This window comes from Tachysurus fulvidraco, chromosome 19, assembly GCF_022655615.1.
Source record: "Tachysurus fulvidraco isolate hzauxx_2018 chromosome 19, HZAU_PFXX_2.0, whole genome shotgun sequence".
NCBI lineage: Eukaryota > Metazoa > Chordata > Actinopteri > Siluriformes > Bagridae > Tachysurus > Tachysurus fulvidraco.
Window position 1 is genome coordinate 12,651,575 of NC_062536.1, and position 72,089 is coordinate 12,723,663.

At 38.9% G+C, this 72,089-nt stretch overlaps 3 protein-coding genes and 1 long non-coding RNA gene across 5 annotated transcripts; 1 reads left to right on the top strand and 3 right to left on the bottom strand.

Moving 5' to 3' along the window:
- Positions 1-815: 815 nt before the first annotated feature.
- dyrk2 (dual-specificity tyrosine-(Y)-phosphorylation regulated kinase 2) lies at positions 816-11,076 on the bottom strand. Its single transcript, XM_027151575.2, has 3 exons — positions 10,609-11,076; positions 9,846-9,949; positions 816-5,514 (listed from the first exon to the last, which is right to left on the bottom strand). The coding sequence occupies exons 1-3, from the start codon at positions 10,646-10,648 to the stop codon at positions 3,922-3,924; spliced, it is 1,737 nt and encodes a 578-aa protein (XP_027007376.1). The 5' UTR covers positions 10,649-11,076; the 3' UTR covers positions 816-3,921.
- An 18,165-nt stretch (positions 11,077-29,241) lies between these two features.
- Positions 29,242-36,542, bottom strand: si:dkey-39a18.1 (uncharacterized protein LOC557637 homolog). 2 transcript variants are annotated; one of them, XM_027151200.2, is made up of 6 exons: positions 35,392-36,542; positions 34,868-34,933; positions 34,584-34,710; positions 33,024-33,220; positions 32,831-32,935; positions 29,242-31,984 (listed from the first exon to the last, which is right to left on the bottom strand). In XM_027151200.2, exons 2-6 carry the CDS (start codon positions 34,912-34,914, stop codon positions 31,357-31,359), a joined length of 1,104 nt encoding a protein of 367 aa, XP_027007001.1. In that variant the 5' UTR covers positions 34,915-34,933; positions 35,392-36,542; the 3' UTR covers positions 29,242-31,356. The 2 variants fall into 2 exon arrangements, with proteins under 2 accessions (XP_027007001.1, XP_047659729.1); XM_047803773.1 differs by having other exon boundaries at positions 34,868-36,542.
- Positions 36,543-37,932: 1,390 nt separating this feature from the next.
- cand1 (cullin-associated and neddylation-dissociated 1) lies at positions 37,933-56,307 on the bottom strand. Its single transcript, XM_027151393.2, has 15 exons — positions 56,004-56,307; positions 50,260-50,403; positions 49,202-49,356; positions 48,996-49,119; positions 47,020-47,276; positions 45,509-45,614; positions 44,068-44,213; positions 43,157-43,449; positions 42,884-43,025; positions 40,693-42,186; positions 40,300-40,395; positions 40,028-40,197; positions 39,772-39,936; positions 39,181-39,288; positions 37,933-39,087 (listed from the first exon to the last, which is right to left on the bottom strand). Exons 1-15 carry the CDS (start codon positions 56,069-56,071, stop codon positions 38,863-38,865), a joined length of 3,693 nt encoding a protein of 1,230 aa, XP_027007194.2. The 5' UTR covers positions 56,072-56,307; the 3' UTR covers positions 37,933-38,862.
- Positions 56,308-56,397: 90 nt separating this feature from the next.
- On the top strand, positions 56,398-59,961 carry LOC113645670. Its single transcript, XR_007138564.1, has 2 exons — positions 56,398-56,970; positions 57,828-59,961. It is a non-coding gene; the product is annotated as an uncharacterized LOC113645670 (long non-coding RNA).
- The last annotated feature ends 12,128 nt before the right edge of the window (positions 59,962-72,089 follow it).

Below are 72,089 nucleotides of genomic sequence, written 5' to 3' on the forward strand. Positions count from 1 at the left end.
ACATAATGAATACCATTGTTAGCAAACAGAATTTAGAACAACCTTGTTTTGTGTAACACAAATTAAACTAAAGTTTGAGGGAAATACATGAGTTCATTATACATATGCTACTGAATGTTACTGAATGAACTCTTATTATTATTCACTATCCAGTTAGAAAGAAAACTAGTCAATGAAAATACACAGTCTGAAATATATTAACATGTATAAACTATAAACATTTGATTGATGGTGAACCTATAAACACTGAATATTTCATCGGAGTAGACTGGATTCTGTTTTTAGTCATGTACTTCAGGGAGAAATGCTTCACTAGATTTGTTTTGATTATGCTCATTGCTCTGGAGCAATGTTTGTTTCTTATAAGCTATAAAATAATCACGGTCCATGTTTAAGTAGCACTTGTACTGTACAGTAAATATAATTAGGTTTGTTAAAGTTCTTTAATTTAAAGTATCAGTCCCTCAGTAGCTACTACCTTAAAGCTGGTGCTTTTATATCCTGGTCTTCGCACAAACAGAAAAAAATGTTAGCAAATTAGTAATTATTCAGAGTTTAGAACAGTAGTTGTAGTGTCCAAAGTTCCTCTGGTTTCTTATCCAACCAAACACTGACAACCTTCTGAGCAAGCTTTATGGCTGCTGACATTGTGGGAACCTCCCTTTCCCAATCTGTTTTTTTACAAAAACATACTTGTGCTATAAGATAATTTTTTGATATTCGTTCTGTCAGCCAGAACGGTCTTTACATTTAAACCCCTTTTTATCTGTTCAAGACAAACAGTTCGCATGAAGTAACTTTGACAAAATGAACAATTTTTGTAAAGATCAACATTAAAACTTTTATTATTAATTATTTCTGGCCACAACAATAAAATTTAACGAATGATCACTAGAAAAAAAAATGACTTTCATTAGCTGTACAATACATACAGTATCATAAAACTGGCCGCCAAGATTAAAATCCACTACATGGCTCGATGTAGTGTTATCAGCAGCATTTGACAAAAAAAAAAAGGGAAAACATTTTACATATGTACACATTCACGTTGAATTCTTAGTAAAGTTCATATATGTACAGTACGCTTCTATGGTTAGATACAAATGAATGTCATCTTTGTTCCTTATTTAAAGATTCATTTAAAAAAAGAACTGACCAGAGTTGACAGTGGATATATAGAGAGATAGATTTGAGTTCCTGGGATAACATTTTGCTAGAAAGCAGTAAAAAGGTACAACCTTTCAAAAGATAACACTCAGCCGTTTGCTTCGATCTGCCCCAATCACACAACTGTTGTATTGCAGTCAGGGTTGAATATTGACTTTTTTGTGGCAGTGATATTCACCACATTCAAGACAAATCCAACAGTGTATTGTTAATGACGTTTAGAGGCATAGTGCATCGCTCAAACATTTCACAAGCATCCATTTTTTACCTCTCTTGGAGATAAGCATTTAATAGAGATATCGCCCTCGACGAGCAAAATTAGCCTCTTCTTTCTCAGTTTAAAATAAAAAATCTGAGAAACTCTGGCTTTTTTTTCCCTCCTAGCCACAAACATAGAAAGGAATGCACTTTGGTATATACCAAATGCCCTGGGCTAATAAATTACAAGAATATTACAAGAACAGTCTGAGGTAAGTAAGATGTGTCATTTCTAGAGTAATACAATGAAGCAAATGTAACCCCTTGAGTTTGTTAAGACAAGATGGATGCTGTAGAAAAGACCCATTTTGCACTAAACGTAATAGGTATAGGTTTGAGTTGGTGAGATCTCCCTGTTGGCAATGGGTCTCTGAGTTCTTAACTCGAATTGTGTGTCCAAACTGCATATAAAACATTTCATTTATGCAGCCGCTTTCTATCTGGAACCCACTGAAGGGTTGCAGGAGGATCTTTGGGCAATGCTCAGACGAGGCAAGGTGATCACCGTTATAAAGAGGATCTTTGTAATTGCCTACGCGTCGGTGAACCTAACAACAAATGAATGGGTTGGGTGTGTCACTGTTGGACACAAGTGAATGGCATTGATAATCAAAGGCACATTGTATTAAACCTAAGGGCACAATTATTCCCCACCACTGTTAATCCACAAAACTGCAAAAAAAATAAACCCAAGTAAAGTACAACGTGAACTGCCTGCTGATGTCGGCAGATTATTGTGCATTCGCGAATGTACTGTAGGCATCCAGAGGGGGACTGGGCAGTGTGTGTGCAGAAGACTGTGTACCATGCCAACCAGTAGCAGGGGCATTAAAACCCACATAAATGCCACAGCTTTGCTTTGCCACTTAGCAGCCCTTGGTCCAACCCCTTTTTCTCCCCACCACTACATTCGCATCCGGGAAAGAGTGTTTTGTTTCCAGACAGAGTCCTTGTGCATTACATTGTAATTCACTCCACTGATATTGAGCCAAAAAAAAAAAAAAACACACATTCTGCCCACTGTTTCTTTTTTTTTATATTAGCTCTTTTTAAGAAATAATAAAAATCAACCAATATTAAGAAATAAATAAATTAAAATTTTACAAAGCTTTCAGACCCTTGTCAGATATTTTTCCTACATCAAAAATGCTACAAAAATGGCCAGTTTGTGAAATAGTTTTCCACTAAAAACGTATTTTTCTGTGTTTGAGTAATGACATGCAATTTCATTTTAAAAAGGGAACAAGCTTTTAAGAGTTTAAGCTCTGGCCACATACTAGCGAGTCCATGCTAAAAACTAAATAAAGAAAATGCGATATGAATTTGGGACGGTGATCTCTGATTACAAACAACAGCCGGGGTTTTGTGATGAGCCTCTCAGTTAAAGTGCCCCTCTCTGCCATAGTCTTTCAATGATAGCGTTAATACTGGCTCAGTTTCAAGTAGTCCTGTCGATAAATAATTAGCTCAATCCTTTTCAAATCACTGCGAAAACTACAGTCCTTAGAAGGGAGAATCAGCTGCTAAAAAAAGCCTCCTAGTCCTATTTATTAATTAGGATTAGTTTCTAAACACTATTTTGTTCCATGAGCATAGGTTTTAAATAATTGAAAAAAAACCTTTTATATAAAAAAGGTAAAAGCACCAAAGTTTTTCAGCTAGACAGTACAGCATTTTGTTCCCAGCAGTTCTTGCAGAGAATAGCTTATAGTTAAATACACGAGCCTGTCGAAGTACTGCTGAGAACAGATTCTACTCAGTCAAAGAAAAAAATGGATTTGAACTTGCCAGAAGTTTATTTATAAAGTTACACTACCCTGCACTCTCTCTTTTCCTTGAGTCAATTTTATAAGGAATGTCAAGAGATTATAGGCACATACCAAGTCTGTCATGTAAACATAGTTTTTCTCCCTTCTACCTCGAAGCAGTCTAAAACATTCGTTTTGCTTTCACTGAGTTCTTCGAACATTTTCTGTATCTCCTCTTACCTTCTTGTTCACAATTTCTGTCATGCATATCGAGAGCCTTACACGACCAATGCAGATAGCTATTTAGAAATGCGAGTAAAATTCTCCTTCATCAGCATGGTGTTGTTCGAACCGATTATAGAGGTAGCGAGCTAAACACTAGCAAGTACACACAATTAAAAGCTCTATTAACTTCATTGCCTTTACTTTTAAGCTACAAGATAGAAGTGAAGAAAGTGATTAGGACTTCGTTAGTATTAGGCCAAATTGCATGAATGGTTTCTGTAGCGTTCCACACAGTCCTGAAATAAAAACTTAAAAGCACTGTTCCCTCTTTCTTGGCCATTTTAGTATTTCTAAAAAAAAGTGTTTTGAACAAAACAAAAAAGGTGCTACAACGCTGTAAATAACTGATGAATTAAAGACTCCTATATTCCTAAAACCTTTCACACTTGTGGATGCTCACCTGTCCACATAAATATCAACATTTTATCGAAACAAAACAAAGAACCAAACAAAAATGTTATATTCAGCTAACTAATTTTGGCAACACTGTCCTCTGCTGTATATTCCCATTGGCATCAGTCATTTGTGCCAAGTTAGTCCTTAGTTTTGAGGCTGAACTTGATGTGGGAGGTAATTTGGAGATAGAGGTTATAGCACCTGTGCCCTCAGTGATTCTCTTAACGGTAGTTTTCTCCCCAGTGGGAGGTTTTGGCAAGCGTCTTCTCAGCCACGGGTGGCGCAAGGCCTGACTTGGAGTCATGCGCAAAGCTGGGTCCCACTCCAGACACTGCTTGAGGAAGTCCAAAAAGAGGGGGTCATCGCAGCCCTTAAGCGCCGTTACCCAATCCTTGCTTCCTGGTGGACCTCGAAGCTTGCCCCTACGTGACCGTCCACCATTTAGTGCTACCGTGCCATCAGGTAAGGTAGTGACTGTGCAGTAACGAGGATATCCCTTTGAGCTGACAAAATTTTTGGCTCTCTTAGATGAATCCAAAAGCTTCTGGGAGGGCATGCCCAGTAGCTCTATGACACAAGCTAGTTGGTCCCCTTCATCTTCCCCAGGCAAGAGAGGGTACCCTGTTAGTAATTCCGCTAAAATACAACCCAGGCTCCACATGTCAATTGGCATCCCATAGCGAGAGCCCAGAATGACCTCTGGTGCCCTGTAAAAGCGTGACTGGATGTAAGTATAGACCCGCTGGTGTTCAAAGCAGCTGGATCCGAAGTCGATCACTTTTATCCCGCTGCGTCCCTGCTGCTTCAAGAGGATGTTCTCGGGTTTGAGATCACAATGAATGATCCTGTTTTTGTGCAAGAAGTCCAGACACTGCAAGATCGAGTGCGCAAACTTGCGCACCAGTGGCAAGCTGAAGCCCTGAAACTTGTTTTTCTTTATGAGCTCGTATAGGTTCATGCTAAGTAACTCGAACGTCATGCAGATGTGGTTGCGGAATGTGAAGTGTTCCAGCATGTGGATGACATTCATGGTACAGTCTTTGTCCTGCTTGCGCAAGTGTTCAAGGATCCGAATCTCCTCGGCTGCTTGTCGGTGAAACCGCTTCTCGTTGCGCACCATTTTTAAGGCCACATTCTGGTGGGCCTTGTGATCATAGGCCTTCACTACTTGTCCAAAACTGCCTTTACCAATGACCTTTAAAACCTCATACCGGTAGGCTATATGGTCATGGGGTACATGGATGTAAGAGCTCTGATCATCATCGTAGCCACCATTATTTGAGCCCCCAACCACACCTGGCCGTTTCTTAGCATTTGGTCCAACAAAGTATATTTCAGGGTAGTTCAAAATCTCTTGGTGTTCAAATGTTGTCAGTTTGGACAGGTAATGTTTCATGGCCTGCTCTGGAGAAAGAGGGACTACCTTGGGCTTGCTTTCAGTGGATTTGGTGGAGGCAGAACTGCCCTCCCTACACTGGCTGCTTTCTTGTTGCCTCTCCGGCACGGGCAAACCTGTTCGGCCTACTGGCGTCAATCCATTTGGCTGTGTAGTCAACACTGTCCGTTTATTGCTGTTTTCCTCAAACAGCTGCTGAACATGGATCTGCTGGTGGTTTCCGACATGCAGATGGTCATTCATCATGTTCTTATTGCCTCCAACCTAGCAAAAGAACAAAGATAATCTGCTATTAGAGACCTACTGGAAAATGTTAAGGTCAAAGGTCAGCACTATTCTTTCTGTTGAAATTCATGATAATTCATATCAGGTCACCAGTAGCTACTAAGCAATATTAAAGATAATGTTTTTTTTTGTCAAAAGTTGTTTTTTGTTGAAGATCTTTTCTGATCTCTGACATTTAAAGCTTGCAAAAATTTGTGCCCAACTCAGCAGGAAAAGGTCTTTTAAGTAATACCTCATGACACAGAACTAGTTACCACTGCACTTTTTTCTTTCTCGAGCATAGTGTAAAGCTGGGAACAATGTAACTAGTTTCAGAATACAAAATGGGCATGCTAAGAATGCATGTGCAAACACACACATACACACACACACACACACACACACACACACTCACTCACTCACACACTCACTCACACACACTCACTCACACACTCACACACAGAGTAAATCCTTCTTGTCTATTTTTAGCAAGAACAAAGGTGGCTGATTCGAACACTATAAATACTCACGTGGCCAGAGAAGAAAAAACTTAAAGTAATAAAATGCACCAATGCATACCAGGTGTTTGTAAACAGACAAGCGCTGCATTTGATCAGCTGTCTTATATTATTACATATTATATTACATTATTACTTTCCAGGGTTTGTCCAACATTTTAGATCTTCAGACGTGATCGAAAGCTCGACTTTGTTTACCAAAAACATCAGGCATGCATTTCCTGCTTTACTGATGTTGACAGGAAAACAGACATGCATTTCCTTGTTTCCTGAAAGATTCTTGTGATTGTCTCTGACTTGTTTTGCCATGACATCCTGTTGCAGTAGACAGATTGGCTCTGTATACATCATCTATTCAGACAGCTTACAGTTTTCTCTTTCACCTAAAGATGTGTGTTTTCCAGATGAATTGTGTACTGTTGTATCCAAGAGGTTAGTGTCAGCTGCCTTAAATCGAATCAACTGGTCGAACCAGTCTTTGTCTTAGAGTTTGATCTCCGAAGATGAACATTCTCTAAGTCGTAAACAGAAATGAAACTAAATGCATGACTGATGTTTCAGTAACAATTATTTTAACACTCCTCTTGTGTTCACAGGATCCTTAAAATGTGCTCTTTCTGTTTTATATATTAGTTTGCATATATACGCATTACTTTGGCTCAAGATTAAAGTGCTAGTATTGTTTATGTTCATCTTCAGAGATTCAGAAACTCTAAGGCGTAAACAGAAATGAAAAGGAATGCATGGCTAAAACCAGTAATGAATTTCTCAATAGTTAATCAGTATCTATTCTCTAGATGGAAATACCTGATATTTCAAGAACCATAACTAATAATGAAAAGTTTACCATTAAAAACAAGAGCCCTGGTGTCAAACCCCCCCCCCCCCCCAAAAAAAATTAGAGGACCATGATAACTGTGATGTGACACATCATGTAGTCCACAGCTCATGGAAGCTACAGGTCTAATGTCAAGAGGAAGACATGTATAGGACACACAACTGACAGCTGCATAGGACACACAACTGGAGCAGAACAAAAGACATGGCATGTAGAGCATAACAATTATTTTAACACTCCTCTAACCAGCTTGTGTCCTCTCTAGAGAATAGAGTAAAATTAAACTAGCTAGAATCCTTGATAAAAAAAGAAAAGAAATGAAATGTATAAAAAAGGCAAAATAATTAATAAATAATTCACATGTAATAAACTCTATAATTTGCATAAATGTCCAGGTAAATCCACATCCATAATGACATCCATAAGCGTTCATATAGTTTACATATCAAACACAGGATCCTTAAAATGTGCTCCTTCTGTTTTATATATTAGATTGCATATATATATATATATATATATATATATATATATATATATATATATATATATATATATATATATATATAATTTTAGCTCAAGATCAAAGTGCTAGTATTTTTAATACAAGTTCAATCTTTAAAAGATGCACCAGAGGTCAGTTAATTAAGCTATTTGAGCTTCCACGCTATTTAATTTTCTTGCATTAGAGCTGCTAAATACAGATCGCTTAATACGTTAAGTTTGTTAAGTGGCATTCATGCAAATCCAATACTCTGGTTCACTCAGTGCAGAGTAAAAATACAACTGACACAGGACAGAATGCTCTTCGCAAAAGAGACGAGGCGGACTAGAATTTCATTCAAGGATTTCAAAAACGTAGGCTTCAGAGATTACTGTTGTTTTGTGTGAGCTAACAGACCAGTAGGTCTAAACTGCTGTTGGAGCCTGAAATGGTTCAGGCTGATGAGCTGGTTTTCACTCCCCATCCCCCCTCCGTAGTGTAGTTCTACAGCTCAGCACACAATATGTTAAGCCATGCCTAATTGTGTTCATTGCCTACATTTCCAATGACAGAAAACAAGGCCTTCAGTTCACAAGGCCAACAGTTGACATCTGTATTATCATGCTAGTTTACACTAAAAGCCTTTCTGTTCTTTACAGTCAGATATACAGACAAGATTTTGGATCTTAATCAACACTGAAGATCGTGAATGAAGGGCATTTACTGTTAGGGCCAGACAGGAACTTTTCAAGCAAAACCTGTTCATAACTGATCTAAGTGACACATATTCAATGACATTTTTCTGGCAAGCCAAACATTTTTATTTAATATGGCTCTACAAGTGCCTAATAATATACTATACAACGATACATTCTTTTTAACATATAAGACTACAAAATTTTACATTCATACAACAAAATTATACTACTAATATTTTACATTAATACAACATTAATAGGGGAATGATCTTTTTAGAAATGGTACATTCTATTGTAGTGGGGGTCAAAAAGTAAGTATCTTGTCATTCTGACAATACAGGTTGTAGTGATTACTATTAATAATAAATATATCTAGAATATATAGCTTTTAAGATCAACCCTGATATTACATTTTCTCATTTTTTAATAAGCTAAACTAGTCAGATGTAAAAAATCCCATGTCACAAGTTTACCCCACCCCTTTAACTCTGTTGCATATTGAGCCAGTCCTACGGAGAATAACGTGTTTCGCTACACACACAAAAAAAAAATGGGAGGGGATACTGCATTGAACATGTAAACAGAAAACGGGTCTGTTTTTAACTAACAAAGAGAACTGTTTATTTAAATTGGTGCAAGGACCAACAACCAACAAAAGGATTTTGTTTTGAGATACGTTAGACAGCGAGTTTAAATTCCCTGCACACGTCAATGTTTTGAGTAAACAACTGCTTTTATGTATCAATAGGTTGGCAAATAGCATGCGGTAGTGTGGTGGTTATGATGAAACCCTGTGTGTGTGTGTGTGTGTGTGTGTGTGTGTGTGTGTGTGTGTGTGTGTGTGTGTGTGTGTGTGTGTGTGTGTGTGTGGTGTGTGTTTGTGTGAACTGTGTGTGTGTATGTGTGTGTATAGTGTGTGTGTAGTGTGTGTAGTAATGTATGTACAGTGTATCAGTACCATGTGTAGTGTGTGTATGTGTGTACTGTATTATGTGTGTTTGTGTGTGTAGTATGTGTTTGTGGGTGTGTGTGTGTGTGTGTGTGTGTGTAGTAATGTATGTACAGTGTATCAGTACCATGTGTGTGTGTAGTAATGTGTGTACAGTGTACCAGTACCGTGTGTGTGTGTGTGTGTGTGTGTGTGTGTGTGTGTGTGTGTGTGTGTGAAGTGTATCAGTACCGTGTGTGTGTGTGTACAGTGTATCAGTACCGTGTGTGTGTGTGTGTGTGTGTACAGTGTACAGTGTATAAGTACCGTGTGTGTGTACAGTGTATCAGTACCGTGTGTGTGTATGTGTGTGTGTTTGTGTGTGTGTGTAGTGTGTGTGTTTGTGTGTGTGTGTAGTAATGTATGTACAGTGTATCAGTACCGTGTGTATGTGTGTGTGTGTAGAGTGTGTGTAGTAATATGTGTACAGTGTGTGTGTGTGTGTGTGTGTGTGTGTGTGTACTGTGTATCAGTACCGTATGTTTGTGTACAGAGTATCAGTACTGTGTGTGTGTGTGTGTGTGTGTGTGTGTGTACAGTGTATCAGTACCGTGTGTGTGCTTGTGTGTGTGTGTACAGTGTACAGTGTATCAGTACCGTGTGTATGTGCGTGTGTGTATGTGTGTCTGTACAGTGTATCAGTACCGTGTGTGTGTACAGTGTACAGTGTATAAGTACCGTGTATGTGTGCGCGTGTGTGTGTATGTGTGTACAGTGTATCAGTACCGTGTGTGCGTGTGTGTGTGTACAGTGTACAGTGTATCAGTACTGTGTGTGTGTGTGTGTACAGTATATAGTGTATCAGTACCGTGAGCGAGTTGCCGTTCCTGAGAGGCGGCAGTGTGACTGGTGATGGCGGCTCGCTCCCTGCTCCAGACCGGACAGCCCCTGTGCACAGCTCACCCCCTTTACCTGTGAGACACCACACACTTTTCTTAATAAGCTGCAAATCCAACCTCACGTGTCTCAGACTACACGCAGGAATGAAAGCTCTGCATATACATATAAATGTAGAGAAGCCCCATGATCCTACAGCACTAACCCCAATGTATACATGAGCTGGGATAAATAAATAAATAAATAAATAAATAAATAAATAAATAAATAAATAAATAAAGCGTATGGACGTGGTGTGAAAATGGGGTGGTAGAACACGCATCTGCATACACAAATCCTTACATGTCGAAACAAAGCTGATAACAAGAGACATTTTCGGTCAAAACGTTAAAACGTTTCATTTACAAAAGAAAACCAGGCTTCAGAGATTCTCAGATTAAACACTTTATATATATATATATATATATATATATATATATATATATATATATATATATATATATATATATATAAAGAAATACAGTGAGAATCATGAGAACACGGCTAGAGCTACAAGCTACTTTGTAGCCCATCGGTTATCTATAAGAAAAGCGAAAATGCCTGGTTTTGATTTTAAAAGATGGGATAAAAAGCCTTTTCTACACACAGAAAGAATTACAGGTCTAAAAGATCGGCTTTTGAGCGCACGGACACGTCTGTAAAGAACGGCTGAGGATCAGTTTTAGGCTTCTTACCAGTCGGGTAGACGGCAGCACAGGGTTTCTTGGTTAACATGGCCGCTGGAGAGTCACACACACTCTCACACACACGCACACACACGCACACAGAGAGAGCGAGAGGAAAAAAACACCCTACTCCCGAAACTGCCCTCCTCCCCCTGCGCGATCAGCACCGACTCCAATCAGCTACATCCACACGTGCGAGTCCACATTAGCGCCGCTCACACCAGCTACAGCCGCCACCCTGCGCGCAGCCCCACCGCTACCACCAGCGCTTAGAAACCACCTTCATTGTGACACAACAATCAATCACACCGATACGACTGAACACGCGCTCAACGCCATCCTGTTCCGGCGCTAACATGGTAATGTGCGCCTTCTCTGGCGCTCTGTGAGCAAACCACACACTCTGTGAGTCGCAATGGGTGTTGTCTGGTTTATCAAGATATCCCCGGTTGGCCTCCACCTCTCTCTCTCTCTCTCTCTCTCTCTCTCTCTCTCTCTCTCTCTCTCGATATCTCTGTGTGTTTTTGTTTGTGTTTTCCTCTCTCTCTCTCTCTCTCTCTCTCTCTCTCTCTCTCTCTCTCTCTCTCTCTCGATATCTCTGTGTGTTTTTGTATGTGTTTTCCTCTCTCTCTCTCTCTCTCTCTCTCTCTCTCTCTCTCTCTCTCTCTCTCTCTCTCTCTCTCTCTCTCTCTCTCTCCCTGGCACATACCTGACTGTCTCTGTTGAGAACTAGCCGTACCAAGCTCATTAACATAAAATGCTAAAAAAAAATCACCCTGAATGACTTGCATATCACTATTTACAATCAGTATGGTATATCTTCCGCTTGGCAAATAAGATATTTGATTTAGTTTTTGGTTGATAAACTTCTTTCTATTGCTATGTTGGTCTGTTTACACTTTGGTTTTGAACATTCCCCACAATGCCTTTTGTATGGATGCTGATACAGGTGTTTGTGGTATTATATTTATGTGGTATATTTATTATGTGGTATTTATATTCCTCATATGAGGTAATTCACATGTTTTACATTTGTAATTTCAATATATGGCGTGAACGGGGAAAGGACACTTCTATATTTATCTTTCATTATCAACAAGCTAGCCAACTAACTATCATGAGCGATGCATATATTGCCCTCATCAAACTGCAAACTGTATAATCAATGTTTATATTTAAGCAGGGCTATAGATAGGGACAGAGATATAAAAGACAAAAAAGACATTTGTTTTAAAGGCCCTTACAGTATGCATTTCATGCTTTTCTAGTTTATTATCTAGATTATCTAGTTTATTATAGAAAAAATCCATTGTCAAGTGTAATTTGGATGCATGTCTGCCAGATGAAACACTGATACAGGTAAACACATTATATGCATTAAAACAAAGACGCTGAGGAAGAGGACAACAAATAGGATTCTCTCTCACATTATCGTATTATGATTGCATTTGGAACATACATTAAGCAGAGTAAAACATCAGCTCATCGATCAACAACAGGCCTTACCCCTTGTATAATATGTTTTTAGGTGTTATAGTTCCAGCACTCTAAAGTGGTTTTAATAGAAATCTTTCTGAAAGAGAAATCCTTTATTGTTGTATTAATCAACCTATTTAGTGTTGCAGAAATTATAACCTTACATATCTATAGCCTTTATAAACTTTATTACTAGGAGTTCATGCAGGTTTGCATGCACTGTTGTTCAAAGTCATAATCATTGTCCACTAGAGGGTAGGGTAAACAGGTCGTGCCCCCTGAATATCAGGATTGTTCATGAGGGGGATAGACAGCACAGTACTGACATGTGGTCTTACACATGAAACCTGGCACGTATGCATTCAACTGGCTGCAACTGTTCATGGTGCCACGGAATTTGTCTGTATGCACAGATGGTCTAGTGTTGATATAATAATAATAATAATAATAATAATAATAATAATAATAATAATAATAATAATAATAATAATATCCTCAACCTTTACTAGGCTTAATATATATATACTGCATATTCATGCTGAAGATACAGGGAAACAGGGAAGTTCTATTAAACATTAAAAAATATAATGATTTCATATTATTTAGCTAGATTACTTATACATATTATTTAGCGAGCTTAATTACAAGGAATTTGTAATAATTGCACAAACAGCATTAATACAGAATGCTAGAGGTTTAGTAATCATCCAGATAGTACTGTACTTCACACAATGACACAAAGGTGTTGATCATCTCATGATTAATTGGTCTCCTGTGCATTGTACTAAGAAGTTAACGTAAAAAGAAATATCAAAGACTAAAGAAATAAAGAGATTATGATAATAAACTGATTACTATATAATAGAGCCTATGTAATGAAACATTCCAGCAATCAGTGCACCAAGAGCTGTACTTATCAGTAATGAATAGAAATGAAAACATATACACAAAATTACTGAATACTGAGTGACAACATTTTTGTTTGAATATGAGTTGTCAAGTATGTGGTGTAACATAGACCAAAAATAGCATACAGCACATGGGCTCACTGATTGCACATCACTGATTAGATTGCCAAATTGTAGGCAGTGTTTTAGATATTATTCAACTAATATCCATGTAGGTTAGAGGCAATGGTCAGAATTACTGCAAAAACAAAATCAATTCAATCAGTAACATGAAATATGCATTTATTGATAACGTGAATATTAATCAGAAATGAAAGCAGTGGTGTGAATGCTCATATGTTCATGTGTTTTACCAGCTTTAAAAGTAAGGAATTATACACAATGGGGGAGAAATACAGAAAAAGCTTGGGATGATCCTGAGCAACCTCAAGAAGTGTCAGAAGTGCTGTCCTGTCAGAAGTGCTGGCATTGGAGACTCCTTCCATAAATGTTAAATAAACACACCGCTACAGAATCTCACCATATCAGTGTTTTTTTTTTTCTCAATAGTGGTATATTTTTAACATTTTTAACAATGCTAAGTTATTGGAAAGATTCCATCAATCCATTCCTGTGACTCGTTTTACAGCTAGCACTATATTCAAAGCTGGTGTTGAGGAAAATAAATCAGCACATTCCTGACAAATCTGTTTGGAGTATGCAGCATGACTGTGGTATAAAATGTATAGTAAGGTGTAAGTCGCCATCCTGACATCATTAAGCAGTCCACTGCACAGACTTTATCTTTCAGTCCCAACTGCTACTAGGTAAATATGTACACTTCAGGGTAAATGTTATTGCAGGCAGTATGACAACGTTATTATCATGTACAGCCTCTCCTTCCTCGTAGTGCCACGTGTCAGGTCACGTTCACTGTGAAGCGAGTGGTACTGGGAACACTCAGCAGGCACTATGTGAAGAATTATGCTACTGAGAGTGGTGCTGAGTTATTTGGACCAACACACTGAATGGGTTGATCACAAGTTTCTGCCACCTTCGCATCACTGTCTTGATAATCAGCTGTCAGTACGGGTTGATAAACACCCATTCACTAAAGTACAGTATTCTGAAACTCACACGTCCAATAATAGTAAATGGATCCACATTCATAACTTTATAGATGCACAGTGGTATTTGTAAGATCAGCTGTGTATTAATAATATTAACATCATTAAGATCACAGTAGAATTATCACCAGACTTCATCTTTACTCAAAGCATTGCAAAGAAACCTCCATTTTGCTGTTTGTCTCCTCTGCGTTGCCGCTCTCTGAGGGAACATCTGATCTTCAGGGGATGAGTCAGCGGTGTTTGTCTGAGAAGCTCCAAACACAGGCTGTGTTGTTTTTGCATTGCTTTATGCTGACATTTCCGCTCAGCATCGTTCTCACAAGGGTTAATAAGATGGCTTGGGCCTTGCAGACATATGGTCACTTGGGTCTCTTTCAGTCCGCTCGATTAGGAGACATGAGGCACAGCTCAGTTTTGAATGTTTCATCATAAATTCTTGGAGACATAGCAGAATAGTGAGGACATAAGCTTAAAGGATGTGGCTGTTGATCTATATTTAGCTAGAGTGATTTCTGAGGTGTTGGAGCTTCCAGACATCGGAACAGAAGTTAAAACACCATGGTTCCAGCCTGAACAGCGTTGAACCAGCATCTCACTCTGCATAGCAACATGTGCTGGAGGGCTTTTAGGGAAATGTAGCAAAGAGTGAAGATTTTCTCAAAGAACAGATAATCTCTCCATCCATTTTGGGGCTTACAGTATGTCAAGGATATCTTATATCATGATTTATTTTTAAAAAGAGTCTGTGTATATTATTGGTTGCTGTGCTGTCTTGCTTTACACGTTGTTTAGTCAACCGTGTAAGAAACAGAAACTAGTGCATTTTGTTCCTGTAAATTATTAAAATGTGTATGAAATGATTTTCCTCTCACACAAAATAGTTGTTCACTATTTTTATTTGAATCTTTAAAATAAAAATAAAGTTTTGTGTTTTAATTCTAATTACCAGTAAAGCAGTTTGTAAGCTTTATTAAAAAAGTATTTTTTTAATTAATTTATTGTTGGATGTATACCAACAGTTCCATCCCTGAAAGCCAGACTGAATTCTAACACACACACACACACACACACACACACACACACACCCCCCCCCCCCGATTAATTAGAGATTAAGTAACTTTACCTGCACATTATTTGGCACTACAATAATGAAGCCAAGTAACAAATTACCTCCTGATGATCCCAAACCCCAGAGACAGACTGAGGCTACACCTGAGAGATTTCACCCTTCATCCCACACACACGCAAACCTGAGAACATCTAAAGCAGCCATCACACCTTGGCAATTCTTTCACTGTGCTTAACTCAAATCTGAAAAATGACAGCCTCTTTTCTGAGTATACATGCAAGTGGTATGTACTGACAAAGGGACAACTGTATGAAGTCTTTTAGGGGTGAAGAAATAATAAATTCATTAGCATGCCGATCAGGCTACAGTGTGGTGAATAATATGATTTTGTTGTGTAGAAACTGACTATAGTGGTAGCTAAAGTAATATAATAATGTGTGTTCAACTAGTTATCTGGTGTAATAATTATCTTCCTTTGTAAGTAATGTATAAAGGAACACATCATGTTTGCACCATTCAACAAAGTCAGCCACTCACTATGTTTAACCATAAGGTGACTGCATCTTGTGCCGAAGTTTTATACAACAACCTGTAAGTTCCAGACATCTGTGTACACTAATTAAAATACCTAGACCTACCATCAGCCAGATTACACCTCAGCTAATGTGTGTACTGCAGCAGGCAGGGGATTTGGAATTCATAGCAACAATTTGAAACTACAAATCAAAATAACAAAGAGCCTCGATACATAATGTTCGTGCTAGTGATTTGTCAACCCCTGTCTCTGATTGGGTTTGTATGAAGGTCGGATATTTGACAGCAGATTTTGCTTGCTATCATGTGATAAATGATCCAGACTGTCCTTAGCCAACTGATTGATTGAAAATCAATGTATATCCAGTTGGAGAACTGTCTTTTAAATCTGCCACAGTGACCGATGAGCAAATTACTGAAATGGTAAAGGATTATGCAAGAATGATTCATGTTTATTGGAGCATGTGGATGCACTGCCTCCACATCCAGCCTGGGAAAACAGAATATATCTCATATATCTATATGCTTATACACATATACACACAGACTATGACTAAGGACAGACTAATGAATGGTACAGGAAGTGTGTATGTGTGTGGAGGCAGTGGGAGGTGGGTTTTCCTGTGCATCTTGTTTTACGTCAACTGGCCACTTTTATGGGTGCCAGGAATTTTGCTTGTAATGAATGACTTTCAAAAGCAGTAATCAAAAAGATGAAAAATATAATTGGACATTAAAAGGTATTTATATAACATTGCATGAGACATTGAATTTAAAAAAAGATCCCTCAATATAAGTTTTGATTACTTTTTAATGTGCTTTCAGATGGAAGGTTGGATGCAAATTCCCTTTGTGCTATGCAAATTACAGTCCTCTTTTTCCCAGAGTACCTTCTGCGACTGGCAGGCATATTTATGTCAGCTCTGCTGGCATTCCTTCACCCACATACTACATATTTAGCAGGGTTTATTTTTGTAGCCATCTGGTGGGAGTTTGTGGAAAAGCTTAAAAAACTCCACTGGAATCATTACCACTGACTTTTATGGAAGCAGTGATGGAGGCATGCTGGAGCAACGCTTTAATGCGTATGTGAGAATTGGTGATACACTGACTCAAAGAGCAACATCAGTTACACTTCTGAGGTGCCAGATTTGCTTAAACATGGCTGCAAGTTACATTCTGTTTTTTTTATTGATGTGGATAGTGGATTTAATCAGGAGATGTACCTACATGTTTAACCACAAACATCCCCAGTCCAAGCAATCAGGAGCCAGAGGTGCTTGGCAACTTCTCATGAAGGGAAACCCTTCTGCCCACAGCTTTAAGACTGAATACTGAGAGCTATGTAATCACTGGGAGTTCAGTGAAGACACGTGGACATACTTCTATGTCTGCTTCTGTACAGCCAATCTCTCCCTAAAATTTACTTCTCTCTAACACTAGAATTATTTCTCAGAGCTGGTGCTCTGATTACAACTGCTTTTCAAAGCACACATACAGTGTTCCATTATTTTTGCCTGATTTATTAGAAAAAGCCATTTATACACATTTAAAGCTGTTTATAGAATTTTTACAAATTCTTGACAATGCAACCAAGAAAACCACTAAAAGGGCAACGGAAGATTTTTTCTGGTTCATGCACGTAATTAACAGCCTTTCTAAAGAAGTGAGTCAAGTGGCTAGGACCAAACCCAGCCGAGGACTGTGTTACACAAATAATCTGTTGCCCAGCAACACCAAATCTCCATTATCAGCTGAGACAGATTGAGATGGAGAGTGGCTGAGCATGTATTTCAATCCAGCAGCAGCATTCGTTTACAAAGCTAAGGGAACTATTCAAATTTGTTTGGGGATATAAATGGAAGGATTTTGCAATCGTGTTTGGAAATGTAGAAAATTTATGACCTCAAACTACTAGTAGCTACAATAAATACTGTAACACTATATATCTTTGGTTGATTTGGACCTCAGTTACCCAGAGGTGCAGAGACCTTAACCAGTTAACTCCTTATCAGAATCATAGAAATTGTGTCTAAACCAATTATCTTACAATAGAAATAGAGCTTCTATTGTATTCATGAAATAGACACTAAACCCCCAGTGGGCAGAAACAGCATCAAATCTCCCGGTCACTGACCACCTGTCACTCCTTACAGCTCGCAAACCACATACTATGTGCTTGTGTGCTATTTGTGAAGCAGAGATAAGAGAACAGTGTTGATGGTCCAGCAGGTCTGTTATCGTGTACTTCCGTTACCTGTCTTCTTTCCAGCAGCAGGCAGGATGTTTGTGATAGTTATGTAGGAAATAAGTGGGCAATAATGTATAAGTGTGATATGTTATATCGTGCCCCAATACATGATATAGCCATAGTGTTTTGTTTATTCCAATGCTAACTATTTTTAATTAAGGAATGGCACATTATACTTTTTAACCACAAACATTTCTATACAAAATGTCCAGATTTTTTATTTATTAGCTCATTATGACCTCATTATTTATGGTATATTACGTACAATTTAATACAGTCAGGTTACATGTTACCGTCAAGAACATTTTTCTATAACAAGCGATTAACTTTTTGTGAATACCTTTTTCTGCATCTTTCAGTCTTCTCTTCAAGCTGCAGTTAAATATACAACAAATGCTGCCAACTAACATTATGCTAAATAAATGCTTAGGCCCAATTATGAAATGTAAAAATAGAAAGTCTTCCTATAATGTGTTGCCATAGTGTCAGTAAATATAATTAATTAATTCTTTAGTATAAAGATAAAGAGATCACCTCAGGTTAGCTCTTTAAAAATGTTGCAATAATAATAATAATAATAATAATAATAATAATAATAATAATAATAATAATAATAAAAATATATTGTTATATAGATGAATCCAGAGGCCTGTCACTGTGTTTAATGAGCGCAAAGGACACACAATGTATAAAGGTTTTATGATAAGCAGTGTTTATACTAGCCATCATAAATTCTTAGGAAAACATGTATATGCCTGTAGTTAAATTAAAGTACACAGAAAATGGCTTGCAAAGCACATTTCTTAGACTCTGGAGTAAAAAGAATGGTGTCAAGCCTACACAACTTTATTACATTAACATTACTAGGTTTGACTAACGTGGAAATGTTTCTGTTTCTCTACAGATGCACTTATGTTCTCTTTTCCACCACCAAGAACTGCATGGCAGTGGTGCAAGAAGAGAAGAGTATTTTTAGGCATAGCTGAAGAACGATCACCTTGAATCATGCAATCAGCTGGAGTTAAATAGGGGGTGTGGTGTTTCTGTTGCTCACTAAGTGTTTACATAAAGGGCAGTGTCTGTTTTAGAGGCTTATAACATTTCTACTACCCGATGATCAACTAAATTTTTTTAGGTGTTTTCAGTAATGTATAAATATATTGTACTTATATAATACTTATAATGTAATGTAAAATCTATGATTTTAAGATATATTGTGAAGACAGTTTAGTTATTGTTAGTTACTTGTTGGACGCTAGCATTGTCTAATAAGATGCGATTAATAGACTTATTGCAAAATAATTATTTTTAATTTTTTTTAAATTAATATCCATTGGTTTTGTTCTGTATTGAGCATTACATAAAATATCCTTAGATGAATATATAGTAATATAAAAATGCCAGGAGAACAGACCCAAAAATCGGCTGCAATTAAGAAGCGCTATAACCTTAAGTCCCTTACACTTGCAGTATGCCTCACCCACAGTGATGTAAAAAATAAGGGCATGGTCAAGCAGCATGTAACACTGCACCATTTAATAATTGATGAGGTTGAAAGTATGCATCTTTGGAGTGTCACCACAGCTCATCCCTGGAAAGTAATTGCCACTCTGTAATGCATATGCTTAGTGGATTACTAGCTTCAGGCTCTGTTTAACTGGTACCACTCATGAGTAAAACTCAGTTCAATTTTCATTTCATTCCACTTTTATTTGTCAACACTTTTCACAAGATATTTTAGATATCACCACAAAACAGATTTACAGAAATTCCAGAGTGGATTTAGATCCTTAACGGAAAAAGAAAAGCCAGAGGCAAAAATGGCAACAAAAAAAACTCCCTGAGAACCAATCCAATTCTGGGTTACACCAGTCCAAACCATCCAAGTTTTTCATTCACTTTGGAGCTTAAACTCAAACAGTATTAACCCACACAGCTACTCACTTTGACTCAACATATGTTAGGGACGAGTATAATTACATTGAGTCAACATGCTTTCAGCAGAATGGCCACCGTCAGCGCTTTCCGAACTGGGACATGTGATGAAACAATTCACTTACTGTCCAGTGTGAAAAAGAGTCCTAGGACAATCACTGGTCCTCAAGATTACATCAGCTGGTACAAATCTACAGCATCCAGATAGGAGTCTGTTTTAGGGTGTCCATGAGAGACCATCCACAGGAGCAGAAAATGAGTTCCAGTCAAGTGCAATGTCATTGGTTCTCTGTGTAATTTAACTTCAGTAACAAGTTTATTTGCTTCATAACTTTTAAATCTGTTTTGGGAATAAAAGCTTTTGCTAACCCTATAAAAAGATGGAAGAACATAAACAAGAATATCTGATACTACAGTTTAAAACAAGCATCTTTTGTCTTATCAAAGATGGTGTGGGGTTTGTAGATGACCGTGTACACCATTTCCCAGCTTCTAATCATTCAATGGTTTGGACCATACTCTTTATCATCATTTATTGACATTATCTACAACCAGGGTTGGTGTCTCTTGGTCAATACTTATCTCTTTTGCCAGTGGTTAAGGTGTTGGACTACTAATCAGAAGGTTGTGAGTTCAAATCCCAGGGCCCCCAATCTGACACCCCTAGTCCGCTGAAGAGAATATATATATATATATGTGTTGCCTTCTGGAAACACATACACTCTTTGCACATACACTCTTCCTCACCCTACATTTTTTTGCAAATACTGTATTAAAGCATTGCAGCAGTATGGTGGTACAGTGCATATCATTGTCCCCTCACAGTGCTGTGGTTTGATTTTGAGCTTGAGTTAATCTCTGTTTGGTGTTTTGCTAGTTCTCCTGTGTCCATGTGGAGTTCTCTGTTTTTTAAAACATAATGGCTCTACATGTAAGTGTGCATGGTGCCCAGTGATGAGCTGGTGTCCAGTACAGGATGTATGTCCGCATTACACCCAATGTTCCCAGGACAAGAATAAATATTTCATGGGCAACTGAATGTGAGACTCGTGTGTGTGTGTTTGTGTGTGTGTGTGTGTGTGTGTGTGTGTGTGTGTGTGTGTGTGTGTGTGTGTGTGTGAGTGTGTGAGTGTGTGTGTGTGTGAGAGAGAGAGAGAGAGAGAGAGAGAGAGAGAGAGAGTGACAGAGAGAGGGAGATAAATAGAGATTAGGCCTGCTTTCCGTTTTAAATGCAGTTGGTTGCAGATAATATTGGTGTCTTGTTTCTTTTAAAAAATTCATTATATTGATTTTTACAAATCAATGGTTTATTTAACAAATTATTTACTTATCTATGCATTGTATTGTCATTATTCAAGAATAGTCAACTTTTTCAATACGTCTGCCCTTGCCTCAATGCCATCTGGGCCCATCTGTGCTGCTATAGCAATGAAAATATTAAGGATGGGGTCTCAGGCTAGAGAGCCATACGTGCGTGTGTTTGTGTGTAAGGATGTATCATTCACATGGCACAGACGGAGGCAGTACACACACCACCCAAGACACAAGGCCTGAAATGTCCAGACAGACAAATTTACAGCATCATTAACCATGTCTAAACACTCAATATAGAAAGTCATAAATATGTTAATCACTGATAAGGCAGAATAACTGACATGTGGAGTTACTTCCTTCTTGTATTTTCTGATCAATGAAAGAGAAAAAAATTCTCACATGAGATTTACAGACACATGTTTTGTAGTAACTTTCAAGCTTTCAATTTTTACATTTATTACTGTATGGCACTTGGGATTGTGGCCTTTCATTTTGATTGGCAGGCTGCTTTGTCAGTCATCAAGATCAGAGGTCATAACCACAGCCCTCCAGGGGTCTCTTTTCCAGTCAGGAAAAATCAGCTGGGAAATTGTTTTCATTGCCCTTGACTGCATTCCCATCTCCAATCCCATGTCACCCTACAAATACCACACACTTCCCAGAAACATTTTCCCCAATTGCCAGTAGATGTCTATTGGAGACGGAGTATAGCACAGGTGATGCAATTTAAAAAAAAGGCCGTTTTAGCTGACGGACTATCTATCTCCCCCTGCACATCTATTAACAGACACGAAGAAATGAGCAGACCGACTTAACCTCCAGGAACAAGTCGCTTTATTTTCAGCAGTCAATATGGAGCACAGATAGGTGGGTTCTAAAGCGGTCCAGATGTCCCCTGCCCCCAACCACCTGGCCTTTTATTCTGGGTTGAGGGCTGTCTTTATGGCTGGATTAGTTTACGGCTGCAGGGACAGTCTGCATTTTGCCTGCTTTACACACACACACACACGCACACACAGTTTACAGCTATCAGTTACCAGTCATTAGTATTTCTTGTACATTTTTAAATATTTATTATAGCTTATCTTTGAATTTTGTGTTACTTTGTCCTGATTTTATTCATCAGCCTTTGTAAAGTTCACTCAGCAGTGAAGATGAACAAGCAGTGAACCTCTGCACATAAGCAAGCCAAGCATTATTTTCCTGCAAATGTTGTGTCATTGTTGATCTTCTAGGACAGACCAAATTGTGTAGTCTGAAAATTGGAAACAAAGACAAAACATTTTAGGGTAAGGTAAGATAATTATGTACGTCGTGGGATTTCTCTGTCACACTTAGTTAGCTTTGACATTTTTCACTCTTATGTTTTCCCATGGGGTCTTTTTTTTTTCAATTCCTAAAACAATTCCTTTGCTTTTAATAGTCAATCCATGTTTCATGTCCTTGTCCTGAGTCTCATACATATTAAATCGACAGACCCCTTTGAAGGTACAAGTTTTCTATGTAAATGATTAATATGTATTCCACTCCCTCTCACTTTCTTCGTTCTTTTCTTTTTTCAGCCCTTTTCTGACTTGACTAATCCCATTAGCAATGCTGCTGTATATTCCGCTTGTGGGACAGTGAAGCTGAGGCAGTGTACATGAACTGGTGAAATGTTTCATATTCACTCCAGTCTAATTTAAGTAATGGTATTATGTTAGCTACAATATATATAATTTGCAATATATGCAAAGTACCACAGTGTAAATCTGGTGTAGGGGAAAAAAAGACTGTTTCCCAGTATCATGTATCACTGAATGGTACAAAATAAACAGGTGAAATAGAAACAAGAATTTCTTGCCTGCTCATGTAAAAATATATAGGTGGGTAATGTGACTGTCACTCACTCCTGACAGACATATGCAGGTCATGGAAACTCAAACTGCAGCAGTCTGACAATTAGTATGATTTAGGTATGGAACAATGTGGTGTAACGTGACTGCATCTCATTATCGATGAACTAATAATCTTGAAATTTAAGATAACAAAATAAATGCTTTTCAAAGACAAGCTGTAGTTAAAAGCATCTTTTAAAAGTCATATTTATAAAGTAGAAATTAACTGACTTGCATGGTAGACACATATTTAAATTGGGAAGCCTGAAATAAATGGTTTAGTGAGCTCTTGCTGGCCATGGCCACAACATGCCAGTGCGGAAGTGGCATAGGGTGCAGCCAAGATCGCAGCCATTTTAAGGCCGACTCCTGGCATGTGCTGATGGGAGCAGGGCCACTGGAGCTCTCGCTGCCTTGGCAGAGGCTATTATGAAATGGACTGAATGACACAGGTTCCAAATATGGATGCTGGAGAAATGAAGTGAACCCTCTCACCCCGGTCTACTAACTAGCTTGTGTTTCACCACAGTTGAGTGGAATGAATTGTAATGTGTAAGGCTTGTAAGGCCTGTTTGCATATCAATTTATTAGTAATGGATAGCATGGATGAAAGCTGTAAATAAATTTTTTGTACACTTCAGGGGTTTCCTTGGGTTACTGTGGTGTGATGTAGGCTGACTGGTGTGGCTAAATTGTCTGTAGTATATGAACGGCTTGGTACCCCATCTAGGCTGTCCCCTGTCTTGTGCCCCGTGTCACCTGGGATAGACTCAAGGTTCCCCACAACCGCGTGTAGGATAAGTGGATGAGAAAATGAATGTGCAGTCTAGATCAATTCTAGACCTGGGTACCATTCTTAAAGACATTTCTGTGCATAATTGCCAGGGTTGTTTGCTATAAAGGAAAGAGAGAATTCACAGTGGGCCTTGTTCATTAAACTACACACTAAGTTAATCATTCCCATAAGTATTAGTACAAGAAATGTGCTATTTACAAAAATCCAGTTGGGTCAGAAAAATATTGAGCCAGAGAGACAGTACTTTTTAAATATCAAAAATTTTCAGTTTGCATAGATGGCATAAATTACGGCAGTTTTATAAGTGGATAATGTTATCAAGTCTCAATTACTTATTTATTGAATTATAAACACAAGTGTTGTTTTATATGAATTCATTAAAAAGCAATCAAAACATATTACGATTGTAAATACATTTAGACAGTTAAGAGCATAAATCTTTCCCTAAATCTTTCCATCATTCCAATTATAGGAGTAGAACTTTCACAGTTTAATTATCGCTTTGTTGCTTTCTGCATTTTTAATGAATGGGCTTGGCAATTAGATGACTGTCATTTATCAACATATGCATATCAGCATTATGACAGCTTTTGTAAATCTGGCCTGTTCTGCAAAAAAAAATACACAGAGCTTTGCAAAATAATTGATAAATAAGGTTGAGTATGTGCAGCATTTAATATTGTTTTTATAAAAAAGATGTGCTTATAGACAATAGGCAGGCAAAGGTATAAAGCACAGGGGCAGAAGATAATCTGGCTTTTAGGAGGCCATGGGGCTGCATTAGCAAAGGGCCATAGAGCCTTATTATGGCTAAGGATTACCCAAGTATAAATAGCGAATTCAGTCATGTTCTGCACAAACGTGGCTCAAATTTTAACTAGTGGTAAGCCTAAAATTTAACCAGGGTTTAATATCAAATCTCAGCATGGGGTCTGATAGAGTCAGCCTTAAAGAATCAAAAGGGCCTAGATGGAGACTGTAGATGATTAACTGATTTAATCTGATTTAAGAAATGCATACAAGGCTAGTTTCCTCTACCATCTCAATATAGGATTTTGCCTGTCGTGTAGCTGAACGATAAAGGCTGAACACTGCCAGACTCCAATACTTAAAATCACTTTGTGTAGTTAACTCACAGTATTTTATAAAAGAAGAAGACGTAACGGCTGTGCTAGTCATGCAGATATCGCTGAGGCAAAGTCCTCTACTAATAGAAGTCACCCTGACGTTATCCTCATGAATTGGACTGACACTGCGACCTGACGCAGTCATTATTGCATTGCTTAGCTTTCAGATATTCATATACACTATATAAATGTCACTAATCCCTTGAGATAACACTGGCCATATTATGTAGCATTCTTTGAACAGGTGGTAAGTCTATGCTAAGTTTGTTGTGTGTGTGTTCTTTTGGATGAAATTGAGAAGCCAATGTTTCTATACATGCAGCAGAACAACCTAGACTAATGATGAAAGCCTTGATGAAAGATTCCACACCCTCTTTCACACCAGGCATCAGCACATTATCATACAGTAGGCCTCTCAGAGGAATGGCCTTTTGAACTGTGAGTCCTGGTACTCCTGAAGCATCTCGCTGCAGTCTGTAACAGATACAATAAATAAATCAATATGTACAATTCAATAAGCTAACTCTTATAAATCTACAAATGCTGGCCACTTTATTAGGAAGATTTTAATACTTGATCGTTCATGCAGTTATCCACTCAGCCAAGGGTGCAGCTGAGCTCCCTGAAATATTTAAGTCCATTTACCAATCAATGAACTAATCAATGAACAATCCTATTAAAACCGTGTGCTTACAGCAAAAAATATAGCAGGGTTGTTGTACATTAAACATTTGAACATTGTTGAACATTGTTGAACATTTAGTTAGAATCCAGCAGAATTGGCAAGTGGCCTCTATTTTTTAAAGACCCGTCAAACCTATAATCATGTTTTGTGGTATATCAGAAAATTAATTATTATTATTATTATTATTATTATTATTATTATTATTATTATTATTATTATTTGGTATTACAACACCAGTTAGAAATGTATGTCAACATTTAAAGCTATCCACAATCTTGCACCTTCATATCTTCTTGATCTTCTTCATACTCCAAAACCAACTCGCACTCTTAGGTCTTCTTCTTGTATGTATTATTATTATTATTATTATTATTATTATTATTATTATTATTATTATTATTATTACTGATTTATTTGAAGTGCATCAAGGAATGTCCAGTCAAAGCCGGTTTTAATACACTACATTAATTAATAGCTATATAGAGCAGTGTATCCAAGGTAGAGTTCATCTGAGCAGATTAGTCGCTCTGCCCAGAGAGAACCCCTGATATGCTGAGGTGGCATTTCATTTAGGATATAGCAGCAGCCTGTGAAATCGGAAACTGTCAAAAGAGTGATTTGTCTCAGACACCACAATTAGCGTTCTTCCATGAAACATGTACAAGCAGTTTGAAAAGGACAGACGGTGCACTGGATACTTGATTAACATAAACTGTAGATTGCATGATGGGATTTTGCTGCCACCTTGTGTGAAAAGATGTACATATCTGGGTGGCTGGAAGAAGAAAAAGAAGAAGAAGAAGAAGAAGAAGAAGAAGAAGAAGAAGAAGAAGAAGAAGAAGAAGAAGAAGAAGGAGAAGGAGAAGAAGGAGAAGAAAGCAGTGTCTCCATCTAGTGTTTAAGTGGATTAAGTGCATTTTAGTTTAGTACGCTCCTAACTAAACCCTTTTCCTTGCCATGGTTGTATCTTGATTTCTCATTTTATAAATCAAAATTTTTTTGTAAAGCTGGCTTTGTGACATTGTCTATCAAATTGAATTGAATAAAAACAACTAAAGTGGCAGGTAAACTGTCATTCTATGCAAACAAAATATATAGTCTAGGACTTCTCACATGGATTGTAGGTCTAAGACTATCTGAACTGTTAGAGAAAGTGTTCAGTGTGATTCTCGTGCTACCGTTTAATCATGATCTTTGCACTGCAATGCTTTTGGGAAATACAGTCCTACTTGATTTAAGACTCCTAGGTTTCCCAGCAGGGTCTTTTTGTGAAACATATTCCAGCCTCCTGCAAGAAAACTAGGCCACATTTTAGTTTTATAATGTCACATCTCTTACAGAGTTCTGAAAACAGTATTGTTCCGGTTTCTTTGAATCTCAGTGTCTTTCGGTTAGAATAAATACACCCAAGCTGTCATATCTCTACACAGGAATGAAAGGAATGCCTGGCTATGGCAGGAGGTGCAGGGGTCGCTGGAGGCTAGGTAATGGCTCACCACATAACTGGAGCGTGAAACCAGAAGTTAGAAGCACAGCAGGGGAGCAGAAGCTTGTCCTGATTTGAGTGCTTGTTTGCTTCAGTAGTACAGTACCTGGAGGTTAAGCGTTGTATGAGAGGACCTTCTAAATCTATGGGGTATTGGTGGAAACACAAACAATGCTATAATGAAAGCAAGGCAAGGGACTAATTTCTGTCTCTGTCAAGCCAGTGTGCTTCCTCATTTTCCTTGCTTGGCTTGGCAGGCGTTCTTTATATTTCACAGTTGTGACAGGTTTGCCTCATTGTTCCAGGCTATATATCAAAAGGCAGGCTGAGAAACATGCAGTGTCAGTGTGCTTTAAGTCCCATGCCTGCCTCTGCCCTGAAACAGTGCATGAGAGCTGAGGCTTTACTTAGCATACTGAGCCCCAGGGAGATACCAGCACAGCCAGCTGGTATATTAAGTCTTTCCTCTCTTTCAAGTAAGAAATACATAAATGTAAGGCTCACTGACACACTGTCTTATTTCTTGTAAAATTTACAACAGCTATGAACCAAGAACAGCCATAAACAAAAAAACGTAGGAAGTAGAAGCTAAGGCTGATTTTGATCTAGCCCAGACTGTAGATTCGTACAGCTTATTGTTATCTGCCATGTTGGAAAAATACACACAGTGTAACACTTCTTAGATTTTGTGCGCATTGGGAATAATTTATCCAAGCCTGCTTTGCTGAAACATCACTAGCACATCATCAGTAGCGACTGAGAAGATGCATATGCAATACAATAATAAAACAGTGAAATAGCGGGTGTGATTTATGAAGAATTATGAGCTCATAAATTTGGAAGAGGATTTGAAAATTCTGTTTGCTGTTTGGCCTTGACAAAAAATGTACGTGCTACTGTACGTTTTAGCAGAAACCCAACATTTACATTTACAGCATTTGGCAGACGCCCTTATCCAGAGCGACGTACATAAGTGCTTAAATCTCTAACACTGAATACAGTGCGAGGAATGATGAGGGCTTTGAGGTAAGAGGGAGCTGGTCCATTTTTGGCTTTGTAGGCCAGCATCAGTGTTTTGAATCTGATGCGTGCAGCTACCGGAAGCCAGTGGAGGGATCGCAGCAGGGGGGTGGTATATGAGAACTTTGGCAGGTTGAAAAAAAGCCGGGCAGCTGCATTTTGGATCATTTGCAGAGGACGGATTGCGTTCATAGGTAGACCTGCCAGCAGTGCATTGCAGTAATCCAGTCTAGAAATGACAAGAGACTGAACAAGTACCTGAGCAGTCTGTGTGGACAAAAATGGCCGAATCCTTCTAATGTTGTAGAGAAGAAACCGACATGAGTGAGTCACGTTAGCAACATGAGAGGAAAAGGACATTTGATTGTCCATGGTTACCCCAAGGTTGCGAGCTGTGGCTGAAGGGGAGATCAGATCGTTGTGTAAGGATATAGCAAGATCGTGACCTGGGGATGAATCACCTGGGATGAACAGCAATTCAGTTTTGCTTATCACAATATGAATGCCATTTCCCACTATGAAGCACGATGCTGGTAGCATCATACTAAGTGTTAGCTTTGACCTCCTGAAAAAAACAAATACATTTTTCTTACCATTTCAATATTAATGGCTATTGTGTGTACAGTCATGACATATACAACACTAAAGTAATACAGTAATGGCTGTAATATTATGTGTGAGGTGGATGACTTTCTCAATCATTGATTTTTCTAAATATTTTCAGAGTAAAAACTCTAAGCAAACGGTTTATACAACTTACATGAAGGGACATATGACGTGGTTTGTTGTAAGCACAGCTTGTTTGTTTAATGTGCTTGATTTTTTAGTTGAGACGAGGCAAGGTTACACACCTGAAACACCTGACTAAAACAACAGCAATGTTATTGAGCAGCTTTGACTTGATATGAGTAAAGCTTATAATTTCTCATAACATTTGACCACCATAAACATTGTTAGATATGTTGTGTATACTAGCATGAAAGTGATTGGACAGTAAGGAAACTGTTTATAGAAATAGCTAAAATTGGTGTACGCATCTACAAACAAACAAAACATATATTTAAAAGTATATTTTTATTTACTCAATGAGCAAAACGTCTCAAAAAGAAAATATAACTGGTTAATAAAATGTGGTCATATTTTCAAGGGGTAAACTAACAAAACAACCCAACAAACCCAATTTTGTTATTATTTAGGAGATAAACTTATTGTGTAGGACTTCATGCTTTACTCACCAGAGACACAAGCAGTCATATATCTAAAACTATCAATCACTGGCATTTTAGGTTTCTCAAGATACAACCTTTTTTTATTGTTTTTTTAAAGTTCGCATTATAAAGCCAGGCTCCTTATAAAGCCTTGGTCATAAAGTAAATCTACAAGTAGTTGATGATAACAGCCATACACTTAACAGAACAGAAGGTCCAGATCGAGAACCACTCCTGGGCATAGTGTCTGACTCAGCAGTCTACATTGATTTTACTCAGAGAAAGCAGAGAAAATAATTACAGTCTTTTTAGTGACATTGATGAAAAATCTTCACTGCAATGGCTGAAAGCCTGAACGCCTTGATAGATGCATGTCATGGTATAAAATAGCTCTCCTTCCTACACATCCTGTTGAATCTTATTGACTTCCTTTAACAAGCTGCAGACTGAAAGCCTCCTACACAGATATGGCCTGTACATAAAGACCTCCTGGGGCTGAAGATTCTGAAATGATTTGACAGCTCAGAGCATCGTGAAGACCTGGAAGATCCATCAAAATAATTCCAAAACCAAATATTGGAAAAGCATCCGTCATGTATAGAATGGAATATATAGATATAGATATCCCACACTGTGAAGATCCTGAAGCAAGCTTTCTAGAAGACTATATGAAATTCTATTTGAAGTTTGCCAAAAGGAAGGAGAATCGGCATAACGTAGAAAAAATGCCGTCTGGTCTTATGGGACAAAGTTTTTGGCTTTGAAACAACATGCTACATTTGTCAGAATCCCAACATTGATCACCACAATGACACCAGCATTCCCACAGTGAAGCAGGATGGTGGTAGCATTGTGTCGAGTGTTACCCTTTATCTCTTGGCAAACTAAATATATTTTTCTATCATTTCAATATTATTGGATGTTTTATGTACATCTCATTTCCAGGTTGTAACAATACAGAATGTGAAAAATTCCAAGTATGTATGTGTGTGAAAGACACTGTAGATGTTCCCTAAACATGTTCCCTAAACATGTTCCCTATATGTTCATCTGAACATCAGCGAGCCTGTAATACAGACACGACCCCATACGTAAAGACCTCTTGGGGCTGGATTAAAAAATTAAGAAATGTGATGGCTTAAAGGTTAGAGTTCTGAGCCAGACGTTTTGTGTTCTCACATCCAATCTCTCTGCTGACTATTCAGCAGTGCTGTAATGATATTTGTTACGTCTTCACAGTTCCCAGAGGTGAATTAATTCCTGTCCTGTGTGGCTCTTTATAGCATCAGGCAAGTAGGTGGAATTTGTATGAGCAGTTTTAATGCAGCTGTGAAATCAGTCACTTAATTATGATTTATTCATTTTGCAAGATCTTCCCCTGCATAGCTAATGTAGAAAAGAGATATTGTTAAATAAACGCATGGCAAGTTATTCGCACTGTTGAGAAAGAAGACAGCATTATTTACCAGTGAATAGTGGTTCTTCTAGTGGGTATGCAAAGCAGACAGTGGGCATATGACCCAATGGCTTAATTAATTCTTTGATTAAGATTAAAGTGATGTACAGTGACTTGTATAACTATCCACCCCTTTGAACCTTTCCATATATTGGAGTGTTTCAACCTGAAATCATTGCTCCATGATTGTTATTTACCTAATCACTAACTATGTGTGGATGTCTCCTGTAGGCAGAGTCTCCGATATTTGTCGAAGCTTTTTTGATTGCAACTTCATCCTTATGATGCTGCGACTTTAGATATTTTATCTATCAAACTCTGGGACTTTCCAAAAATAAGGGTATTTTTATTTACTAAATGACAGTTGAACGCCATTGAACGATTTATGTGACATATTTAGTAGGTGACATTACGTAAGGCTTTGCTGTTCCAATACTTTTGGAGGGGGCTGCTGAGACACAAGGCAGAGAAAAGAGGTCATCATTTTCCAGTGGAAAAACATGCACTCAGGCTACATGCCTGTTTTCAGTGTTGTGCAAATGTTTAGGAGAAGGTGTAGGACGGGTCATGGTGATGCAGGGAAGTTGTCTCCCTTGTGGGTTGCAGAGCTCCACAGTGCGCTGCATCAGGGAACTGCCTAGCCCCTGAGGCACAGGCAGTAAAGCTTCTAGCTGTAAGAAGTGATGAGAGTTGACGTGTGGCAGAGCTGCACGGCAGGGCAAGGGGGAGTTAAGAAGCTGATGACAAAGGTGTTCCTTAAAGCCTGAAAATGGCTCAAGCAAACGTGGGTTGTTTGAGCAGGGGAGATAGCTTTCCTCTATAAGGCAGTGGAGAGCTCCTCGGTTCAGCACCTGTGCTCTCTTTAGCACAGGCCTCAGAGGTCTGCAAGCCTGCACATTGTGTCTGCTCTCTTTCATCAAGTCAGGAGAGATGGGGTTGATGCTTTGTACCACTGGACTCTGGAATGTGATTCGGGGACCCAGGGACACTTCGTTAGCGGAAGATAAGGGCAGGTGTTGACAGCTTGCTTTTATATTCCATGACTTTTTAGGACAGCTTTCACTGAGTGGTGCATACCGAGGATCACTGACTGGGTCAGGATGCTGAGTTGAACTTACTTCAACATTGTCTGGCCTTCAAAAGCAAGAAATAACAGAACAGAATTAAAATTTGATGTGAAGGCTGCACAAAGGAAACAATAAGCGAAAACAAATTTCACTTGGATTCAACTCTATGTCCATGTGTGTTTCTTTTGTCCATGTGACTTCTCCCTTATCCTTCTACCTTCCAGCTGGTAAGTGGATGAGCTACTCAAAAATTGTCCCTAGGATTGGAATAAACCCTGTGGACTGGTTTGTTCCTGCCTTCTGCCTAGTGTTTAGTTTTTTTGCTCTAATCCATTTTCATTAAAGAAATAAATAAATACATTTATCTCACCTTCCTAGTTTGCTTTCTCCATAAACAGTTTGTTTTAATTCATTTCCTCTCACTGCTGTAGAAGCCGACAGCTATGGAAATGTGCACCCTTCTTGCTCTCTCTCAATCTCACCCCCACCCTCTTTATCGCATGCTCTCTCTCTCATTCCTCCTTTCTCTCTCTCTCTCTCTCTCTCTCTCTCTCTCTCTCTCTCTCTTTCGCTCTCTCTCTTTCGCTCTCTCTCTCTCAGTGCTGTGACCAACCAGCCTTTAAATCATCAATAAGCAGAAAATAGCTCTGTGTGCTTCTGCTGTGCGAGATATTAGCTGTGCACTTTTAAAATTGCACTTGTGGAATTTAATTTAACTTCACAGCAAAGTGAAGTTCAGCTGAAAGCAACAGCTAAAAGCATTGAGGGTGAAACACCTGGGCATATTTCAAAGTGAAAAAGAAGAAGGAATTTTCTCTTCTTGGATAAATGAGAACATTGTAGCCTTTTAGCTAATGGTAGTCTCCAAGTTTATTGTCTTTTGTAGTGCAGCTGTCTTTAGGGGGGTTTTTACCTGCATCCGGCTCGGCATGGTGGCCTCTCCACAAGTGTGGATTTGATGGTAGGGAGAAATCCCCTGTTGCGAGTACATCCAGTGCCTTTTACCACCAGAGTACATCTGTGGAAACATTTAATGTTCTATTTTCACATCAGGTACAGTTATTTCATGGTGGACCATTTTAAGGCTTTAATCATTTGATCATTACTTGGACGTGACAAGAAGCGGAAGGCTCAAGTCAGAGACGCCTGGTTCTTTGCGGCTCGTGTGCGACCTGTTCACTTTAGTGTCGGAGGTTAACGTGCGCATCACCGTCGGAAGGCTTTTAAAACTCTGAATGTCATCATTGTCATCTTCGTCCTGATGAGCTTCATTAATGAGACAAGGCAGTCTGGCAGTTACATCCTACAAATTGTATAAACATGACACAACATTTTTACATATTAGCTTAATGTATGATTAATATACATTATTTTATATGTAGCATTTGTGTAAAACAGTGCCACTTTCTCTATCTGTAATGGTTTTGTACTCTCAATAATGATGTTGGGATTTAGATCTAAACCAGTGGGTGTAGCTTAAACCTTTTTACAGAAACAAAGTGTAAGCACTTTGTAAAAAGTTAACAGTTCCTCATCCTCAGCTACATCATTAAACTTTATAACTGCTCTCAACTCAATATGTGCACACGATTTATTTTCCATTCCCTCTTACACACTTATTTTGTTTGTAACTGTCTGCAACAAATCCTAGAAATGAACTTGCTTCTCTAGTCTAAAATATACACAAACTAGTAGCTGAATATAAACGTCCATGACATCCAGGCACTTACTAAAAATGAAAATAGAAACCTCCTGCTTGCACAAAATTTTTGTTGTTAACTGTCCCAAGGCAAAAAATCTAGTCTCAACCATAAACCTTGTGGACTTTTTTAAACAAGGTTCGGATCTGTGTTTGTATGTTTGAAGTGCATTACAATAACTGTTCATAAACAGTCATGCAGTAATGTCTGAATAAATACTTAATTATTAAATAGAAACTAATAATGTTATGGTATGTACTAATCACCAACTAATGAGTCATGTATGAATTACGACCTTCTTAAGTACATGACTGTTAATGTATTAATTAACACACCACACCAAACATGCTCTATAAGACAGAATACAAATTAAACATATATCATTTCAAATGCTTTATGTAATTATATATTTATTACATAACAACATATATACTTATTACATAACACATAACACACACACATAACACATAATTTGTATATATTTGCATACACTGTATATCTTTGGATTAAATTTATATTTTACACTGAACCTAGAAAATCACACTAATAATAAAAACCGCTAAAATATTTCATCTCAATTCGTTTTTTGCTCTGGGTGGTTTGGGCCTGAGGCTCTGCTCATTTACCCACAAGGATGAACAAACTGCACTGTACATGTTTCATTTATATTCTTTCTTGTAGGGCATGTGTGATTTAGTTTAGCTCTGTAGTATGTGTTCATTAATGCTTTAACCAACTGGTCACATAAGCTGGTCACATGAAAGACTTACATTGTAGTAAAGCTTAGCGCTTCATTAGATTGTGATTAGTACATATGCAGTCATTTAGATTATTCATGTAAATAGTTACCCACTACCTGTTTATGCCAAAAATGACATTCTATCACTTCCCTAATCATGAGCAAGTAGCCACCAAAAATGTGTCCTTGTCAACATGTGACACAGCCCAAATCATGTCAATGATTACCTTACGCTTTCTGGAAGAAATTGGTTCAGAGAAGTAAGATGGAACTGGAGAAACCTCACGGGAAGGAGACGGATTCCTCCTTCTCATCCTATGGCGGTTTATGTTATGGAAATGTAGCTCAGCAGGCCTGAAGTCAAAGCAAGAGCTATGCATTATTCCTCCTTTTTAGACTTACTGACAAAGTAGTGGTGTTCAAAACTGTGTAAAATGAAAGATATTTCAAACGACAAATTATATTTAGTACATTTTTACAGCCATGTAAAAAGTTTACTTCTGCCTCTTACCAGTTTGCGGCTTCCTCCAGGGCAGTGGGTTTATCTGTGATGCCCATTTTCTTTGCTGTACATTATCTCAAGATGGGAAACATTTTAGAAAAATCTATTATTATTTTTTTTATAATCAATAATCCTGAGCCCTTCAATCTTATAAATAATAGTTTTTAATTAAAGTTGTGGTTTTTGTTTTGCAGCGATTTCACTCTTACTCTAACTAGCATGGTTTCTAGAATTCCATTAGTAATGAGAAAGCATTAGCATATAAATTGGTGTTTTGCTGTATTAAAGCAAAGCGTGCACTAAGGGGAAAAAAATACATTTCTTTTCAGGCACGATGGTGATAATTCTTCTATTGCTGATCCAGAAGAATCCTGTGCTCAAAGATAAATTAATCAAGTGCACAATCCACCATGAAATAAACCACCATATGCCTCTGTTCTTTTCTATCCATTCATGTATTTTTTTTTCTCCCAATCTCACATCTGACTATACACGTTCCATTTAGAACAAAATAAGTGAAAAACTTTTCTTACCATTAGTGGAGACTTTCAAAGTGCCAAGAACAGCATTAAAATCCAATCGTCATTAAAGCAAATCAAAATATACCTGAACGAGTTGACTACGCTTTAGTAGGAGTCACTTTGCGGTGAAGAACAGACATTACTTTGGCTGCTCTAGCATAACAGTACAGGTTAAACCTCTGGCTTTTGATTGGCTGCTGCTTCCTAGCAAGACCCCATGCAGAGTTGATAAATTCCTTCTGCTTACAGCACAGTTTGCTGAAGGATCACTACGTCAAACACACGATCGGTGTATACGGCTCCTTCCAAAAGTATTGGAACAACCAGGCCAATGTGTTGTGTTTTTTTTTTTTTTTAAATGTCGATTCGCTATACACAAGTCATTTTGGGTTAGAGATCAGAAGAAGATATAAGAATACAAGACGACAGATCAGAAACTCAGCTTTTGTCCCCTTTTTTCAGTGAGCAAATGTAACAAAGTAAATCGAAGCAAATAAAACGTATTGTTTGTTTGAATACCCATTACTTACAACAACTGCATCAAGTTGGTGAGCTCAACAGATATTTCTCTTTTGATTGCACACAAATCATTTAAAGTATAGCAAAAACAAAACAGTCTTGTTCCAATAAATATGGAGGGACGTGTATCCTTACTCTCAGAAAGACAAGAGTATTAAACTGTAGATCTTCTTATTGGGGTGGTATTCTCAAAGGTACATCTTATAGACTTGTCGTCTACAAACAAATACTGTGTAGTTTTTAAAAAATAACTTACATACCGTATATGGACCATAATTAGACTTTAGCTTTTAAAAGGTATACTCCATGCAACTTTCTAGGTACTTTTCAAGTACCAGAAAATGTTAGTTTAAGACCATTTTCCAACATTTCATCATCTGTTAGTGTAATACGACATGATTTATCCAACTGTCACTAGTTGTATTATATGCTACTGTATCCTTCAGATGTGGATAGGAGAGACTGTTCAATGGGCTAGTGAAAGGGAAGAAGGTGCACAGACTAAACTTTTGGCTTGTTCTGGTCTCCTGCTGCATTCCCCCATGAGCTGATTCCAGCTACAGCAATCATTACCTCAGCCTTTCATTCTCACACACACACACTCACACACACACACACACTCACACACACACACACACACACACACACACACACACACACACACACACACACACACACACACACACACACACACACACACACCCTTAATGTACTCAGTTGATATTTACTTTCCTGGTAGACCTTCATTACTGAGCAACTTTCTCGACTGACGTCATACAAGGTATTTGAAATGCGGAAGTGTTCAGCAGTGAGCTTGTGCTGTGCTGGATGATTAATTCAGTTTTAAGTGGGGGCACAAAAACAGACAGTTGCAAAACAACAATCATAAAGCATTCGTCTTCCTTAACTGAAAAAAAGATCAGCATTGTAACTTGTGGTATATGAGGCATGGCATAATATAATTGATGTCTTTTTCCTTCTCCCATTAAGGTAATGTAGTGAAAAATTAAACAATGTATAGAAGAAGGAAGGGCGGCGGAGTGGATAGCACGTCTACGTCGTATCTCCAGGCCCGGAGGTTGATTCTTGACTCCACCGTGTGTGTGTGTGTGTGTATGCATGTATGCTTCATAGGTCTAAATACATGTCATATAGGCCGATTGGTATGTATAAACAGTCTGTAGTGTCAAATAGGGGGTCCATCAAGTCCCCCGGGGTTGTCTCAAGGCTCCCTCTAACAGATGAAAGTGCAAAAATAAAAAAAATCACTGTATTTTGATGGAAGACAAAAATGTGATTACAACCGCTGAATCAACAACCTTACAAAAAAATAAATAAATAAAGCCCTTCAATACCCATGATTCTATAAGCACCATGTATACATCACCACCGTAATCAATGTGTGGGCTTCATAACCAATAAGATTGTTTTCCTAATTTGCTTTACAGGCACTACATATCCTGAATATTGGCACACACAGCTGCAGTTAAATTCCTCCTCTCTGAATGCAGTTCTTAAATCCATCAAAAAAAAAGGCAGAAGCAAATATTATATGTGCCAAGAAATGCATCATGCTGCTGACAAACGATTAATTTCACACTGTCCCAAAGCTGATTTCATTTAGGTAAACACACAGCAAAGATACGATTCAATGACTTCTCTGACTTCTACAATGAGCAAAAAAAAGGCGAACAGAAAATGACTTTTAGTGACATTACGCCTTAAAGAATGTTTCTTGCTGCCAGCACATGGAGCACACAATTACTATACGTCTTAGACGGAGTGATTTATATAATTCTGGTAATCAGGGAATTAAGCCTTTCAGCACCTGTAACACTGATATATTGAGTAATTTCCTTAAAAAAAAAAAAAAACAACAAAAAAACAAATCGAGACGATATTGGGATATAAAACAACACGTAAAGCTAAAAGCAAGGTCACTGAACCAACCTGGAAAAACTGAGATGAATATCTGATCGCGTGACTGCAGTGAATGTATGCTGTAACACGACCCTGCAGATAATCACACAATACTCTCCACTAATATTTTTATTCACGTGTGTGAAACTCATGTCCATACAGAGCAGTTATTTCTCATAGCAATGTTGACTCAGACTTCACTTCTGTATGTTTCTGCCAAACAAAAAAAACAGTCAGCAAATCTTACACACACAGAGTGTATTTAGGTCACTGGATGTCTAATACATGCTGTTTACACCATGTAGATCTGCAGATGGTGGGAATGTTAAACTGATGTTTAGGGTCAGGTAAAAAGGGGTGAATAAAGCAGTATTCACTCGCCCAACAGCGTCTTCCAACCACGTCTTGGGTTCTTTAATAGAATGTATCGAACAGGTCTCTCTGGGAACCTACAACCTGTCAGCCAGCAATTTAGACAGTGAAGAGACAAAAGATGACATTCAAATTGTACAAAAACACCCATTAAAACTGGTCTGGTATGAAAAAAAAGGTAACAAACAAGAAAGATGGTCCGTAGATCAGGTGGACTGACTTAAACGCTAACGTGTACCCCTGTCAATCCGATAAGAGTCTACAGTGAAGAATGAAAAGAATATATCTCCCCATCATAATCATAAGTAAGCTCATACAGTCTGTCTCTAGAATGTCTGTCCACGTCCCTCAACTCAGCAACAACCAAATGGAGAAAAGCAAAGAATGATGAATAATTTCTCTATTTTGGGGGGGGAAGTTAAAAAAAAAAAAAAAAACATGGGACAAAAAAATTAACATGATAAGCTTAGAAGCTTAAGAAATAGAATGTCTTCCTTTTTATTTATTATGAGCTTTTTCATATTTTAAGCCATTTCATGTTTAAGCTTTTTGATTTTTTTCCCCTTCCTATAATTGTTGATTCAATGCAATGCATGGAACAATAAAAGGGTCCCCCGGGATTGTTGCAGCTTTTTGTTTGCAAACGAAGGTGGTGAGTGCGCCAGATGCGGTTTAACTGGTGTCCATGGACTCCATGTTGGCCGAAGAGGAGTCCCTCTGGATACTGTCGAAGATGGCAGCGAGCTCGGGGTTGGAGCTGATCTGTGACTGAAACTCGCTCATCAGGGGGCTTTTCTCCGCCTCGGGGATGGTAAGCAGAGCGGCCACCGCCCGCATGGCTGACCGCTTCAGCTCATCCTGCTTTTCAAACTCCTGCTTTACAGAGTTTGCCTTTACCTAAAAGAGCAAGAAAGCAGTACAGATTACTGCTACAAGCACACACTATATAATAAAGGATGGACCGCTTGTGGAAGAATCATTTTTATTAACCTTTGTAGTACATGTGGCTCTGAGAGGCTCCACCAGTCTGTCCAACCTCTGTAGCACAGCACTAGGACACAGAGTGGAGAGTCGGGCCAGCATCAGGAAGGTCAGCATCTAAATGGGGGTGGATGGGGTTGAAGTACAACATTAGGTGTAGAACACAAAGGCATCTGTATCTAAACCATGAAGTGGGTGTGACCGAAATCATGGTGTGTGAATTCTGCCTCAGCCATTTCACTCCAGATCATAACTGCTCTGTTGTAATCCCTTTCCCATTATGCTGTTTGATTCATTTAACTCGGTTTCATTACTCCAAATATAAATAAACTAGCAGCCTAATCTAAATCACCAAGCAGTAACTGATGTTCATTATGTGGCCCTTTTTTTCCCCAGCAAACTACATTTTTTTTTGGTTGCATTAAATTGCATCTGTAGACTAAATTCTCTTTATTTGTAATATGTAATACACTGCTGAGGCTTTGATATGGCTTTAGTATTCTTTCATCTTCTGTATTTGACAAATGATCTGTATGGCAAAAAGCTTTGAAGTCATAAAAGATTCATAGCTTGGGGCACTAATGAGGAATAATGCTCTACCTTGATATCATAATGGTCTTTGAGTCCATCTTCGACATGATTAAGAAACTCAAAGATGTCGAGTCTATCGAGGCAGCTGTCTAGAAGAGTGTACATGCACTCGAAAGCAGCCTTCCGGATGTCCAGCCCGTCATCCACCGTGTGCTTGAACGGACCCATTTCAACCTAACGCACACCAAGGACAAACCGGATTAGCGCTGAATGAATTAAGACAATAACAATTATAACAAATAAGAAGAAAATAAGTTACACCCACCTCTCTAATCAGCTCTTTGCGCACTTTGGTCTCGTTGTATAAGTGAGGAAGTACAGTGTCCAAGAGGTCTCGGATAAGTGAGGGCTTATTGTGGGCCGCAGAGTTGAATGTAACAAGAGCCACTCTTCGCACATTAAGGTCTGGGTCTTCCAATGTTTTTAGGAAATCACCTAAGATCATTGTTATGAAAGAGAAAAAAAATTTTTTATTTTCAATTACATTTTTAAAAAAAGGAGCAGACAATATTTGCAGTCTGAAAGCAAAGAGCTTACCTATGCAGTTTTTCAGTAGAGGATCAATTGTCTGAGGGTGGTCTGAAATTGTAAACTTTACAGCAGTAACTACTGAGCTTCTGGCATAGGATGATCCTGGGAAGAAAAAACCGAGCATCAGTAAATGGTACTGCGATGAAAGTAGATAATCAGACTAGAGTATGATTCATCTTCGTCCTCCAGCAGCCCGACCATGACAATGCTATTCAACACTAATGCATTCCACACTTTTCATACCCTCGGTCATCATAAACCTGCTCACATGATTTTCACTTTATAAAAAATGAAATCTAAGATATGGCACCAGGACCCCTTTGTGCAGTTTAACTACCTCAGCTACATTCACTGATAGAATAAAGTAAAGTAATCTCAAGTCTCACATATGATGCTTACCTGATAAGAGATAGCCCTTTAGTCTAGGCAGTAGCGTCTCAGGGTCTATAAGAGTGAGCTTGCCCAAGCATTCTGCCACCACGTTGCGGGTGCCTTCCTCTGTACACTCACAGTGCTTGAGCAACAGAGTCCACACGCTCTCCACGTATGGCTTGAGGCCACTTACAGATGCAGAGCTGATGATCTCTTTGAGCGAGTGCAGCAGCAGGTACTGACGCTTGGCTTGGCCCGAAATCTCTTGCAGCACAAAAGGCAGGTACTCAGGCAGGTTTCCCACGCTAATGCTGCCCAGTGCGTATGAGGCAGCTGACTTGACCTCTTCACTGGCAGAAGAGAAGGCCTCCAAGATCACGGTTTTGAGTTCAGGCTGGCCACTCAGGTCTACATGGTGACCCACCTCACCCAGGGAGAGCAGGGCCAGCAGGCGGATAGAGTCAGTAGAACGTGAGTTCTTGACGTCCTGGATGAACTGACCCACTACAGCTGGCCCCTCTTTAGGGCAGGCACGGGTGAGGGCCGCCACGCACTTGGCGATGGAGTAGTAGGACTGCTTGTGGGTGAGTGAGGCACTCTGTGCATACACAGGGCTGGTAAGCATGCGTAGCAGGTCCATGTAGCCAAGGCTGGCTGTACCAGTGCCCACTAGTGCTTGGAAAAATTCTAGCATAGCACCAAGAGCACCACCCTGAAGTAGGGGTGAGCGCACCAGCGCAATGAGCTCAGAAAGGATGGAGCCACTGATCTTGGCAAGAGAGTCTGGGTGCACACGGGCCAGTGTGGTCAGGAAGCTGATGGCCATCTGTGAGACGTGCATGTCACTCTCACTGATGAGCGGTGGCAGCTCATCTAGCACAGCATCAATCATGGCTGGTGTCACACTGTCACTGTAGTTCTTAACCAGTATGTCCAGTGCAGCCAAAGTGCTCAACTTCAGCGCCCTTTGATTCTTGCGCAGAAACGAGGCTAGGATCGGAACTGCATCGGCTAGGATGGGACGCAAGTCGATCTTGAGAGGTGAGCCAGCAATCAGTGTCAGAGCTTTCACCGTAGTCAATCTGGTGATCTCGTTCCTCAGCCGCTCCAGAAAGATAGAGAGCGTGCCTGGGAGATCTGCACCCAGACTGTCACCAAGGTTGCAGATGATCTGGCCCATGCAAGAGATGGCACGCTCTTTAACCTCTTGATCAATGTCAGCTGCCTTGAGACGCTTGATGGTGCAGGCAAAGAGGTCACTAATGTAGGGCGAGGCATCAAAGGCATCTGTTTGGTCAAGGGGCCGGATTACCCGCACCAGCTGTTGGGTGACCAACAGGGCTTCTGAGGTGATCTTGTAGAAGGGATCGCCCACACAGGCCACTACAGGGGGCACCAAGGCCTGAACGTGGGGGTGGAAGACTTGAGGCTGGTGATTGCACAGGATCACATATAAACAGGACAGGGCATCAATCTTCAGATTGGAGGAACTTGATTTGTCATTTAGAGAGAATATGATTCCTAAAGAAATAAAAAAGTGTGAATATTGCACAATATTGTTATTTGCACTACCATGCACTTCTCACACTATGTACATAACTGATCAGTCATATATTCTGTATTCATATTTAATACTCATACTGTATTATATCAAATCTGCATTGTCTTGTATAGTATAATGTCATTCATGTCTTTTTGTATAGTCTACGCATAATATAGTCTGTATAGTATATAGTATAATATGTTATTTTTGAGAGTCACAAACAGCTGGAACCAAATTCCTTGTGTGTGTCAATGCACTCGGCCAATAAACCTGATTCTGATAGAATGAATAACAAAAAAAAATAAAATAATAATAATAATAATAATAATTTAAAAACAAAAAACAAAAAAAGAGCACACAGGGAGCCTTTAAAATAGAATGCGGGCATTATACAGAAAGCAGAAGTTTACCATTAACCATAATAAACTCTTTAAAACACCAGTGATTCTCACATTCTTTTTTATAAAAGTCAGCGAAACAAACAAATGAGAGAATTTTTGGAGAGGTGAAAAATTCTGCTTCTTTAAATCTGTGTGTAATTTAGAATATGTATTACGTCATTTTTCACAATACTTATTAAGTCATCATCCTACCAGGTCCTAATATGAACTGAACAAGTGTGTGTAGAAAACATTCAGGCCAATGTAAAATCCAGGGAAAGCCAGAGGCACATACCTGGGATGAGCACTGGGATGTGCTGAGTCAGAGCCCCAGGGAGCACATTTACCAGCTCGGTCAGCATGTTGAAGCAGCACTGCCTGGTCTTCACACTCTTCTCCTTCATTTGTTTATGCAGGGCTTTCACGATCATGGGCACCTACAGAAACAAGCAACTTTTGTTTATAACTTCAAAATATTTAAGTGATGCTTATGAAACATGAATATTATCCTCTGTACATACAGTATACACACACACACACCACACACAATAGACTGAGTGTGTTCCACCTGGCTCTGTAGCATCGTGAGTGGAGTCTCGCCTTGCTCCATAGCATCCGGGTCACACAGCCAGCTCTGGGCAGGCCGTGTCTGTTTGAGCAGGGACAGGTAGGCGTGAAACACGTCAGCCTTTACGTTTTCCTCCCGCTCCTTAAAGCGGGCAATAAGTGCTGGGGAGACCGTGCGGTAGAACTCAGGCAGCATCTCATGCCGAGTGCTCACCACAGCATCCAGGCATTTAGCTGCAGCCCGCCGCACCTTCCAACTCATGTCATCATCATCACTGTATTCATCATCACTTCCTGCAATGGTTTTAAGCAGCAGAGTTAATTATATGTAGATAAACAACAAGCCACAAATGTAGAGCTACTGTTACAATTAATTCTTTGAGCAAAGTCTCCAACTTTCCAAAAGACTTTTATTTATCGCCTTCAACGGCTTCTGCAGTTTCCTTTAACCCCCTTGACTCAGTTGAAAGAGCAGAAAAATGTTGCGTCTCAAAGTCCCAATGCCTCTCAGTTCAGCTGCATGAGTGAAAGATGCCTTTAAGTTCACAGTGATCTAAACAGTCTGAACTTCATATGCAAAGAAATAAACAAGAGGAAACGAAGAAAAAAAACAAAGGACCTGTATTTGTCCTGGTCACACGCTCAAGCTGTTATATCTGATATAATTGCCTGAAGACAGTCTGGCACACCACCCACACCCTGAATATGAAACGAGTGCCATAAGTGCACTCATGTGAGAGACCAGTGATCAATCTGCTGCTTTCAGGAAGTGTCACAGGTTCCAGCAGACTCAATATGGAGAACAGAACCAAACTGGTTTTAGAGGAAAACAAAGGATTTGGACCGTAATCCACCCTGCAAAGGCTGGATAGAGACCTGGGCAGTCTTCATCCTACATCTGGTCTTAAATACCTTGGTAGTCTTCATCAACACCGTCTGCATCCATGGCATTCTCATCTTCATCCTCATCATCATAGTTATAGTTGGGGTCATAGGTTAAGTACTTGAGGCAGATGTTGATGACTGTTGGGACATGGGGGTAAACTTCCTTTGGACACCTACAGTACGCACAGAAGCAGAGTGTGTGTTACTGGATTAGACACAGTTCTGAAAACTATTCAAAATTATTGCACATGCCCAGTGGGGATACAGTAGGCTGTGTTCTCTTCTGTTCAGCTCCCAGTCTACAAGCTTATCTTGGAAAAACACAAGCAGATAATCCTCTCTACATATCTGTCAGTTCTCCAGCTGAAGCAATACAGAGGGCGCTTAAAACCCACAGAAAGCACACTCCTTGAGAGTAGTAAAAGTGAAATGCTGTAAAGAGAAAAAGGGTGGCTGGCTGAAATTCATTTCCCCTACTGGAAGCCACTATAATGAGGTGATGTGGAGATAAGGAGATGAGGTGACTATGAATAAGCAAGAACAAGTATTCGCTGACATTTATGAGGCGGAATCCACAGCATCAGACTGCCACATGGTGTCTATTTTCCCATCTAAGGTGTTTTATATAAAAAGCAAAGCAAATACTTTATCTTACAATTCAGATGACTTGGGGGGGGGAGCAGTCAGGTGAAGATCTCACCCGCTATTAAGAGAACTATGGCTAAACAAGAATCTTCCATTCACCAGGATACTGAGTACCAACTCAGGCCATCCTTAAAAATATTTTGGTTTGCTGCAGTAACAGTAAAAAAAAAAAAAAAAAAAAAAAAAAAAAAGGGTCGGTAGGTAGGTCTATATCTTTTTTTTTTTTCCAGGTTTCAATGTTACAATTTTGGTGATGGTGATTACGTAGGTATGACTTTAAACAAATTAGCATATCGTGACGTCACTGACTGGGTCTTCAACCCGTACCTTCGGGCGCATCATCGCAAACCTTCTTTTGATGCTGGACACAGTTTTCCAGAACTTCGTGCCAAGTTAAAGCGGTGTCAAGCTGTTTTAATGCATTTTTAGATATATAATGGTGTCCGAACCCGTTAATATATTAATATTATTTTATTGCTTTTGTATTAGTTGTTCGAAGAGTAAAAAAAAAAAGTCTGTCTTAACGCAAATTTACAACCGGCAAGTCGGTCGGAAGAAAGAAAAAAAAGGAAAAAAAAATTGAGTCTGTCCTAAATTGACAGGGTCGGTCAGGTTACGGCAAACAAGAATATTTTTAAGGATGGCCTCAAGCATTATTATTATTCCTCAGCATTTAAATAGCTATCTTTTGGTAGGAGTTGATCTCTATGAACTCACATGTACAAATCTTGACACTGTACGAGGTTTTTACTTCCTTGATGAACTTGCTAATGAATTTATTTGTCTGTTGGTGTAAATACGAACCAGTTCTGCAAATACAAACCTCCTGACGAAGGACTCAAATGCTTGTATGCAGTATTCCCTCAGCTCGTCATCATCAATGTTACAGAACTTCACCACTAATGGAATGATCTTTTCCAGGTACTCGCCTGTAGAGGATAAGAACAGCACGGTTAACGTTCGTCCGTCTGTTACGTACATGTCGGCTAATCTTTAAAGCAACAGCTGAAGGACTGAATTTAAAATGTTGTGAAAAATCTATATTTCCTGATAAAGGCTTCTCTGTTTAGCCGCGATGAATAAAAGATGTCACATACGAAACTTAATTAAAAACTAGTAGCAGGAGAGAGAGAGAGAGAGCTACAAAATTGCTTTGAATGCACTTGACTATGTAATCTTGCACATCTTAATGGCTGCTGTCTTTGTCTCATCAAAAAGAGCTGGTAATTGGCCGACGGCTGAACATGCTCGCTAGCACAGCTAACCTAAATGACTTTTCACTTCATTTCACCCGTGCCGGTCTGGGTGCGTCTCAGCGGTGCCGACGTGGGACAGCGCACAGTGACGAGGTGACAGGTAATAACGGTGTGACTGTGGATCCGGTGCCCATCAAATACTAACGTACGAGGAACTTGTTCAGCCTGCTTCCAGAGCGCACTCTGTATTTTCTGATCGGTACTCCAGGTGCAGCTTGGGGACTCTCAGAGATCCCTGAAGCACAGCCACGTGCTCAACGTTTTCATTTTATTACAGTAGTGGGAATCCCGACCCGGTGCCCAAATTATTCTATTTATTATTGACATTGTCAGTCAGATTGTACTGAACGGGCTTAATAAAATTCAACAAACAAGCAGATCTATAAACGTCAACTAGAATCTAAGGACAAATTTTTTTATTTTACTTTATAATCTTAATAGATTATGTTCGTTGAAAAATTCTGCAAGAGGATTAGCAGAGATCCTGGATCTGAAAAAAAAAAACAATCTATAAAAGTGGCTATTCCCGTTATTCTACAAACATACAATGAATTGTGTAAAAGAAAAGGGGGGAAAAAAAAAAAAAAAAAAAAAATTACGCAGGTGAGTAAAGCAAAGTTCAGACTGGAACAAAATCCCTCAGTAACCATGAAGCACTGTAAATGTAAAAAAAAAATCTGACTACAATATATTACATTAATAGATACAAAAAAAAAATCCATGCCGAATTCACATTCACATGTACCTCGGCATTCAAACATGACTTCAGAGGGCTTCCCTTATTCCAGTGTAGGTGTACATGTGAGGGTTTGTTACATGTTGTTTATAATATCAAAAGGGATTATTAACAGATTATTAGGCTGCACGTAAACAGGTCTAGTAAGTCATTCAGGAACTCAAAGCAAGCAGAACTAAAAATGTGCCCCGGGACAAAATGTTACCATTGTGATTGTAAATGTGGTGTATTCCAGATAAGCACTATTACAGTTTGATCTGGTTTATGTGTAAAGCACACGAAATAACGACTTTAAAAGGAAAAACTAGAAAGCTTCCACATGGATAAACCGCGTTTTCTCACCGATTCTGTGGCCGGCTTGTCGACTGATGGCGGCGATGCATTGGATATAAGTGCGAGTGGTGGACATGGAGTCGTTGCGCGATAGCTCGGACAGTAAGTGCTCGATGAGGTCTACGAAGACAAGGTTCCCACAGCTCATGACCAGATGACCCAGAGCTATAATGGTCCTCTTCCTCACAGCCAGCCGAGGGCTGGTCAACTGGGGCAGCAGGCAGCTCAGGATGGACGGGTGGAAGTTCACCAACAGGCCTCCTTGTCTAAACAATAATATCGTAACCCATTAGCTATGTGAAGCATAGCCTTAGCTTTAAAACTATACTATAAAAAAAAAAAGGCCAACATATGAGAGTATGTGCCTGGACAAACACAGTGCTCTTATTAGCAAGCCTCAGGATGTGAATGTTCACAGCAATACCTCTGGAGGTTTAGCTTCCCCTTCAACCAAACAAATTCTAACATCATTTTGACATTCTGATGCTTTGCTTATCTCTAATTAAATCTACATCGGCTTCCTTAAATTCATCTACATAAAGCACCAATACTGTTTCTTTTTATTTTGAATAAAAACAAGCACATTGATATGATTCTGAGCAGAGAGGAAGCCAAACTGTAGAGTGCCAGAGGTGTTGCTAATTCACCTTTTTTTTTTTTAAGAATAAATATACATGACTATAAGATATGAAATCATCTGCAAATACAACATTTAAAACACTGGTCTGAAAATTGACAAGAGCTCTAGTCCTTTGAGTCTTTCCTGAAAAATGTGTTTTCTAACTTAAGCGTAATGTTCGTCAACATAAGATATTGGCATCAATATTCATGGTTTTGTTTTTGCATCTAAACCCAACGCTGCCATTTAAACTGTTTTATGGTTCAGAATTCAGCCGTATAAACATAAATCACAAATTGTGGGCCAGTCAGAGCCCTACTCAACTGCTGGCAGTATAAAAAAATTAGATCTGAAAATTGTATAAATCAGCTAGAATGGCAGCAAAACCAGGAGCTCTAATGCCCTTTTCCACCAAAAAGAACCGGGTGCTGGTTCAGAGCTAGCGCTGGTTCAAAGTTGGTCCCACTGGCGAACCTTCTAAGAACCGGTTTGCCTTTCCACCGGCTAGAGAGCCATCACAGAGCCGAGTCTGACGTCACTGTATACGGGTCACGTTACCCAGCGCAGCAACGTTAGCGCAGCAGAGGCAAACACAACCATGGCGGATGTTGCTTTACTGTTAATGCTCATGGCTTTGTGAACCTACATTAGCTTCCAAACGTTATTTTATCATTAACACAGAAAAAAAAATTAGCCTTAGCATGTAGCTACCTACTATCATGTGTGCTGATAATGTATCATATTGCGGTAAAGTAAAAGTGTATTAAACATTAGTATACTTAAGGTACATTATCAAATGCGTTAACAGTAGCTCCGCCTACAGCCCCGGACACAAGCGGTTCTTAAGTCTAGACCAGCAATGTTTTGGTGCTACTTAAGAACCACTTTTCCTGATTCAGAGCTGGTGCTTTGGCGGTCGAAACAAAAAGAACTGGTTCTAAATTAGGCTCTGGCTCCGAACCAGCACTCAAACGGCCTCGGTGGAAAAGGGGCATATGAGCCCATGCAGCTCTGTGGCTCTCCATGGAATACTGAAAAACTACAAATGGCCTTTTCAAAATGAACTTAAAGCTGTACTTCATTTTCTGACAACATGGGAGACATCATGTAGTGCTGATCAAAGCAAATGGTCACTTTACTCTGTAGTTAAAGCCATGGATTAACTTTCTGCCACTGGGTTAAATAATTTATCCCAGCCTAGATCTAAGGAGTCTTTTCTTATTCTTCTGTTGATCCATTTATTTTTAGAAGACCAAAAATATCTGCTGGAAGCACTTCTGTGTACGGATAACATCTGTATTCTAATGAAATAAAGAGGACAAAGAGAGAGGCAGATCATCATTCACATCAGAGTGTCTGAGTGTACCTGCACAGCATGTCAGCCATGATGTCCAGCGCTTCGAGCTGCACTGACACATCCTCCTGCTTGGCAATGGCACTTGTGAGACGGCCGGTTATCTTTTTACAAACACTGGCAGCGAGGGCAGACCCTGTGGGAGGAAAACAGAACTGTAAATGTGACTGTACTTAAGAACAAAGTGTTCAGAAGAGAGAAATGTAGAGGAAAATTACCGCTAGATGCTGGTGGGAGCTCTCCGATCACCGTCTTCAGACCAATGCTGGAAATGTCTCGAAGCTGCTCTTTATCCGACAGCATGTTCGTGCACAACGTGTCCACGATCGTCTCAACCTGGTACTCCTTTACTTTGCTCACGAGCGGTCCCAAACTACGACACAAATCGCCAGCATTCTAACAACAGCTCAAAACAGATTTCATTTCGTTTTTTTTTTCTTTTCTTTTTTTTCATTTTAGGGGTGGACTTTATCTATAAATTATCTACAGAAGTGGATCACAGTCTGAGCTTTAGCTCTGTAGCTGTGTTCTTGTTATCTGCTGGATAAGCAGAAAGAAATCATATCCTTGCTATCGACTTTTCAAAACAGAGCTTTATATTTGGTGCACATATTTAAAAAGAATGCAATTCTGAGTCTAGATGTGAATCCCACCACCAACACATCCATGACCAAGATCCTGACTTACAATCAAACCTGCATTCGACTAACTGCTGATACTGAAAGATCGTCTTCATCTGGTAAAAACTTTCTGATATGCTAATCTGGTGTCTGTAGATAAACAGGCATTTAATTTAAACAACAATCACCCCATTTAAATGTACAGATAGATCAAAAACAAACTTTTCCCAACTCTGTATGGAGTAATGTTCTTTTCCACTGGTTTTTTTTATGAAAAGAAATGGAAAATAAACGGTTGATCCGCTGCAATTTTCTCAGGATTATGTTAATGGATGTAAATGAAGGCAAATTTACTCTGATGCTTAGCACTAAACCACTCCGCTCTGTCAATCAACATTTAACACAGCTGTAGTCTCATGGAGCTGCGATTTTCCCTGACAGTCTAAAAAAAGAGGTAACATGCAATCATGGTGAGGACAAAACTAACAACAGTCAGCATTCTTTCAGCTCGGTGTTGCAGACATACTTACAAATAATATGAGCTGCAACACATAACTGTGACAACTCTATCAAAGAGCCACTGTGATGGTGTGTGGGCAAGACTTTTTTCATGTAGACACACAAAAACAATTCTACCAGCACATTCCTGCTAGTACCATTTCACTGCCAGGTTCTGAACTTCTCCGTTTTTGTCTTCCAGAAGTTTAAGGATCATCTTGACCACTTTCCGCTCGCTGTCGTCATCCAGCTTGATCGAGTCCTTCTGCAGCTCTGACATCAAGTCATTAGTAGCCATGAATCTGTAAGAACACAAGACATGCCGATTAAGCTATGAACCTACAGCTCTACAGATTCGACTGAGGTACAAAATTCAAGTGTGTTTTGCCTGCGAATGTAAAGCTCATTAAGAGTTGTGCTTTTCACATAGAGACATGAGCAGTAAAGCCATTTCAAGCTGTTTATTTCCAATCTGTATGCTAGTGAAGTGACGTGTAACATCACCGATGATGTTCTTTCTAGACTAAAACGCTTTTTACTTTACTTAAAAACAAAAATCTATTTCCCCCCCAAAACAACCCACCCCCACCCCGGGATTCACACATGGGAAATACGCAATACAACATGGCAGCGTGCTCTGACTAAACCAAAGAGCTTGTTTCCAAGAGAGATGCGGTTTCTTTAGTCGTATTGTAGTGGTTCAGGTTCACTTTAGACGGTGAAAAAGCCAAAGCACGCTGTGAAATTTGTCTGAAGTTTCAGACTACAGTGTGTGTGGCGCTGCGAGCTTTATAAAAAAAATAAAAAAAAACACCGGATAAAAAGCAGGCAAACATAGCGGACACATTTCTCATTGCATCCCATATGATAAGCAGGGGTCTCGATGGAAAGATATTACTGATGCTGTGGCGCGTTACATCGCTAAAGACATTCTGCCCATATACAGTACACAGTTGAAAAGCCTGGATTTATTCATGTGCTCAAAATAAATCAACCCACGATATGAGCTTCTAAACCAAAAGTATTTTTTAGAAGTTGCTCAAAAAAAAATCTATCCTATAGTCTGGTGTTTTTTTTATACGTTTAATAGATTCTTATAGATATAGATTCGATTTAGAGGACATTTCACCCAGCTCTAATGGGAAGCATTTAGTTTTGTCTTACATTTGACTGAACTGCCAGCTGGATGATAATTCAATATGCTAATTCCCACAAATAAACCAAGCTCTCCCATCACACAACAGCTACCAACCAGGAAGGGGTTAAAGCCAACACGTGCTCAACATAAGACATATAAAGCAACGTTCATATCTTTACAAACAGCTGCTTAAGCTGCATCATAGGACAGCCTAACAAACTGAAAGTAAAGCTCTGTCTGCCCTCTTCCACGTAATTGAGCGCTGGCTAGCGTTGTCCTTATTGACAGAGGAGAGAGACTATCCCATTCCTCCCACTTGAAAAGCATGGTTATAGAAAGCTCTGGCATCACTGGGTTTCAAATGATTTCAAATATATTAGCATTGTAACCCACTATACAACCATCCCCCCAACACTTGCCAGTGAATTTCACAGAAGATAAAATCCAAACAAACACGTCCACTCTGTTTAGTGTCCCCTCCAAAGCCACACGTAGAAAACATGGTAGAACACCTGAATGCTAAAAGAAGTTCTTCAGTGTTCTGAACTGACAAGCATTGAGACCGTCAGGCAAGTAAAGATGCATTATAGTCCAGATTGGTTAGATAAAGGTGGTGCACATCATTTTGTTTTGTTTTTTCCCCCCTTGCAATGGTTATAGACCCTGTAGTGCCACTGAGACCAGAGTTTCACATCAGAGGAAATATTTTATTGATAGCTGCCGGCTGGAGTAAAACAGCCAGTAAAACAGCCAGTCTCTGACACTGAAGACTGGCATTATAAACTTAGCAGAAGGACATCCAGATGCCACATCCTCACAGGTAATACTCAAGAGCTAATTTAAACACATTCGCCTCTCATCTTGTATGTCAGCATTTGGTAAACTAATCATAACCCACTTTGGGATAAAACCAGAGTGGATTAGCTTTTAGGCATCTATCCTGCCTGGGCGTGAACATCAAAGCTGCTGAGTCTGAGCTTGAGAAGTAGGGGGAAAAAATTACAGCATCCAAACTGAGGCGCATGCCTCCATCACACAGACACATACAGCCTGTGAACAGCTGCTTTGGCAGGGGTTTGATGGGAAGCAATTTTTAGAGAGCTGAAGACAGGATGAATAATGCATAGGGGTCCAATCAACTGCGGGGCAAATGAACGTCTGCACAAAGAAACAAAATGGCGAGCAAGCAAACCTTCCAATGGGGTAATATTATGATGAAAGAGGAAATCAGAGCACACAGCAGATGAAGATTTAACAGGCATTTTTGCAAACCTTTGAGAGCCGCAAGGGCTGATAGCGTGATACTCTTAGCAACATGGAAGCATCTTAAACCATTCAGTGCTGAACCTTTTCCTGTTACCTAAATTCACAGTGACCAGAAATATAAGCGTAGCATGTTCATATGATATCAAAACTACAGATGGGCTTTCTGTCTAATATTTAACAAATCAAAAAATCATCGCTGTCGGGCGGAAACCTTGTATGTCCAAATTTTGTCAATTTCATATTTTTTCACATATCGATGCTATTGGTCAGTCCCCATGTGGGTCTGTTATTTTTACAAGTTATTAACCAATCTAAAGTCTTGAAAATAGCTTGAGCGCAAATCTCTTAACTCCATTGGACACTTCAACTGTCCACCTCTTCTTCACTCCACGGGAGAGCTTTGCGGCATATTCTCAAGATTAAGAGTCGCAACGAATCAACACGTCTGAGGTAAATGTATTCAAAACACTGGGCTCAAAGAAAAAACTAGTTCTCAGAACCGCTAGTTGAAAAATAATGGTTTTGGAGATACGAGGATTCCGCCCATCAGCGACGATATATGTTAGAGTTAGGAAAAGGATTTTCAGTGACCCACTAGAATCGAAATGATAATGTGTTGTAATGAAGTATCATTTTCTACTGCAATTACCTCTCTCTTCTTAATGGCATTACACAGGTCTGACTGACAGAAATATTGAAGAGCTAGAAAGCTTTACTGAAAGTCAGATCGATAGCTCGGCTTGTAGCCCTATAGTTAGAGCTCGATCTTAGTTAAAAGAAATTTTATGGAGGTTATAATAATCTAACAGCCAGTACAGATAAGTGGATTTATCGTGTCACACACTGGTGAAATAAAAGCATAAATGATGTGTAAAATTTAAAAGCGGTGCCTGGTGTAAAATAAAAAGTGTGGCGAACAGCTGAAATTATAGTTTCGATATATGAGGAGCTTAATCCGGAAACCTGAGGTACTGAATGTGCCTCCGTGGTAGTGCACTTTTCACAGAGTTGTACTGAACGTTATTGAAAATGTCTGACCCGTGAGGTTCATATCCGACCACTGCTCCGTCCCGCTGTGGAGCAACAACCGCCTGCTCCAGAGACCTGACAGTGCGTTGTGCATCCAAATATTCTCCCTACATATAACCTTTTCTTTTTCATATTCTCTTACAGACTTCCTGCATAACAAACATTATTTGGAAGCTGGCAGTTCAATCAATTAGCTGGCTATTTGTATATGCAGAATAAAAACACCTTCACCTGTAATATATACACTACTGCACATGTGACTGAACTCTTCACGAGAAACATTCTCTACAAGTAATGCCTCAGGAGCTCTTAGGGCTTCAACAGGCATGCACATGGAGAAATATTTTACACAACATCTACAAAACAACACTGGCACTGCTGAACAAAACTAAACAAAACAGCTATAGATTTTTTTTGGCTGAGCATGCCGGCACCTCCCTGCTTGCTAAGTTTGTTATTTGGCTCTGCAAGCCTCGCTCCTATTCATCACATAATGACAAAATGATAAATACTTACAACATAAGTACTGTTTTACACAGTGCAATTTCAGCAGTGGTTTCTACCATGCCGTGCAGAAAATAGTGTCGCACAAACAGTAAATAGCCCTCGGTATAAGAGAGGTAATGCAATGCATAGGGAAAATGTCTTTAAAAGATGAAGATGAATTTTTAGTTATTTGTAGGTAAAGAGGACAACATGGCATGATCATTTTTTAAAATGAGCTTGAGGTAATAGATATTTTTCTGTCCGTTCATACGTTTCCTTTATGTTTCACAAACTGTAGCTGTCCCATGTTCACATCCTTCTATTAGAAGTGTCCTAACATCCATTACACTGAGATTTTAAACAAACATTTTAAAATGCCAGATGCACTTAATGACCACTGATCTCTATTTCTGACCAAAGAATTTATGCAATGTACGATTTTCTGCAACACCAACATGGTTCAGAAAATTGTGCAATGAAAAGATAAGAGTTTTTTTTTTATTAGAAAATTGTTTATATTGTCATTCTCAAAAAAGAAAGAAGCACAGTCATGTGCATTTACATAAAATACAAGCAAAATGTATTTACTTCCTAATCAAGAGTGAATTAAGGTCCTTGGCTAAGGGGCTCAGCAATGGCAGCTTGGTGGACCTGGGTCTCACAACCTTCCGATCGATGATCCAATGCCTTAACCACTAAGCTACCACATTTTAGTACCTATACAGCCAGACGTATGTGAACACCTGACCTTCACAACCATATTTGCTTGCAGAATCTCTCATTCCGGATTCAATCCCCTTACAGTGTTATAAAAAAACGATACTCTTTTGAGAAGGCGTTCCACCCTGACATCAGGTGTGGTCTGGGGTGCAGTCAGCGCTCCAGTACATCCTAACTAATGGTGTTCACTGGGGTTAATGTCAGGACTCTCTGAGTATAGGACACTCCAGATTTTCTGCTCTAAACTTAACACATTATGTGTTCATGAAGTTCACTTCATGATTATATTTACATGTTCATCATGTACACGGTCATGATAGAACATGTACATATAATCATATAACGTATACAAAGATTTCATAATACATTTACCGCCACTGAACTGTATTTTTTAATGGTCGACTAATACTAATAGTATATCATGACACCGTGATATTTATGATATAAGGATTCAAACTCTAACAGCCCTGAGTCAGTGAAAGAGTCGTGCAGCATTAACTTTAACAAACCTTTTAATATTTACAACAAAAACCTACTTGTAACTGGGTTAGGATTAGGGGTTAGTTCCCAAACTCTGGTACTGTATATACTAGACGACACTGTGCAGAAAACGTAAATAAAATAAAGAACCGTGTAAGTGGTGAGTCAGAAAAGTAGCTGGCTAAGCTAACAGTGCTAACCTAACGGTGCTAAGCTAACGGTGCTAAGCTACACCAAGGAGTCAGCTGTTAATAAGATTTAACAGCAACATTATAAAATACAATGCAATATTATACAATACAATGCACTTTATTCCTAAACGTACACCCTTGCTGATAGTCTGTAAAGAAAATCCTATTCCTGACCAGAAGAGTTAGTTGTTAGCGCATTAATAAAACATAATAAAAACACTGCGATTTAGCTGGCTAGCTAACTTAGCATCTTATACCTGGTGTATATTAGTTAGTACAGGTCGCGTCCAAAAAAAGCGATATTAATGCTGAGAGATAAGAAGGACAAAACACAATTAAGAAGTGACTTAACGTAAACGTAAACAAACAGACATGCGAGTCAAAGTCTGACAGCAAAGCTAGCATGCTAAGCTAACGCCTGCTAACCAACTTAACAAAACAGCGGCTGATCCGCGGCCTAGTTAGCCAGCTAATGCTAAAGCTAATGCTAAACACACTCAGCTCATCTCACTATTTTTTAAAAGCTTTAAGCTCAACGAGTCTGCAGTTGCAACCGTGAGCCATTTCTCTAGCAAGTTTCTCCATTAGTTACCTGAAATCCTTGTCGCTTGAAGTCATCTTCTCCAGCAGATTAGAGATGTGATATGAAGCACTCGCCATGTTTGCAGTGCTGTGTGAATTACGGCTTTGCTAGCAACCACTTGTAAGTGTGAAGGATGTTTCCTCCTGTTCCTCTGTCTTGCGTTTGCGGCTGCAAAGTAAAGCCCGGTTCTCCACGGTTTCCTCGTTTTTATTCGTCTAAGCTGTACAGACTGAAGTAGACTTTCATCCCTTTTCAGTTTGGGTGTTTGAATGAAGGTCCGACTTCGCTGTGCAGGAGAAGGAGGAGCTGCGGATCCACACCAGCGCCGTTACACGGGTCAAAGTTGAGAGGAAAATTCTGTGGGTGGGAATTCGGTTCGAGTGGCAGCTGAATTGTCGTATCGATGATCTGGAGACAAAACCAGGAAATGGAAACTCACTAAGCTGTTTGTTTTTGCGACCTACTGTACATATCGATTTACAAAAACGACTTAAAGTAGAAGAAAAAAAGGAAATAAGGCGTGACAGAAAGGGTTTTTTAACGGTTTGTTTAAACAAATAAAAAACATAATAAATAACATTCATAGTAACATACAGTTTTTAGGCTTTTCTAGTTATTAAAAAACTTATCTAAAGGTGTTTATTGGTGAGACAGTATATAAAAAACGGACAATACACACTGACACGCTCACACATACACTCGCGCGCGCGCACACACACACACACACACACACACACACACACTAAACAGACAGTTATTAAATTTGTATTGGAAGCAGGTAAAATGGGCAAGCATAAGGATCTGAGTGACTTGGACAAGGGCCAAATTGTGATGTCTAGACGACTGGCTCAGAGGATCTCTGAAACTGGTCTTGTGGGATTTTCCAAATGGGGAGAACAATGCTGTTCTATATCCACACTGTGATACGGCAATCTTCATGATGCTCTCATTAGTTCTCCGACAGAATGTAGTGAAGGTAGGTCAAGTCACGTCAAGAAGCTTTTATTGTCATTTCAACCATATATAGCTGAGGTAGTACATAGACAATATTTCCCCAGGAGCACGGTGCTACATAGAACAACAAAGTAGAGATGCTGCTGTGCTTTGTTGGTGATGGAACTGGTGTTGAGTGACCAGGTAAAGTTCCCCACCAGATAAACACTAAGGAATTTGGTGCTCTTGAATATCTACGGAGGATCTGAGAGTGGTCGCTCTGTGTTGTTCTGAAGTTAACAACCATCTCTTGAGTTTTATCAACATTCAGAGACAGGTTGTTGGCTCTACACCATTTTGTATTTCTACACAGTCATGCCAGCAAAGTGAACAGCAGTGGGCTGAGCATGCAGCCCTGAGGGGCTTCAGCACTTAGAGTGGTGGTGCTGGATATGCTGTTCCTCATCTGGACTGATTGAGGTTTCTCACTCAGGAAGACCAGGATCCAGTTGCAGAGGGAGGTTCTCAGGCCCAGCAGGCTCAGTTTCTCGATCAGGTGCTGAGGGACTATTGTGTTGAATGCTGAACTGAAGTCTATGAACAGCATTCGTATATATTCTCTATGTGAGTGCGATGGGAAGGGATGTTCTGTGATCACCAATAAATAGAGATCTTTCTGGGACTTTGTTTGGCTAGAGAGGTGGTTTAAAGGGTCAGGCGGAGGCTTCTGTAATAAACTCTTGATTGTCTCAACAATCAAACTATTGATTAGATAAGTACAGATATCCCAGAAGTCAACAATAATGTTTACAATAAATAATTAAGTGACACATTGTTGTTTTTACAATAGCTGCTCCACTGAGAATCATTGCTGATGATTATCTTCATTGTTGTGTCCAGATAAATCACCAGACTATGCTGGACTTGGACCCTTGCAACAGGAATCTGGCACTCACCATAAGAGTTGATGATGACATTATATGTATTTGTCCTTGTGTGGTGTGGTGGATCCAGAGCGTATCTGGCCATGGATGTGGCAGTCAATCCCAATTTACACACACACACACACACACACACACACACACACACACACACACACACACACACACACTGAGAAGCTATGTTTGTGTTTCCAAATCTAATACACACACACACACACACAACTGCAAATGGCTATTCTATGATAAGGACATTTTTGAACAATCTGGAATATACAAATATCCTATTATAGTGATAAAGTGCAATGTAATGCAAATTACAAAGCATGATCAAGCTGCCATTTTAAGTATTCAAGGCAACGGCTGCCAAGTTTATTTCCAAAAGCTGTTTGATTACACTGGCAGTAATCAAGGGCCAATTCATATCCAATTTGCCATAAAAATCCTTTATGATTTCAAAGAATACCCACAACAGCTGTGTACCAAATGTCTCTTCGATGGACAGCAGGTGACAAAAGCATAAATGGAAATGGAGAAATGAGTTTAATGTTGTGGTTAAGAACATAACTGTTTTTTTCCAGGAGACATTTACTAGATAACATTATGCAATTAATTAATTGACTACGAAACTATTTTATAGCTTTTTGAGCAGTGCACCAGAAGACATTATATTTTAGTTCTGATTTTTCATGTAAGATCATTAAGCATTTGTATATGGGAATGTTTACGTGCGAAGGAATAAGCATACTTCCATTTCGGTACTAAAATAAATCTTCATGCTATAGTCTTTTTTTAGATAGCATGCACCCAGTGTCCTAATTCCATTGGCTGGCAGCATCAGTGATGTGTGAATGTGAAGTGCCAATCATGCACAATCGTGCCAATCATAGTGTTCACATAGCAGTCTGTTTCCTTATGTAGGCACAGCGGCACTCTCTGTTTTAAGCAAACTGAGACAGTCGAAACATTTAGACCTGACCTCATTCCTTCTCTGGTGTATATATGATCTTGTATATAGGATATACTGAAGTTATATTACTTGGGAAAATGTAAATGAGTAGTTTAGAGTAGTGTTTGATCTATAAGTGTTATGTCGAAAAAAGGAGAGAGGTTAAGCAAAATTAGCAAACTCTAATGCTATGTTAGTTCGATTCAAATTGAGGCTAAATGATCTCTTAATTACACAGGCAGACAGTGACCCAGCAGCGGTGAATGACAATGAAGACGAATGGGCACAAATGGGGTTTAATGATGCACTTTCTGTTTACAAAGGTCCCCTGAGGCATTAATCAATTATCCCATGCTAACACTCACACTCTCTCTGTGTGTCTCTTCCTCTCTCTCTCTCTCTCTCTCTCTCTCTCTCTCTCTCTCTCTCTCTCTCTCTCTCTCACTCTCTCTCTGTCTCCTCTCTCTGTATGAAATTCAAAGCGACAACCCCTTCTCATTTTGCTAAACTTCTGGACTATAAAGCCTAAGTAACTGTATTCACTTCAGTGAGCCCTGACCTCAGCTCTTAGCACTTAATATATAATAAATGCCCTCTCCCACCCACTAGGAGTTATTACATACAGAGCAAAGCCATTAATATGAATAGACCTTAAATATGTCCGATGCAATTACATTATTTACTCAACCCAGAGAGGCTTAAAGCACAACTCCAAGAGAGCTCTGTCCCTTAATGCACATTCATATGCATACAAGCATTTCAATTCCTCCTCATTCATCTTCACTATCTAAAATGAGACTGCTGATTCACTTGGAGGGAGGAACACAATATAATTCAATTCATTACCCAGTCATTCTAGTTTAACAAACAGCTCATATCATAAAGAATGGAAGGAAAACCTGATGTGGACAATAGTCATGTCACAAAACATTTCAGTCAACATCATTGCTTTTTTTATACCACAGAGCTGTTAAATTCTCAAATCCGATTGGTCAGATGGTTGTTTTGACATCAGCTCTGATGGATATGATACAATTCACAGGGTTTTACGTTCTTGTTATAAGATATTCATGTTGTTATAGTAACAGCTTATTCACAGGGACTTGTATGGCAACTGATCCATATAATAAAACAAATCCAATACAAAGTGGTGTTATTGGTCAAAGTCATCTAATCATCGATTGGTGAAGTTTTCTCTAAGTATATTTAACATTTTTGAAAGGATTCAATGCTTATATCAGTGCTTTGTAATGGTGGGGAAATTTTCCACCAAAGAACTGAAGACATTGGATTTGCATTTTTTTGGTATCTCAGTCAAACTTGTCAACTATTGACAAATTGCTGGCATATAAGAGGGAAAAGACTTCAGGACATGTTGTTAATGTAAAATAATTAACAACCTACCACATGACATTGATTATTCTCCTATAACAGTACATCCTGAAGTCTTTTTTTATTATTATTTCTCTAATACATGGGATGAGATAATATAGCTAAGATATTCCTTGTTTATTTATTACAATTTGTTCTGGTTCATGTGATATTCTTAAAAACAAGTTGTGTATGGCTGATCACCTCTTTAAGAAATCAGCTGATTTTGAGAAATACAACAATTTGGCAAATCTTGTACACTAAAACATTACTCTAAATTTGATTCGCATCAGTCACACATATAGTCGAGAAATAAAATAATAATACAGATACACAAAAAAACAGGCTTTTACCTTTCTGTTGTACCATTATGTTTACTAGTGTTAAATAATTTTTCTAGTCTTGCAAAAAAAAACCCATATGCTATTGAGTTTGTAGTATAAAAAAGAGGAAAAAATACAGTAAGAGACCTCTGAAAAGTCCCAAAGGATTAAATGCAGCAACAAAGGAAACAGAAATTATAACTGAAATTTAGTTAAAGTTGAGTGTCTAATGTAATTTATGTTTACTTATGATTAAATGTTGGTGTCAGCAGCATCCTGTGTTTATTTCAAGTAAGTAAACATCTGAAATATCATCAGATTGATCTACTGTTTCTTATTATAAGCTTCCAGTAAAGCAAAAATGCGATTAGAAAAAAGGTCTATTTTTGTATATATTTGTTTATACGCTTTAAATTTTTCTATAGATAAGATGTCTTTTATTTTTTTGCAGCATGACTATAGCCCAGAACATTTAATCTCTTCCTAAACCTCTTTCCCTCTCCTGCGACTGTGTCGTTTGCTCTCCTCTCTCCCTCTTTCTCTCCTTCTCCCTGCTCACACTTGATTACCAGTGAGAAAGAAGAGAAAGCTCTCAACGGGGGACTGTGGCTGGGGAATTGGATGTCTATACATTTGTGTGTGTGTGTGTGTGTGTGTGTGTGTGTGTGTGTGTGTGTGTGTGTGTGTGTGTGTGTGTATGTTGTTCTGTCACAGATGTTTTCTCTGAATAATGGATGCTATAAATATACACTTTAATGGAAGCCAAACCACGTCTTCATGATGATGTAGGACTATGTCTCACCAATCCTGGTCCTGGAGTAGCACCACCTGCACATTTTAGACTTGTTCACTCTTCAGAACCTTGTCATTCCTGGATCCACTGACTCCTGAGGAATTAATTACATTCCACAATTCACCAACACTCCAGTGCACCATTCTATCATTTCCAACTCACACACCTGTTCCTTATTTTTTATTTGTTGCACACTCGCTAAGTACACACTACTCTACACTCTCATGCTGAGGTTTAGCCATCGTCCAAGAGTTGAAGCGGCTGGTGTTATGGTGCAGTCAGAACATCCTAGAGCTAAACACTCGCAAAACTGTGATGATAGTGGGCTTTAAGAAAAACCCCTCAGCACTACTACCCCCCACAATATCCAATAGCCCTGTGCTTCCGTTGAGTCCTTTAAGTTTCTGGGCACTACCATTATCCCAAGCCCTCAAATGGGAGTGCAAAATAAACTTCATCATCAAAAAGGCCCAGTAGAGGATGTACTTTCTACATCAGTTAAGGAAGTATGAATGGTCTGCCACAGGAGCTGTTGCAGTTATACACTGCAGTCATTTAATCTGTCCTGTGCACATTCATCACCATCTGGTTTGGTGCAGCAACAAAACACGACCGGAACAGACTGCAACACACAGAAAAAAAAGCAGAAAAAATAATTGGTGCCCCCCTGCCCACTCCCCAAGACTTGTACCATACAAGAACCAGAAACTGGGCAGGAAAAATCACTACTGACCCTTCACAACCTGGACATAACCTCTTTCAGCTCCTCTCTTCTCTCAGGCGCTACAAAACTTTGTTTACCAAAACTGCCAGACACAGGAACAGTTTATTTCCCCAGACAATCACCCTGATTAACAACTCATCATAATTATATTCTCTGCTTCATATCTACAAGTACTACATTATCAGAACTGTCAATCATCACATCATCTGTATAGGTTACACACACTATTGCTGCTGTATATTGTACAAAAGCATAATATTACACAATATTGTTATTTGCACTACCATGCACTTCTCACACTTTATGTACATAACTGATCAGTCATAAATTCTGTATTCATATTTAATACACGTACTGTCTATTGTATCTCATCATCTGCATTGTCTTGTATGGTATAGTGTTATTTATGTCTGTACCTTTGAGCATCACAAACAGCTGGAACCAAATTGTTTTGTCAACACACTTGGCCAATAAACCTGATATTGATTCTGATTCTGATGCTGATTCGGATGAACATCAGAGTCAGAATCAAAATTAGTGATTGTGGTTTGAATTATTTCTGCCTTTTTGATTCAGCCTGTTCTATCCGATTGCTTCTACCTCTTCATGACGCACCAGTACAAGGATATTGGACCCAGACTCCCATGCTGAATGTTTTGGTCTCATGAATATTCTGAAGTTTCTGCATGTGGACTTCTGTATTTGATTTTTATTTTATACAATAATTTTTGCCCATCATCTTAAACATTTTCAATAGACCTATAGAAATGTCTCAGTCCCTTTTACACTGAAAACTGATTTTAAAAATGCTTCAGTACATACGAGAAAATCAAATCTACATTTTTCTGCAGTTTTTACACAATAGAAAACAACTGGAATTACTTTACTGTTCACAATTCCAGCTGTGGGCTAAATTGTACAAGTGTATTTCTTGTTTTGTGCTGACTTTTAAGAGTAAAGCTGTCACAAGGAAATGTTTTGAAAGATCAAGAATTTCTTAGTTCACCTTCACTCTGGTTTGTGTGTGTGTGTGTGTGTGTGTGTGTGTGTGTGTGTGTGTGTGTGTGTGTGTGTGTGTGTGTGTGTGTGTGTGTGTGTGTGTGTACCTGTAATAAAACTGCTAGTCTGACTCCTTTATTAAACATCATTCACATTCCCTTGCCATGATGAAGACTAATTGAAATGTTTGCAATCTTCAATTAAATAATATCTTATTTAATTTAATTCCTTTAAATTGGCTCTTGCAATAAAACTAGACTCTTTATTCGAGGTTGTTTGATCTATTTCACTTAAACTTAGAGACCATTAATGGTGTTGATATAAACTGCGTGAATTCAGTTAAGTATTCATCTTGGGTTCTATCAGTTCAGTCTTTAAGAAGGTTGCTGTAAGTGTTTTTACCCAAAGAGGCACTATGCATTTAAGGTGTGTGTGACCACTAAGCAGTAATGATAGCTTTAAGAACTTTAAGATGATATGAACATTTTTTATGTTTGTTTGTTCGTTCATTTGTGGCTAAGCTCTCTTGCTCTGTTACAAGCTCACAGTTACCAAGAACAGTTCCATCCGATATTGACAAAAGGACAAGAAGGAAACTTATCATGGAAGCTGCCAAGAGACCTACAGCAATGTTAGAGGAGCTGCAGAAATATCTAACAAAAGTATTGATCACTCTCTGCATGGGACAACCTGAATCACTTGTATGCTTCACTTGGCTTGATGGAAGTCATTTTTAATGAAAAAATATGAATCTATTTTTTTGTACCAGCCCAATGTTGAAAACAGATGCTCAGATGCTGTAGGGCATGCATTTCAGTGCTTTACAGGTCATCACTGATTTTATAATCAGTGTAAAAATGTACTGGAAGCCAATGCAGTATGGACAGAATGAGGGTAATATGATGAAACATTCTGCTTCTGGTAAGGATTCCAGCAAGGCATTACAATAGTCCAGGTTAGAAGTAACAGAAATATGAAGTAGTTTTTCCACATCAAGTAAAGCATTATATCACATAGTTTTTCCGTCTTAACATTGTAGAGATGAAGCTTTCTTCTATTTGGTGCTAGAAGAAGAACATCTCGTCTTAAGCGTAAGATGGTCGAGTGGCACTTTTTAAAGCTTTAAATTATGTCATACGTGCATGTAACATGTTTATCACAATCTCCACTGTTTCAAATTTATTGAAAATATATCGAATCCCACTGAGCATCAAATGGATTGAGCCAAACGCAGTTCATCAGCAGTCCAAACTTCAGACTGATTATTACTCAGTCCTTGTGACTACCTCCAGTACAGCTCCCTCCTATCAGCTCTGACCTTTCCTTTATTGATTCCTCTCACTGTCTGAATTTCTCACACTCTTTCTCTGAGCCTTTGTACTCTGCAGGTATGTGTAGTGTAACCCCAGATTAGTATTTCTAAAGAGTACATCTGACCATCACCAAAGGGACTACAGCTGAATTAAAGCAAAGGAGTTCTAATTTCTGTATTATTGGAAGTATTGAATAAATGAATTAACATTTAAACAAACATCATGGCTTAGTGGTTAGTATGTTTACCTCATGCCTCAAAGTTTGTGTTTCCTCACCGTGCTTCAGGGTTTTCTTCAGGTACTCCAGGTAAGTCCTCCAGTCCAGAGATACAGTATGTGTTGCAGGCTGAATAAGCAGTACAACCAAAATCTAGTGTTCCTCACTAAAGTCCTTCTAATTACCGATTGCAATGAACATGTTTCATAAATTTCATTTCATAAACTAGAAACTCTGTGATAGCAACATCAGGAAAAGCTCAAGTCAAAGTAATCTTAAAGTCTTAAAGCCAAAGCCGACACTGTGGCTGTGAGAAGCGGCTCTGGATTAGAGCTGACTCGGCATTGTACGTCCTCAGGCATGCCAGCCTAATGCAGCACAAACTCCTGTCATGCCTCCTGATTTCACTTCTGCCAGCAGTTATTTTGATTCATGGAACACTGGGATGTTTGACAAGACTTATGTGAGAGAACTAAATAAAGATGAAGTTATAGCTGGCTGTATTTGACATATTGGAGAATATGTTCGTGGAGCAAGTCATATTAAATGAGAAGCCATCAGCTATAAAATCCATAATTACAGAAGTACTTCAAATGAGTAAGATGATATTGCTTCCAAATCATATTCTATGTGTATTATAGGCCAGAATAGTTGTATGTTTAATGGTTTTATAGTTTGTCCATATAACATACACTGGAATAACAATATCTTGCCAACTCTATCAAGGCAGCTGCTTCTTTTTGGTTTCCCTCTCATTCTTCTTTCTGCTCCTTTGCACTGGCTTCCTCGGCCTTTTAATATCAGACTTACATCAGATTGCTGCCTGCAAAGAGGAAGCAGACTGACACTGGTATTTTATTCTGCCACACAAACAAGTGGTGAAACGGGCAGTAAAGCACTCTGATTGAAGTAGAAATCATATTGCCTTTGATTGCCCTGAGAAAGTTGAAGCGTTGCCAGTGCCCCATGAATCATTTTGTGTCAGGCAGCAGGCAGGCACGGTCCAATAGGCCAGACCATTTACTGCTCCAGATGCACACAGTCTCTGCTAGAAGAACGACATGCTTAGGATCCAAGCTTGACATGATTTGGTGCCAGACTCTCCTTTAACAAACTTCCTTTCTTCCTTCCTTCCTTCTACCCCACATTCTTTCCTTCCTTCCTCCCTTCTTTCTTTCATTCATTCCTTTACATAATTCTTTCCTTCCTGTCTCCCTTCCTTCTTTCCTTTCTTTCCTTTATTCTTCGATTCTGTCCTCCATTTCGTTCATTATTTGCTTCCTTCCTTTCCTTCCCATTTGAGACATCCTAGTTCACAGGATATTTATCATCAAAAAAAAATAATCAGGTATTGATGGGCAGCCCAGGTTTGAAGCAGATATTGTTTTTGAATCAAATCTCCACAATCTCTCCACGATTTGGTCTTTGTCTTGTGAATATTTTTTTTTATTAATGACTGCATTCATTGGACACACTGTTTGTAGAGAATGCACACGTACATGAACTGATTTGATTCAAGACTGGCATCATTACATCATGCATAACATTTTGGTGTCCACCTTTGCCATTTTAAACATAACCATAACTTTTGTCTTACTATGTTGTCATATAATATATAATATAAAACTCTTCTTGTTTTAAATTCTAACTGAGGGCTACAACCCCCTAAAGATGAAATCCTAGAACCGCCCCTGTATGTGAGCATACTAGTGTACCGTTTATGGTGTCTTCCCACTTTACCAATGTAATAAAAGCATAATTATTAATCAGAAATAGTGTGATCGCAGGTATGCCATAAAACAGTGGTAGTTACGAAATATCTCATGGGATCCCAAGAAGCTTTTTGTTTTACTAATGGTTGAGATCATATATGTGATATAACTAATTTCTAGGCTCTTTTACATTTTTTCTCTTTTCTCTGTAAACCACCTGTTTTAATCCCAGGTGGTTTGCACAACCATTCACTGAGATGCTAAGCAGAAACAAGTCAGAATCACTAAAGGTCACAATACTGAATCAGCCTTGGGTAAAAGACTGTGATTAGCATTGACATTTAAGAGAATGAATGTCAACTTGCTACTCACCTTGGTGCACAATTTTATAACACAGTTTACTATAATGACAGGATCGAGAAGGCTGTTGAAGTAAGATGCCAAAAGTAATTTACGTTTGCTCATTTGCCGGCTTTCATCCGGTGTGATTTACGATTGAGACGGGCCGCAACCAAGCAATTGAGGGTTAAGGGTCTTGTTCAAGGATCCAAACTTCCAATCAGTAGCTCATTGCATTAATCACTGTGCTACCACTTCCCTTAATGAGTGATGACTGATTATTGCTTTATAACACTGAACTCTCTCATGAGACACTTAGTCATAGGCAGATTTCATTGCACTAGACTCTCTTCCTATTATAATTGGGTCTCAAACTCAAACGTGATTTGCATCATCAGAGTGCACTTTCACACTGATATTATTAATAACCATACAAACACTTTAGAGACATCATGTCCTGCCTATTCCCTGTAGTCAGAGTAAAAACAACGGTAACAAAATTTGATTTGGTTGCTTTGATTATTTATTGTAAGAAGGTCTCCTTGAAACAAGTTTGTGTTAACATCAGTCAAAGAGTGACAATAATTGCTTCCCTATCTGGCTATGCAGTTCCAGCAAGAGTTTCACACACACACACACACACACACACACACACACACACACACACACACACACACACACACACACACACACACACACAACACACACACACGCGGTAGATGGCATGTTCAATTATCTGGAAGGTAAATGCTTGCATTTGAGGGGGAAAAAATAGACCAAGGCAATGTCAGCACAATGACAAGAAAATATTGTGTAATGTTTTATTCAAACTTCAGGAAATGAACATTCATTCATAGTACCTGTGTAAGAAGGCTCAGATGTAGGTGATCTTTTGAGACTGGATAATAAAAAAGCACTTTGCAGAGCTTTACACATTTTTCTTCTGTGATTGAGCTGCTAATTTTTAATCAATTATGATAACACAGCTTAATGGAAAATTGTTGGAAGTTTAGTACAACAAGCATAAATTTGCCATTATGAATGATTCCTATTAGAGTGAAACCCCTTGCAGTTTGATATACGGACCTTCAGATTTGTTGTTTATAGCCCTGTGTCATGCCTCAATGGCAAAACCATTTTACACTGCAGGTGCAATCTCTTACAGACTTGTCTTAAAATAATTGCTTGTACAGTGCAATGAAACAGTATGAAATTATGAAAACGTCTTTTCTACTGCAATTGATATCAACAGTTTTGCACTCAAGTCTCCATCAATGAACGACTTTATATTATAACTAGAATGAATTTCCCAATTACATAATTCCCCTTTTTGACCATATAGTACAGTTATAGAAAGGAAATGTTTAATAATTACACTCTCTGCAGTCTTCCTGATGAGGATGAGTTTCCTTATGAATCTGGTTCCTCTCAAAGGGCTTTTCCTTGTCACCATCACCTCTGGCAAGCTTGTTAGGGATACAATTATAAATGTTACATGTATTTCCTGAAACCATTTATCACTGTAAAGCTGCTTGCTGACAATGTCCATTGTTCAAAAAGCTATCCAAATAAAATTGAACTGATTTGAATTAAATATATTTTGCCAAGTCAGTGGTATACAGTATATCACATTTAAACTACAATTTTCAAAACTTAAGGAGTTGATAGGAGTTTTTGATTACAGCAGCTCTGACAAATGGCTGTAATTCAAATCAATTCAATGGTTCATATAATAATGAATAATGAATTTGTTCTAATACACTACAGTTGTATAGCTTGCAATGTGGATATTCAAATAAACATAAACATAAAAAAGTGTATGTTGTTGATCGGGTGCAGCTGTTTGTAAAGACGTTTATTTAACGTTGTTGGAAGTCTTCAGTGTCGGCGCTTTTGTATTTTCTCTGTACAATGACAACCTTTATATTATATCTACATTATAGCTTTAGATTATAGCTGCTATAAGTGGTAACAGGAACCACTTAACACAACACTAAACATAATGATCACTTCAAAAAATCCTTTATAAATAAATGAGAATGTGCTGCGGTGTAAGAGGAATAAAACACTTGGCATTTCCTGTTATAGGCGAACGATCAATAATACTATTTTTATCAAAGCACACCATGTTTCCTTCCTTCCTTGGCTGACATAATGAATCTTTAATAGCATATTATTTTTTAAGCCACAGGGAAATATATATCTGAGAGAAACTAAAAAACTAGCATGAACCATTCACTCAATCCTCTCATCAATCCTGAGAATCGGGTGCCAGCAATTATATTAACCTGCCTCTATTCGGTGCATTATTCTTCTGTGCATATGAAGCAAAGCCATCGAATTTCCTTTGAGCAGACATACCTCATCACCCACTTATTTCAAATGCTCATATTCTAAACTGTGCATTTCTGGATGATGCCTCAGGGGTAAGGGGATGAGTGCACTGATAGACCAACGCTCGTCAGACTAGACCCCGTCAACTCACCTCTGAATGGCATCACTCATTAGTGCTTGCTTTTGGCTTGCAGGATCAAGCCGGTATGAAGCTGCCAAGAATCCTGAGTGGACTAATGAAGTGAGAAAGCAGTGATGGAAGCGAAGCGCAACACACTATCGATGTGTAAAATTGTAACAAAAAGTGTAATAAAATGTCTCCTAAACAAACATAGATGAGATATAAGTCAGGTTCTGTGCAAATGCTGTGCAAAATCTGTAAATCCTCTGACTACATTCAAATAGAGTCATTAATATCTACCGTTTCAGTCGACATATTGCAGTGCACTATTAACCAGAATCTTGCATAGGTTATAAAAGAGTGCTCCACATAGCCTTATATTGAATTTAAAATCCCTGTATAATTATAATTAGAATAAATCCCAGCTAAACTAAACACTCAACTGCCTTGGTTTGCAGGTATCGAAATAAATGATTTAAATATTTTGAATTATAAACAATTGTGATTTGTGGTGTTTTTTTTGTTTGTTTTTTGTTTTTTTTAAAACTAACGAATGAATATATGAACTGAAGTCGTCACTGAAAATATATCTGCAATTAAAATCAATGTAAAATTGTCTCTGAAACAGTCATAAAGCCATATCTAATAACTTAAGGCTTCATGTTGCATAGAATGTTGCTGAAGTATAACACATTTATTTCTATAAACGATTATGTGATTCAAAGGGAGCAGTGGAATTGTGGTTAGCACGTGTGCACCTCTAGTGGTTAAGTTTTGATTCCTTAGGTGTGAAGCTTGCATGTTCTCTCCAAGCTTCAGCGGTTTCCTCTAGGTACTTCTGATTCCTCTCCTAATCCGAAGACTACATGCAATGTAGGCTGAATGAAACTATAAATTGTTCATAGTGTGTGAATGGGTGTGAGAGTGCATGTGTGATTGTGCCCTGTGATGGGTTGCCACCCCAACTAGGGTTTCCCCTCTCTTGTACCCTGAGTACCTGAGTGGACTTCCAGGTTCTCTGTGATACAGAAAATGGATGGATGGAGCAATGAATGGATGGATGGATGGACTCACATGGGCATCATATGTGTATATGTTTGTTAGTTTGGTGCCTGCACAAAAATTGACATATTATTATTGACGTACACCTCTCGAGGTGAGGTATTTCACTCAGAACAAGTCAATGAGGCAATCATGCGTAGGCCTACAGAGACTTTCAGAAAGCAATCAAACTATACAGTAGTCTACAATCGCTAGCTTCAGCACATTCACAGTATTGTTTTTTTTTTTAAATCATGAAATAGCAGTGAGAGAGCTTATCTTTTCTTTGGCTTTGTGTTATGAAAGCTTCAATGATTTAAAAACAAATACAAAAATACAAACAAAAACACTGAGATTGAGTCGGGGAGTTATATTATATTATATTATATTATGATGTTCCTGAGCTGCTGAGTTGCCCTGACAATATCGCTTTTCATAGTTGCTGTGTCAGTGGTGTCAGGTCAGAACCGGCAGGAAATTACATTATATGACAGTCCCAAATTTGAGCACAAAATATGTGCACCTACAGTATATGTTGACTGGCAGCTATGATAAAGAGGAAAATGAACTAGTCAGGACTGATAGAGTTTGAACTTTTTTCTGGTAAGGAATTTATTTGTTCTCTCGGTTGGCTGTAAGCTAGTGAATGATAGATGACAATCAGCTGAGATATTTGTTGTTGAGCTTGAATTTTATCATAACCCTGTAGAGACATAATGTAGCTCACACATGGAATTTTCTGTAAGGTCAGGCATGACAGTATGTTAGCGGTTTCAGAGAGCTGAGTGTAAAATATCAGAATCGCATTCTGTAGGTGTCTATCAAATATTCTCTTTCATTTAGCTCCAAACGTCCGAGCTTGGGTTATACCCTGTGTGGACTTCTTCCCATATCCGAGTACGGTTCCTCTGGATTCCTCTGATACAGAGGTGTGCGATCTTATAGAGAAAGGTCCAGTGTGGGTGTAGATTTTATTCCAAGCAAGCAGCAGTCATGCAAGCATACTGAAAATCAGTAACACAATCTTTTGGGGATGCAATTGCTAATATTCCTGTAATGAGTCTGTCTGTGTTCCCCTTTGTTTCTGCCTGCTGTTAATTGTTGACCCCGCCCACCTATTTGTTACCATGGACATTTAATTGCATTCAATCTCTTCCCCAGGTGTTGTGTCTTAATCCTTGTCTGTCTCCATCTTGTGATTGGTTCTCGTTCACTATATGTACTCTGTTTTGTTCACTTCCCGGTTGTGAGTCGTTGTTAGTGTGTTCTGTTGGGTTATGTCTGTTCCTGTTCTGCTCAGTGGTCTGATCTGTTTTGCCTGCTTGTTTGTTACCGGTTTTTTTATTATTAAAAGGATTAACTGCACATGGATCCGCATTCTTCTGTGACTCATCGTGACAATTCCCTAGGGGTGGAGGTGTGTGCATGATGCTCCGTGATTGACTGGTATCTTATTCAGTATGCATTCCCATCTCATGCCACAACCATCATCACTGGAATAGGCTCCAGATCCACAAACAGGACCTGGATAGATTGATTCGTGAAGATTAGTGAATGGATGAATTTAAGTGTGCTTAGCCATGTAGTTTATACTTTTTTCTACCCATCCAGAGCTTATACTGGGTCCACTTCTGTTCTGTGTCATGAAGATTTCAGACCTTTTAATTGAGTAGAGTCCAACCATGTGAAGAAATGATGTACCAGCTTCAGTTGGACTCTGCTTCATGAAGTATTTGGACATTTAATAGGAGATGCCAACTCCATGTGGTAATTGAAAACAACAACCTCCTCATCAATACACAATCGACCCAAATGAAGACGGGGTTCACTTTGGAGTCTGGTTCCTTGCAAAGTTTCTTCCTCATCTGTCTGCACCAGTTTTTCTTCGCCATAGTCACCTCAATCACCCCAGTCTTTCTGTATCATGAAGATTTCAGACCTTCATCTAGAAGAGGCCAACCATGTGAGGATTCTGAGGCATCTAGAGA

Coding starts and splice junctions, on each gene's coding strand:
- dyrk2 (XM_027151575.2), bottom strand. CDS start 10,648: ATGTTAACCAAGAAACCCTGTGCTGCCGTCTACCCGACTG. Junction 9,950..10,608: donor TGCTGCCGTCTACCCGACTG/GTAAGAAGCCTA, acceptor GGTGTCTCACAG/GTAAAGGGGGTGAGCTGTGC. Junction 5,515..9,845: donor GGAACGGCAACTCGCTCACG/GTACTGATACAC, acceptor TTCTTTTGCTAG/GTTGGAGGCAATAAGAACAT.
- si:dkey-39a18.1 (XM_027151200.2), bottom strand. CDS start 34,914: ATGGGCATCACAGATAAACCCACTGCCCTGGAGGAAGCCGCAAACTG. Junction 32,936..33,023: donor CCGCTTCTTGTCACGTCCAA/GTAATGATCAAA, acceptor ATGTTTCCACAG/ATGTACTCTGGTGGTAAAAG. Junction 31,985..32,830: donor CCATGCCGAGCCGGATGCAG/GTAAAAACCCCC, acceptor TTGCTTTTGAAG/GCCAGACAATGTTGAAGTAA.
- cand1 (XM_027151393.2), bottom strand. CDS start 56,071: ATGGCGAGTGCTTCATATCACATCTCTAATCTGCTGGAGAAGATGACT. Junction 50,404..56,003: donor TCAAGCGACAAGGATTTCAG/GTAACTAATGGA, acceptor GTGTTCTTACAG/ATTCATGGCTACTAATGACT. Junction 44,214..45,508: donor TTTGAGTCCTTCGTCAGGAG/GTTTGTATTTGC, acceptor TGCGTACTGTAG/GTGTCCAAAGGAAGTTTACC.